The following is a 61,378-nucleotide window of genomic DNA, read 5'->3' as shown; positions in this document are numbered from 1 at the left end:
AACTGTTTCCTTTAGCTTAACCTTACCTCTCACTTCTTCAAATAAATATACTTCAATCAACTGCTCAACAACACTCGTGTCTGAAAGTTACAAAACATCTGGAAAATTAGACTAAATGGAGAAAACAGCACAAAGTTTGGAGTATCTGGCATCCATACAAACTCTCCATAATGCACAATTTTATGGTCCAGATGTGGCATTTATGTGTTATGAAGAAAGGAGGCATGTTCGCTCATACCTTTTATTGCATTTAAAATGTAAGGTATATTTTAATAACTCACAATGGGAATTGTATCGCAGTGATTAGAGGCTGTCAATATGTCACGCATAAATCTTTGAAAAGTGAGTGTATCTGCTAGAAAACAATAGGTATAATTTGAATGGAAGTTTAAGTGTACACTTATGGGGAGCTGGCAAACTAGGGGGAATGCTTCTTATAAATTTCCACTGACTATTCCAATGAAGGTGATCCATGAATCCTTTTGATCTTACCGTTGTGTTTATATCCTGCGTAGGCCTGTGTTCTGTTACATTTACTGCCCTATGAAATAATTACTTCTTTATGCTTATTCTTCAGCCTTTCCCATTTTCTCATTAAGATAATAACTTTGCACAAAAGCCACCTGCAAAATATCCATTTTTACAGACCTCCGCTGGGGGTTCTGCAGGGTGAATTTAACATATGGGTCTTAAAGAGCTGGTTTAAATCCACTCAGCCTACCTTAGCTTTTGACTGCTGTTTTCAAGAACATTTTAAAGGTCAGTCGGATATCTTCTTTCCTTACCCATTCAGTTTTCCTGCTATATTCTGCATTGCACATCGGGTTCAAAAGCCTAGCAGCTCTGGTTAAAAGGGTATCACCTAGGAAGTACTGGGAAAGACCTTTGTCCAAGACCGCTGAAAGCATCTGGCAGTCAAGAGTAGACAATATAGACATAGAGCTGTACAAGACAGGCTTTTATGAGAACATAAGAAGAGCGCTGCTGGGCCAGACAAAAGGCCCATCGAATCCAGTGTGCTGTTCTTCATAGTGCTCAACCAGGTGCCTATGGGACGCCAACAAGCAAATCATGAGTGTAACAGCACTCTCCCAACTTGTGCTCCACAGAAACTGGTAGCCAAGCTATATTGCCTTTGACAATGGAGGTAGCATATAGCCATCATGACTAGTCAGGGCCGGCCCAAGATATTTTGCCACCTGAGGTGAATCAGAAAATGCCTCCTCAGGAATTGGAGTTTTTTTTAAGAGTGCATAGATATAAATATATATAATGAAGAGTCAATCCCCTCCTTTGCTTCCTGCCTTCTCCACAGCTCCACCGGCACTGAGTGGCAGCAGGAGCAGAATGGGCAGTGACACCAGCCAAGGCTCTGGGTAGGGATGGCCCTGGGGGCTGGAGTGGCTGAGCTGGTGACCAAGGGCAGCAGGAAGGGTGTTGGCTGGGGCCTGTGCACCCCTCCTCCTCCACCCAGAGGCAGCCTCTACAGAGAAGTTGAAGAGAGCGCCAGGAGACAGGTGGTGGGGTGGCAGCAGCCGGGATTGACCAGCTGGGGAGGGCAGGCTGGGAATCAGTCAGTGCCACTAAATGTTGGCACTGCTCTGGAGATCTTCCCCAAGGAAGCAAAACAAAAACAAAAAGGAATGAGCTGCAAGAGGGCTTGAAAAAGACTGCTGCTGCCAAAGGTAAACCCTTAAGCCGAGAAGTGCCTGCAGATGTTGTGGGGGAAAGCTCAAGCAGAACGTGAGCAGAAGAGCACTTTCCGTTCCACCAATTGGTATTCAGAAACATTACTGCCTTGGACCTTCTAGGCACACTAGAAGTTTAGCAGTGTTAGTAGAAATAATACACAGTCTCAGATTATCTGCAGATTATGGCTCTTGTGGAGATTTGTACATTTTTTTTCTTTACAGTGTGACTTCCTGGACCTTTGGTTTTATTGCTAACTATTTCAGCAAGCAACAAGGAAAGTTCTGTGCTGTCTTCAATGTTAAGTAGGTATTTATTCTGCCCGCCCCCCACCTGCACCTGTTCTTTGCACATACGTACTCATATCCTGAAGACGTTAGGGGGCGCTCTTGTTTCACCCAAAAAGGCTAATATCCTGTACAGTACAAGTTGCATTTTCACAGTAACATTATTGTCAGGAGGAGAAAGTGTCAAGAAATATGGCAAGACCATATTTCTTGCCTGCCTAAACTTGGTACTTCTCGCATTTTAAAAGGGGCACATAAAAAAGGAGTGCACTTCACAAATGTTCCAAATGAATACATTAATTAGAGAATTATTCTGGAGCTATTTCCACATGCTGATAATTCTTAGTTTTTAACCCCCTGGAATGTTACTAGTTATAACTGAAAGACTAAGGGAGAGAATACCACTTCACATTTGGGACGCATACACACAGTACATTTAAAGCACATTGGAGGAAGCAAAGATTCCTGGAAATTTTAGTTTGCTAAAGGCACTCATAATTGAGGGGTGAACTACAGTTTCCAGGAGTCTTTGGGGGAAGCCATGTGTTTTAAATGTATGGTGGATTTGTGTCTCTGTGTATTTATTTATATTTATTCTACCATTTCTGTTTATTTCAGACTTTAATTGCCACCCTCCAGAAGGAAGGAAGGAAAGAAGGAATGTGAAAGTGGGGGGAAGTCTTTGACCTGAATCCCGGAGATATGGAAGATAGCTGTGACTGCTCATCTAGTTCAGTATTGTCAACACAGACAGCAGCTCTCCAAGGTTTTAGGCAGGGGACCCTACCAGCCCTAGCTGGAGCTGCTGGGGATTGAAACTGTGAACTTTTGTGTGTAAAGCACACACTCTGCTACTGAGCTGCAGTCCTTCCCTGCTAAAGAGAGTGGCATAGTAGATTTCAAAATGAAATGAAATAGATAATTACTGGAAACATTTGCTGATCGTCAACACTAAGCTTTTAGTAATTATCTATTTCATTTAATTTTATGCTAGAAATTTATCATGCCAAAAACACATCAGAATTGGTGCTTGCCAACTTGCTGAACTTCAGGAGGGAGACAGTTCTTAAAGATAGGTTCCACAACAGAAAAGGCCCTCTCCCAGGTTAATGCAAGATGAATTTCACCTGACTTTAAAGCAGTCAGGAGGGCTGCATCCAAAGCAAGCCTCTGTAGGAAAATATCTCCCAGGTAGCCAGGTCCTAAATTGTTTACTGCATCTTAAGTCAGGAACAGGCAGGGGCGTCGCAATGGGGGACGATGGGGGGTGGTCTGCCCCGGGTTCCACTGGGGGTGTGTGCCACTTGGCTCCCCCACCCCTGTCATGCTGCGCAAGCATGTTAGGTAGCGGGGTATCGCTGCCCCCCCAGTTACTCCAAAGTCGTGCGCCTCCAGCTCCAAACTCCAGGTAAAAAGCCCACTTGGTGGGGTGGGTGCGCCGCAACGAGAGGGCTTTGTACCTGGAGCTTGGCATTGGAGGTGTGCGGCTTTGGGGGCATGGGGGGCGGCAATACCCCGCCATGTAACGATGCATGCGTCGTTACGTAATGACGACGCACCCTCCCCCCGGGTGCATGGCAATTTGCCGGCCCGGGTGTCGCGGTGCCTCGCTACACCACTGGGAACAGGAGAAGCTTAAACTTGGACCAGTAGCAAATTGCTGGTGATCCCGCAACAGCTTGTGGATATCTCAACACTTATTATCTGTCCTGGGGGAGAGTTGGCCCCAGCCTCATGGCAGTTCTTTTAGAGATAATGTTATGTACGGCCTGTAATAGTTCCACTCAGCAGCCTAACCACTGCATTCTGCACAAACTACAGCTTCTAGAACAGGAGTAAAGGCAGCTCCACATAGAGTAATCCAGTTTTGAGGTTACCAATGGATCACTCTGGCCAGGCTATCCCTGGCCAGGCTATTCCTGACCAGGAATGGCTGTAACTGAATCTGGTAAAAGGCACTCGTAGCTACTACAGCTACTTGGATCTCCTGTGACAATGATACACCCTGTTCTTTCAGGGAGTGCACAGCCTCATCAAGAACAGGCAATCTGCCCAGTCCCTGGACCTGAGAACCACTCTTATCGGGATCTAGCTTACAGGCCCTCATTCAGCTGACTGCTGGGTCCAGGCATGAGTCCAGGACTTGCATGGCTGCACCTGACTGAGGTGTAACAGAGAAATAGAGCTGGGTGTCATTGGCATACATATTTTTGTTTTCATGGGGAGAGGGGATACAGATCCCTATGCTCTATCCCCCCATGAAAAAAGAAAGAGGCTAGGCACCTCAGTTCTGAAGGTGAAAAACAGCCGGCAGGGAAATAATTAAGTGCCCTCCCCATCAGCCTCCACTCCTTTATTGCAGCCGCCTCCTCAGGCTGCTTTTCCTTGTAGAGCTGCCCCAAACCTGCTGAGCGAAAGTTACGCATGTCTGTAATGTCTTGTTGGGCCCTTGGAGAAAAAGGTTGGCCATGGGATCTGCAGCACACGGGCAAATTCTACATTTCAGTGCGTAGCTTATGGATGACTCCAGACGCCATAACCCATCATTTTAGATGACAGGAGGCAATAATAGGACTGCTATCTAAACACAGATTTTCACACGGTCTTATGTAACCACTGCTTTCTATGTTCTGCAGTGATCCAGTACCTGGCTTTTAAAGAGCTGTGCTGTTTTCATTTCCAAACAGCTTTGAATGGAGCCCTTTAATTAGACCAATATATACACATACATTTTGCTCCCTACAGATCTTTTCTTTCAGGTGCGGGCATGCCTGGACGTGCCTGAAAGGTCTGCATATTGCCAAACTCGAAATATCAACAATTTGCTGCTTTGAGCGGCGATCAGATGTGTAATATAATTAAAAGTCAATCATCTGGTTTCCAAACTAAACTAAACTCAAATCAAATCTATGAAGGTCACACAGTTTTATGGATTCAGATCGATAGACTGTATGGATGGGTTTGATCGATCATGTTATACAAAGCCTTTCAAAGGCCTTCCAGCAAGACATTCATTAGGGGCTAAAGTTGCTACATCTAATCAATAGTTAGTAGAACACCAAAATAATGGCCACGATCCTGAAACCATTTCGTCCTCCTGCTGCCACCACTAATGGCTCTTCTTATGAGTTGGTGATTTCACAACTGTTACTAATGTATGCAAATGCACTACATATGACTTGCAAACTAACGACTTCATATCTTATTCCCAGGATGGAAATAAAACATACGAGATCATTTTCATTTATAGTAATTCCTAACTTTTCTGTGGGTATATTATTTTTCATCAAGGCAGCTTAGTGATGTAAATCAGAGATGGGGAGCCTATGGGCCTCTCTACGGTATGTTGTTCAACTCCAACTCCCACCGTCCATTATCCATGCTTGCTGTGGCTCATGGGAGTTTGAGTCCATCAACATCAGGAAGGATGCAGGTTCCCCATCCCTGTTACACATAGGAAGAGAGATCAAAATAGCATTTATAGTAACAATGTGAAAGGGCTACTGAAATTTGTGCACCGGGGGTTTGTGTGTATCCACGTCAGTGCTCATTGGGCTGTTTGGGGATTAAATAACCCCTCCCACACCATTTCCCCCACCCTGCCCCCCAGCTATCAGTTATGCCCTCCCAAACTGACTTTCAAAAAAATGTTAATACAGCATTTAGGACCCAATCCCTTATAGCCATACTGTATAAGGCCTATTGAAAACATTGGTAAATATATATCAGTAAAATAGGACTAGATTCTAACTATGGAGTTAGCATATTATACTGATTTTTTTCTTTCAAAAGAGTATACTTTTTATTGAAGTCACACCTTATAAACTATACTTTTGGAATCACAGTCTGGAAAATGTCAGTGTCTTTCTTTGTATAAATAGGAAAAACACTGAGCCAAAACATTTAATGCTTTTGATGCCAAAATTCCCAAAGCTGTGATGATCACTGGATTATATGGGCTGAGGTATTGTTTAGCGGTGTTTGTTGAAGTTATTTTTTTGTAACTTTATTTCGGATCTTATTATTTATGTGGAAATTGTTACATTTGGTTGTGTACTTTTTGATGTATTGTTTATTGTTCATGGCTACCTTTGTTATGTTTGTAGTTATATACTTTTTATATGCTGTAAGCCACCTTGAGCATGGTTTTAACTTTAGAAAGGCAGCATACAAATATAATTATTGATTAATATTAATATTTCCTTGGTGGGGGACACACACAAAACAGGAGAGTTCTTACTCCTCCTTTAACTTCCAGATATAAATAATCTTCATCTTCAGCATTAGAAGTGGTCAAAGGACTTCACTAAAACAACCCTGTAAGGTGGGTCAGTACAGTCATCCCTATTTTGAAAATGGGGAGTTGCCACTGAGAGACAGTGGCTTGCTTCAGGACTAGCTATACCTCTTCTTTAACTCAGAACCAGTGAAGGTGGTGAATGTCCTGTGTGAGTGTCTCTATATTCTAGTTCACAATTATGTAGTACACCTCACACTACAATTCTCTTTTGAACCAAGGAAAAGGACTTCCATCATTTAAACAAACCTTCACATTGGCCTAACAATCTAATTTTAACTGGACCAGCCTCAGTGCTTCCTAGTACAACAGTATAGAATGATGTCTGTGAATCATGTTTGCACTGCACTGATTTCGTTCCAGTGACTTGTCATTAGGGAAGGGATATTTCCTAGAGTCAAATGTGTCCTTTCAGTGCTATAAAAAACATGCACAGGAGATGGAAATGTTAATTGTCTAGGTGTTTTTTTAGGAAACACAGCTCTATGTGCTTCCTTAAAAAGAGACAGGAATGCAGTCTGGGGAATGAAAAAGGGCAGTTCTGTTATTATGAAGTAACGAAACCAGGTTTGGCAGTGAGGGCATACTCAACTGAGAGCTGTAGCTGATCCCTGCTTCCTGGCATAAAAAGAACCCTGTTGGATCAAACCAAAGGCCCATCCTGTCCTCACAGTGGCCAAGCAGATGCCTGTGGAAAGCCTGTCAGCATGATGGTAACAGCACGCTTCCTATTTGTGATACTCAGCAACTCAGATACTCAGTGATGCCCTCAGAGACATAATGCCACCTTCTGACAACAGAGGTTAGTGGCAGAAAGCAGCGAGCCCAGAAGTAGGTGGACCCAAATCCAATGACAGGTAGAGGCTAAACTAGCTCCAGTTTTGTCCCCATGCCAGTGAGTTCTACAAAAGCAACACTGAGACTCGACTGAATGTAAGAAAGGCGGCAGGCCAATGGGGGCAACTGAGGTTGGTAGAGGTAAACATGGCCACAAAAAAGTTGTGTGCGAGAGAGAAAAGGGGGTGGGTGGGTGTGTAACCACAAAATACAGAGGCAACTTAAAGAAAACTCATAAAAATAAATTGATATGCAAAGCAAGTGTTAGCCACTGTGGGGGTCTGTGGGGTTGTATTCCCCAAGGAGGCCTCTGACCCTATTAGGTTTGTAGCCTAGCATTAATTAGATCCGCCTAATTAATTCAAAGTGTAAATTAGGAAACCATGAGACTAAATTATGTTTGAAGGCTCCTAATACATTTAGCCTCTTGTTGTTTACTCAGCAGTTAAAAAAAATCATTTTGTTAAAATGGTTGAACAAAGCAAAAGCTCAGAATCTAACTGCTTAATGGCATTGAAAACAGGACTTATGTCGCCCATGCAACTCTGTGAGGTGTTATATACATTGATGGTGCAGTATGAGTAAGTTACTACCATACTACTAATAAAAATCCTATAGTGTGGTCTTGGAAAGCAAACGCGGGTGCCCCTAGTGCTATGGTTGCGGCCAATCAGTGTAGATAATACTGAGTTAGGTGGACAAATGTGGGAGGTCAGTGTGGTGCAAATGCACTGGCAGAGCCAATCCAACGTTCCTGCTGGTGTGTTTGCACAATACCAATCTCTCTTATGCCTTCTTTTCTCCCTCCTGGTAAGCAGTAGCAACTCAGCTGTTAATTGGTTAGAAGAATGCCACCATGCTATCCACTTACTGACACTTGTACTTGGCTGTTCAGACATTACAGAATTCTTGATTTCTGGTTCCTTGCCTATACATAGATTGCTATTAGTTTTGGTGAGTTTACTTGTTTTGTTTTGCTAATCAGAGGGTACACTTTTTAAAAACAAAAAGAAAGAGTATACTTCACAGAGTACATTATGCCTTGGGTTCTTCTGGATATTCCTCATTGTTGTTCTTGATATTTGAAAATAGAATTCTGTTTAAAAACTTTTTAAAAAGTGAGTTCAAACGGCATTGCCATTATTTTATGATCCAGCATGCTTTTCACCTTTTTTTGCGTAAGGGAAAAAATGAAATTGCAAATAGCCAAGTTAAATTGTGAACTTCCTCTTGGGGAAGCCTAAATGGTTTATTCTCCCTTCCTGTCGGGTTATTTTTAAACTCTAGGATGGTTTGCCACCTCTTAGCCGGCCTGAGGCTCCTATACCCGGGCTTGGAAATTAAAACTCTGACTTAAGGGAGGCAGAAAAACACCAGCACTCAAGCTGTCCAAGTGTTAAACGTTAAGTATTTTAACAGCACTAGCCAATCATCAGTTAAAAAGCAGCAGCCTTCTTTGAAAATTATTTAGTTATGTCGATTGTGGAGACTCAGTTTGTGAGCTGTCTTCCACTGGGACTGAAGAGTCTCAGCCAGTTGTTGCTTTTTCTGTGAAAGGCTCAAGGATGTTGGGTCAAAACTTTGGCCAGAGAGATGTGCTCTCACGTGCAAATCCAGTAAGACAGTAGGTCAGCCAGGGTTGGGGGTGGAATTTCATTCAATTTATAATGCAAGGAGCATTCAGTTGATTTCAGCAAAACTCCAAGCAATGTGTAAACAAGTGTCAGTTGGAGTACCTTTGTCAGTTGGAGTACCTATCTCCCCCCCCTTTCTTTCTTTCAGTGATGCTTATGCTGGACTTTTTTGCCAACACAGAGTGTGCAGACCGACTGGAGCGTAGAAATAAAAGGCTGTCCGCAATATCTTTCTTAGTTTTATTTTTGAAAACATTCAATCAACTTAAATATAGTTTTCAGATAATCAATTATCCTATCATATCCCTTCCTGCATCTGGTGCAGAAAGTAAACTCCCCTTTTAATTAGTCAAATAGGTCAAACTGCAAACATACACCTCTGAGTAGCGCCATTGACCACCTTAAGATAAAGAAAAACCAAGAGTTTATGCAGCATGCATAATATAATAAAAACCTATGTATGTTTTATATACTGCTTAGCGCTTTACTTTCTAAGTGGTGTATAAGTTTAGAAACGCTCGCCTGCTGAAATAAAGATCTTCACCAAATCTATCTCTGTGTGCACAAACAAACCACTTTCTCCTCATTTCATTTATTTCTTTTCCTATCTGTTCTTATGAGCATTGGTGAAAGTAAATGAATAATCCCGATGAAGAAGGTTTGCTTTCTGTATCAGTTTTATTTCTTTCTGCCTAGCCCTCTGAGGGGCAAGCGTGTTCGTGTACTATGCATTAAGGCCTAGGCGTTGCCATTAAAATGTTACAACTCCAAAGAAAGGGCATTCAAAGAGCAACAAATTTATCTCTGCAGAATACTCCATCCAGCATGCAACATATGAGAGCCATTTGCTTTGATTCAAGCGCTGCCAGCTATTGGCCGGGAAACAAGTGGGGGGGGGGAGTGGCTGGGGAAAGTGCATTGGTTGCAGCAAAAAGAGTGGAGAGTTTTTGTTTTTTTGCTTTTCTGGGATTGGTTGTTTCCTAAAGAGAGGAGACATCTATATCAAAACCAGAAGGATCATGGCAAGTTCCAAATAGATGGAATCACAATCAACTGCTTTGTTCTTTAATGGAATTTAAATGCTGATATGCATATTTTGGCAAAAGTCCCCCCTCAAATATATTAAACAGGATTGTATCTTCTGTTTTAAATTCCTCCCTCCACTTTACCTCTCTCAGACAAAATTGGATTTTCCTTTGCTGCTTTTTGACAAATCAAGATTCCATCACTGCATGCAGCCGTTGTGCATTGCAGAGTGTACAGACAGTTCCCTAAAAGTATTGTTTCCTATTGCTTTCACAAATAGGTATTCATCCTAGATAGCCCCTTTAGAAGTTACTGTGCACATTTCACCTTTTCAATAAAATATCACTCATAATAAAACAACCACAGTCCATCCAACTGAATCACACAGCCTAACAGGGTCTTGTGGCACATGGCTTTAAAATGAGTTGATAATAGACTATATAGTACATCCTCCTGGGGCCAGGACTATTCTTCTGGCCTCTGGATATTGATGGGAAGAGAATGACCATCATTTTTATGGTTTCTCATCTAAGAAGCTCCTGAGATCATCTTTGTTCTGCATTCTTCTCTTGGCTGTTTTCTCTTCTTGGGGTGCATTGATACTCCCTGTTCTCCCCCCAAAGTATTGTGTCATGCATAGCCAACAGCCTAACAACCATCCTCCTGCAACTTCTGCTGCCTTGGGACTCACCATGCAGGAACTATTACCACATTACTTACCAATCAGTTACAAGCTGCAAAGGGATACATGACTGTCAGTCCCCAGTGAAAGCAACATAGTTCTTTTGAGGGTAAACAACCATCTTGCCCTGATCATGGAGGGAAGGGGAGGAGATCACAAATAAATAGGCAAAGCCTGCAACAAAATGTCACAGTGTGTAGTGCTCCTATTTAGGGTTCTAGCCAACAAGCACCATCCTCTCCCAGGATACTTCATACCTGATTTTGTGGGTCCTCATCCCCCTCCAACAGTCAAAAGGCATTTGTATGGCTCCTGATCATACATTGCTCAGCATGAGAAGCTTGCTGTTCCCCGCCCCCCTGAAGAGTTTCTGCAAACCTTTGATTCCCTCAAGCTTGCACAGAGAACCGAGTTCACTACCACTAAACAATATGCTGTATTTTAAGTTGTTGCTATGCAATGAACTTGTACCGGAGGCTACATCTCTATAGCAACCCCTGTGCTCTCTGTTTGGTGCTCTAGAATACAATTGGGGAAGACCAGGAAGGCCAGCCATGCAAATTGTACAGACAGCCACAAGCTCTTCTGTTGACTGTGCAAATGAGGAGAGCGAGGTGCCAAAATTGGCTGAAGCCTACTGTTGATGTGGACTGCAGGAAGTTGAGGTGATGTGTGAGTACAATTGCAAAAACAAGTACCATAATACTGCAGATATGCCTTGTATTACCTAGAATACAAGAAGAGAACTGCTGAATCTCATCTGGACCAGAATCCTGTTCCCACAGTGGCCAGCTAGATGCCTATATAGGAAACCCTCAAGCATATACAGTACCTTCCAATACATATTTACCCACCAACAAGATCTTGCACCTTTGCTAGTGCTGCTTTGTACAAACTTTTGAAATGCACAATATTATTGCATCCTGCCCTATCCTTACGCCAGTTGTGAGGCAACAGAAATGTCTATGGGTGCTTCCAGCTGGGGGCTTAATACTGCAAACTTACAATTCAGAAATTGCAAATGGGACATTGGCAGCAGGTGTGGTGTTGCTGGTTTTTGTTTTAATAAAAAAACTTAATTGATTTTGTGTGAAAACTGTGACTCTGAACATAAAAGGAATGAAGCACAGCCTAGCATTTCGATGCTGATGCCATGGGGGTGTATGCGAGAGCAGTGCCAATCCCACAATAAACACCTGTCTGGAAGCAACCTATAATATACCAGGATGCGGCGAAATAGGGAAACGTACCTTTTAACTCTTCAAAACTGCAGCGGCAGCACATATCACCTTCCCAGACGGATGAGATTGTAACATGATAATGTAAGACGATCTCTGCTGGATCCGGCCACCTAGTCCAGCATCCTGGGGCTTGTCCACATCCAGGGGCGTTCCGAGGGGGTGGGGTGGGGGCGGTTTGTTCCGGGTGCCATTCCAAAGCGGGAGGGGCAAAATGCCGACCCCCCCAATTGGCGGCACCCCCCGGAGCGTGTGCTGCTCGCCCCCATGGGTGGTGCACCATGCCCCCCATGGGCAGCACGCAATGCCCCCTGGGATGCCTCTGTCCACACCTGAACAATATGTGGCTTTGCACCTGCCTGTCTTATTAATACAGGGTCATCCACATGATGTCCTCCGCATCCCAGTGTTGTCCCAGATCTTTCCCCCTTTAAATGCAAAGATTTTATAAGTCAGAAATGGCCATCTTGTGTAGTGCATTTTTCTGGGGGTGCTCAAGGATACGCAGTACCCACACCTTCCCCCCTTCCCATGTTAACAACTTCATGGTGATTACTGGCACTTAAAAAAAAAGCACGGGGACACACGTTTAAAGGGCAGAAAGGTCCTAGACAACACTGGGATGGGGAAGTTTCCCTGAGCGCTGCTCTCCTCGCTTGTGATAACTGGCTTTGCAGCCTCCCACAGAATCTCCCGGGCACATGCGGGTTCCCCCCCCCCCAATGAATTACCTTTGGTATAAATTACTTAACATAAATTTACTGTAGAATTGGGTGCTTTTGCCCCTCCCACACAGACACTCTGAGGCGCCCTGGAGATTTGTGCGTATTCATTTTGCATGCAGCGACCACGAGCGCAGCTGGCAGGAAACCGCCTCGGGAGCCCAGCCAGCAACGCTCCACCCGGCTTCCCCACACGCCGCCGGCCCCCAACGGGACACCCTGCCTACGCCTCCCGGAGCCTCTCGGCGGCCCGGCCTCCCCGCCCCCTGCGTGTCACAGGCGCTCTTTGCATAGGCGGCGCTCCCCGCCGGCAGCCCCCTTTATAGGCTCTCCTCTCGCGCCAGCCGAGGCCAGAGCAGGAGCGCGAGGCAAGGCAGGCAGCGCGCCGCAGCTCCACCTCCTTTCGCCGCCGCCTCCTCTTCTTTTCCCTCCTCCTCCTCCTCCCGCTGCTGCTGCAGCAGCGCCGCCGCTAGCGTCTCCCTCAGACGCTCTGAGGCAGCTGCCCAGGCAGGAGTGGCGCGGCGTCCCTTACCTTGGAAGAGCGAGGGCAGCCTCTCCTGGCTCGGGAGCAGGCGGCTGGAGAACCCACACGCAGAGGGAGAAAGGCGCCGGCGGAACCTGGGGCGAGGAAGGACCGGCCTCGTATCCATGCCGTGAGCTGCCCGGGTCTCGGAAGGCTGGACGGGAGCGTCCCCGAGGAAACGCCGGCTGTAAGTTTCTCTCCAGCCTCTTCCTGCGACCTGTTGCGTCGCGAGAGGGTTGCTGGTGCCCGGAGCGGCGCGCACCGGGTCAAGCAATGGATGGGGCGGCGGCAGCGGGGTGGGGGGACGACAACGTTCCACCTTCTGCCCGGCTTGGAGCGGGGAGCCCTTGCACGCTGCCCGCCCGAGCCTGGGCAGGCAGGTTTGGAAGCAAGCGCCTCCGAATTCAGACGGACGTGCCTAGGATTTGCAGCTTTCAGCCCTGTGACCCACGTTCGCGTCGAGCGCCAGGGCGAAGGTTTGCAACGCGCGCTTTTTGAGCATGCACAGAGGGCACCTCCGAGTTAGCACCCAGAAGCAGCAGCATCCACGAGTGTGGGATGGAGGGATAGTGAGAGACGGGATAGTGAAGGGGGGTGCTGGTGTAGGAAGGTAGAACTTGAAAATAGGATCGAGGCCCCCGCCCCCTGCACTGTAGTTCGCTTTTTGAAATACATCTCTCTCTCTCTCTCTCTCTCTGTGTGTGTGTGTGTGTGTGTGTGTGTGTGTGTGTGTGTGTGTGTGACGCGCCTGGGGTTTTTCTTCCGACCGAGGGGACAATTGTTTATACAGCCCAGAGAAAGGGAGCCGGGTTGCAGACAGGGCACGTTTCTGCCTTTCCGTCCCACAGGAAGAGGGAAGGTCAGAGGGTGTGCTGCTTGCTTGCTTCCTTCCTCTCTTCCGAGGGATGGCTCTGGCTTTTCTCCCCCCCCCCTTCACTTCAAAGCGGAGGGAAGTGTGAGAGGCAGCCGTTGACAGAGCTTTTGTATTTTGTAGAGACGCACATGGTGCGCTGCTCTTCCAAGCAGCTGCTGAATGGGCACGTTAGGCGAGGAAGTCGGCTCTACATGTTTAACATTTCAGGCGTCATAATCAAGAAGTATTTTGATCGGCGGAACCGCAAAGTAACAACGTGATCCATTGAAACATGAAACCTCCCGCCTTCTCCCTCTCCCTCTCCCTCCCCCTCCCCCCAAATCACTGGGAAATTTGAAGTATCTTATTTCAATAATAAGAGAGGCGAAGGCGTGTGTGTGTTCTATATAATTTTATGAAGCTGGGATTTTATCCACTATGCCCAAGTTTTCTGAAATAAAGAAAACTTAAAAATAAAGGATATTGGGAAATCCTAGTTGTCACTTTTCCACTTGTGGTCTTTAAAATTTTTTTTTTTTTTAAAAAAATACCTATACTTCATTTGAATATTTAAAACCCGATGCAAAATATTATCCAAACAATAACTTCCTGTGCTGGTTCAAGAAAGCTGGCTTAGATCTGTTTTTGCATTACTACATTTATTGATACAATAGTGACAGGTATTTGTATGAACCGTTGAACTATGGCTATGCATTTCTGTTTACCAGAAAAGGATTAGTATTTTGCACTGACCAGGAGGTCTTTGTGAACCAAAATCAGTTTATTTAACAATATAATGGAATATTTTCCTAACCATACATTAGTACATGTGACAAAGAATGATGAACTGTATCAGTATTTGCTTATTATTATTATTTATTAAATTTATATACTGCCCTACACCCACTGTTCTCAAGGCAGTTGTAACTTGAGTCCACCCCTCATGCAGCTCCTATGAAGTTTGAGAGAGGGCTGCATACAGGAAGCAAAAGAAGATTTTAGCCTTAGGGTATTTTCTTTTTCGTTGGGTATGGTATTATTGCTGCATATGAAAAACAGAAAGTTAGTAAGGGGAAACCCTTATTGGATCAGCTTCTTAGAGCAAGGTGTGTGCAGATCTTTAGTTTTCCCAGATTTCATCCTAGCACCAAAGAACTCTATGAGACTTTCAGCTAGACTGTGCTTACCAGTGTGTGTTTCTTAAAAGTTACTCAGGAATAAACACTCAGCTGAATTATTGAATAGTCACTGGAGATAGCATTTCAATAGCATGTTTGTTTTGTCTCTGCCTGTCTCTACTCTTAATCTGTTCTCTGCTCATTTGCTCATTGATTTGGCCAAGACTCCCAGTTGTCACAGTTTCTCTTTGGAGACTATGTGGAGCCTCCCTGTTCAGTGGCAATATATCTGTAAATAACAGGTGTGTGGGTGGGTGTGGGTTTGGGAAACAATGAATAGGCAATAGCCATTGGCATCATGGCTTGCTTGTGAGATTTCAGAATCAACTGAATGCTATGTAGTTTGTAGGCCGGTGCTGGAAACAGATCAGACTAGATTTGTCTGGTCCAGCAAAGTATTTCTTGCATTCTGGAAAGCTTTAAGAATGAGGAGCATGATACACCAGTCAGTTGTGTAGTTGCTTTGATATGCTTCCTACTGAATTCCTAACAAAGCAGCAGTTTTTCAGTATGAGATGCATGATGTGCAGATTACATGTTGTTAATTTTATGGGGGGTGGGGGAATTACCTGAAGGGTGTTGCCTCATCTTTTTTGTTCAGTGTATTTGCCAAGCTATTTTAGCTAAAATATTTGTGGCTTGCGTAATCTGCAGCAACAAAGGAGCAAAGTGTTTCAGCTGATAGCTTCGAATGCAATACGACTTACTTAATTCTAGTGGACTGTAGGATACCCTCATGTGTCCAGATAAGCAGAAGTTCATAGAAATAGATGTGTTGAGATGGAGCCATATGAGAGATAACCAGTTAGCCATAAGGTCATACTTTTCGTAACGGGGTTCTGCTGCATTCTTAGAACCCTCTGTAATGAAGTTGTATTAAAAAGCATTAGAATATTTATTTAGGCATTTTTTCATAAATAACAGTGATACTCTTGTATCGTGTATTTTGAGTTATTGTTGGAAGTGTATAAGGAAGTGAGCATAAGGAAGTTGTGTGCTTTTTTTAAAAAATCCAGGTTTACTTGTTCTGCTCAGAATTCTTCTGAAATTGCAGGTTTATTATTTTTCGGATTCACAAAAGCTTGACATAGCACCCCTTTACAAGGGCATGTATTGCTGAAAAACCATACTGGCAGCTGACCTTCAGCAATCTGTATCGAGGGGCTCTTTCCTGCTTTTGTTCCGTTTATGCAAATGCCCTCAGATTACAAATTGTTAATCTCTGTTTAGAGGAATTTTTTAATTTGAGACATTATCTTGGTTTAGCTTTAGGCTTCTAATGTACATGTTAAGGACCTCCTCTTACGTGATGCTGTATATCCACACCTTGGAGAGACTTGACTTACAAGTACTACATGGAACCAGACCTGCTGCACCTTCAAGTATTCCTTTTTGTATATTTTAAGTTTGCATTACTGTTACTGAGCTGGTTTGCATGGCACAGTAAGCAAAACCTTGGCTTAGCAGGAGCACGTGAATGTGCCGGCTCTCGCAGCTGCTTTGCTCTTTCCTTGTCCCCTTTGCTCCTGCGCTGGCACTGAATTAAGCCCCAGGTTTTGCAAGGTGTGGTGAGCTCTCTCATCACTAACCACAAGCCGTAGCCATGGTTTGCTTTTTTGCAAGAGCAAAAGGGACAGAGGAGGAGCCAAGTGGCTACTCTCTGGGAACATTTGTGTACGCTCACTAAACCAAGGTTTGGCTTAGTGTGTCATGCAAACCAGGTCACTGTGTGTTAAGCCACAGACTTTCTGTCTTCCTGCCAAGGACTACTTTTAGGAAGGTTTGATCCCTTCATAAACTTTTATGTGAGTAGAGTAGTAGGTCTGTCTAGAGTTTGTTTCACAAGCACGAAGGATCCTATCTGCAGAGGTCAAGTCAATATTATTTGTAGGATCAGATTTGATAACTTTCTTACTTACCTAATCTGAGCAGGTATCTCAGATTTCTTAGGCTTCTTTTTCTCATGGTTTCTGCTGGTGACATAAATCTGGATTCAGATCGTAATGATTTTCTGCAGTAGGCTGAATGAGGAATGGATTCCTTCTAGATGTATGATGCCAACTGAGTTCAGTGGCTAGGCCAATAGAGGTTTTGGGGGATTCCTCCATCTGGCAGTAATAAATTATAAATACTAAGGAAAAACTAGGCTAGTTGCACAGTATGTATTAGGTTCCAGCTGCAAGTTTTCACTTGATGATTCTAACTCGTGGGGTGATAACATCATCTAACTTTCCGGTAGGTATACTGGGGACTCCTTGAGGCAACAAGGTAAATTGTAATCCAAGATTAGTTTGGGGGGCTTTTGAATGCCAGGTTAATGTATGATTGTTTGTTAGATAATTTGCTTAGCTGTAAAAGCTAATAACAATTTTATTCACTGTCTCTGATTTGATATATATGGTGAGACAACACAATCTTAAATGTTTTTACTCTGAAGTAGAATCAGTGAGGTTTACTCCATGGTAACTGTGTTTAGGATTGCAGCCTAAGTCTGCAGTTTCTTCTTAATTGCTCACACTGTACCATGTTAATGGAGAAATGTGAAACATTAGACTCAGCTTTGCAAGATGTATCTCAGAAATTCACTTGCAGTGCTGTTCATTCCATACGAAGGCCACAAATCCAGGTAATAAAAGGATTGCTGCATATTTCACCATCAAAGTATGCCACATCTGTAATGCTGACCGAGGTGTGCAGACTGTACATTGTGGTGACCCATTGATGGATTTCCCCTCAAACTGATGCTTTATTTCCCAAATCAAAGATAACTTCATTCTGAGTAAATATTATTAAGATTGGGCTGTAAAGCTTGAAAAGGTTCTAGTCTCATAGCAATTTCCACAAGTGCTTAGCAGGGAGCAGCACCTATGCTACAGAGGCTTCAAAAGCTAGAATGACAGCCAACACCTTCTCCATCAGGTGATATCAAATAAGGAAAACCTGAAGAGTAATCCAAACCCCTCATCTGCCAGGTTTGGATGCAGTGGAGGTATACCCCCCCCACCAGCAAAGAACACCCCCAATACACCAAGTGGCAGGCCGGTTGAGTTGGTGGCAGTGTCATCATGATGGGATGACTGTGGGCCCAGTCTGGACCTCTTCACTGTCCTAGCTTGGCCTCCCATTTTGTGCCCTAGTTGGAGTGCCGAACAGGGCCGTGGTGGTGCCATTGCTCCATGAAGACCCACTGTTGCTGGCCAGAGGCTAGAGATGTCAACTAAATACTCAAATATGAGTTGGTTGGTGGGCTGTTTCCTCCCCTGTAGCAGCTCTTTGCCTTTTCTCAAGGGCATTGTGGACATACTGTATAACATACCTACTTTCCCTGAGCTCTAGGGTATGGTCACGTGCAGTGCTTTCCCCCCCAATAAAAATAGGTGCCAGTACTCACCAAAGTTGTTAAAGTAAATGCCACACTCTTTAACAGCAAGGAGAGGTGCCGGTGTTGCATACTTTTAAGTGCCCCCTGGAAAAAAAAGTCACTGCCCGCGTCCTTTCAGATCTGACTCATCACCCAGCTGCAGATTAATGAATAGTTCAGCTTCTCTTTCTTCTGTTGACACTTTCTGCTTGGGTGACAGGCTTAGTCTTGTGGGAGAGTTTCATGGAGGTCATACAAATTATAACTTTCTGCTCTCCAGACTTCCTTCACTCCTACGTCTGGACTGTGAAGTCTTACTTAGGCTCTTATGCTGTGGGCTGTGGTTGTTTCTATGAAACTTGAATCAGAGCTGGTCTGACCTGCACAGCAAGTAGACCCAACCCCACTGGACTTTAAACTCAGTTATGAGTGAGAGAACTTTTTGCTGTGGTGTGTTAAATCGTCCTCTCCTACCTGTGTTCTCTTGGTGAAAGCCTCCTCTATCTCTTGTGTCTTCCTAATGGGACGAAATGCCTTTACTTGAACCTGGAACCATTAATAAAGACCTATCAGGCTGCAAGGCTCTATTTTGTTAGGGGGCTGGCTTATAGATCTCTCTTGCCATGGCCTTGTATCCCTTGTCACTAAATCTGAATTTACATGCACAAGGACATAACTCACTTGTGATTAATGCAATAGTTTTTGCTCTCAAAATTGAAGGATACTCCAGAACTCGGACTCTATTTTGTTTTAGCATATTATTAAATCACAGTGCTTGCCATCTTAGAATATCTGCTACTCATAACAGAAAGTAAAATATTCTAGGCATGGTCTCTGTCTTTCCTTTTACATACCTTTTTGGTGTGTTTGGAACGGTTGTATGAGGATAGTATCTTAATGAGTTTCATTTGTGGATGTTGGTGCTCCAAGCAGTATTTTTACATTCCTGAATGTAGTGTGTCTTGTTGCTCATCCTGCTATGATTCAAAGCACAACAATGTTTTAAATATGTGTACAGTATCTGCATATTTGGTGAATCAGCTGCTCTGTACTGGGGAGGTGTGACAAAAATCAGAGCTGTCTCTTTCCCCACTTTTCTGAGTGACAGTACCAACATATATAGCCATGAAAGTAGGATATCTAGTTTGCCAAGATAAACCTGCTATCTTGAGCAACAATTTTCAGAATATGCCAGTTAAGAACTTTGTATCAGAAAAACACAAACAGGCTCGATAGTCAGTGTCTTCAGTTTCTGTTTAGCATTGCTCAGAATTCAGTTACATTTTGCAAGATGTGGGTGGTGGAGGAAGAGGGAATATCATCATCATTGTTATCTCCTAAGACTTAACTGTATTTTTTTTATGTTTAGGTGTGGAAGAAAATGTCAGTCAGCATGCATGAGAATCGCAAATCTAGAGCCAGCACTGGCTCCATAAACATATATCTGTTCCACAAATCTTCATATGCCGATAGCGTTCTCACTCATCTAAACCTTCTGCGCCAACAACGTCTTTTTACGGATGTGCTTCTCCATGCTGGGAGCAAGTCATTCCCTTGCCATAGGGCTGTCTTAGCTGCTTGCAGTCGGTACTTTGAAGCCATGTTCAGTGGAGGACTCAAGGAGAGCCAAGCCAGTGAAGTCAACTTCCATAATTCCATCCACCCAGAGGTTCTAGAACTTCTCCTGGACTATGCATACTCCTCAAGGGTCATCATCAATGAAGAAAATGCTGAGTCTCTTCTGGAGGCCGGAGACATGTTGGAGTTTCAAGACATCAGAGATGCTTGTGCAGAATTCCTGGAGAAAAATCTTCATCCTACTAACTGCCTCGGCATGCTGCTCCTGTCTGACGCTCACCAGTGTACCAAACTCTATGAGCTCTCTTGGAGGATGTGCCTTAGCAACTTCCAGGCTATCAGCAAAAGCGAAGATTTTCTCCAGCTCCCAAAAGACATGGTTGTCCAGCTCCTGTCTAGTGAAGAATTGGAGACTGAAGATGAGCGTCTGGTGTATGAGTCTGCCATGAATTGGATTAACTATGATCTGAACAAACGCTACTGTTATCTCCCAGAACTGTTGCAGACTGTGAGACTGGCTCTTTTGCCAGCCATCTATCTGATGGAGAATGTGGCTACCGAGGAGCTTATCACCAAGCAAAGGAAGAGCAAAGAGATTGTTGAAGAAGCAATAAGGTGCAAGTTGAAGATTTTGCAGAACGATGGTGTAGTCACCAGTTTGTGTGCGAGGCCTCGAAAAACTGGCCATGCTCTATTTCTTTTAGGAGGACAAACCTTTATGTGCGACAAGTTGTACCTGGTTGACCAAAAAGCAAAGGAGATCATCCCAAAAGCTGACATCCCAAGCCCAAGGAAAGAGTTCAGTGCATGTGCTATCGGCTGTAAAGTCTATATTACAGGTGGCCGGGGATCTGAAAACGGTGTCTCTAAAGATGTTTGGGTGTATGATACACTTCATGAAGAGTGGTCCAAGGCTGCTCCCATGCTCGTAGCTCGGTTTGGTCATGGTTCTGCTGAACTCAAACATTGTCTATATGTTGTTGGAGGGCACACAGCAGCCACTGGTTGCCTCCCAGCCTCTCCTTCAGTATCCTTAAAGCAAGTAGAACAGTATGATCCTGTGACCAACAAATGGACAATGGTTGCTCCACTTCGAGAAGGAGTAAGCAATGCAGCTGTAGTCAGTGCAAAGCTGAAGCTGTTTGCCTTTGGCGGTACCAGTGTCAGCCATGATAAGCTACCCAAAGTTCAGTGTTACGACCTTTGCGAAAACAGATGGACAGTACCAGCCACCTGCCCACAGCCATGGCGATACACAGCTGCAGCTGTTCTGGGCAACCAGATCTTTATTATGGGTGGAGATACTGAATTCTCCGCGTGCTCGGCTTATAAATTCAACAGTGAAACTTACCAGTGGACTAAAGTGGGAGATGTTACAGCTAAGAGAATGAGCTGCCATGCAGTAGCATCTGGAAACAAGCTGTATGTTGTTGGGGGATATTTTGGCATCCAGAGATGCAAGACGCTAGATTGCTATGACCCCACTCTAGATGTATGGAACAGCATAACCACAGTGCCCTACTCCCTAATTCCCACTGCATTTGTGAGCACATGGAAGCATCTCCCTTCTTAACTGCATGTGTGCCTATACAGGTAAGAAACCACACCTGCAAGTTACAAGTTGCTATATATCTTACCCATAAGCTCAAGAGATTCAAATGTTGACTATAATGCTTTTTGTTAGTGGAATAGGAAACAGAAAAGGCTGGTGTGATTCAGCCAATGCCGTATCATGTTGACAGAATCAGGAATAGAACCCCACTTCCTTAATTAAACCTAACTGGCTTGCAATATAAGATCAGTTTGCGCAAGGTGTTTTGTTCAGCCCTGTGAGCAGTCATAATTGTCCCCAGGTATGCATTTGTGTGGGCAATATAATGATGGACTAGTCAATCATAGATAACAACCATTAGTAATTCATGGCACAAGAATTGCTTTTGGATGTATTTATGATTATTTGCTTCACATGTTATTTTCCTTTGTGCAAGTATGTACTTGAGGGTAGTTGGAGACTGCTTGCACATAGATATAGAAATGAAAATATCCAAACTCCCCCCCCCCCCTGATGCTGGATAGCATTGTCTGAACTACATGAGATTTAGCTTATTCATGAAATTATCTACTAGACTCCTGTTACAACTCCTATTACTGCTTTACTAACTACACTATTTGGAAATAAGTTAAATTGACTAATTGCAGGGAAATATATTTGCAATCATAGAGCAAGCAGGATAGTTGTTGACCTTAAAGTATAAATAGGCAACTATCATCTGTTTGCATGGACTACATTTCTTGAAAATACATTTGGTATATAACATCAAAGGGAAAAGCTGTGGGCTTAGGTAGTTGAACTTGGTGGAAACAGGACTATTTATAACATTTAAGTAGAAAGCTTCTGCTTGTGAAGGGAAAAAAAGAGTTTAGCTCCTGTGCCCGATGGTGAATCACGCTGACCTTATGCTTAAAAGAAGACATGCCACTTGGCTCAAGTAATAATTTGGTCTGCAAACTCAGAGCGTTCCAAAGCCCATAAATTCTACTTTATAGTTTAGTGCAGCGGCCCAAGTTCTCACCTGATGATGTGGGCAGGTGCATTGCTGGTGACTTCAACGGAATGGCATCTCCTTACAAGCAACTCTGAATTTCAACTTGGTCATGCAGGTGCTTGTACTGTTCTCTTGCTGATGCAAACATTTTTCCCCCTCCTGATTTTTTTCTCCCAATTTTGAAATGACAGTGAAGCTTCCTCAAAACTTAGCCTTTTCTTAACAGTTACGGTAGCTTCCTATCACCGTCTTTTGCTGTTCCAAACTGGTAAAATATATTTTAAGGTAAATTTGCAATCCTAAACACACTTGCTTGGAAATCTGTGCCCTTAGAACTCAGAGGGGATTACTTCTAAGTTAACTTGTACTTCAGGCCCAAGTGTGTGTGTTTTTCCTTTTCCCCTGGGATGTGTGCAGCCCAATCCAATTCATACCTGACAGTTGCCTTTTTAAGAAACAACAACACATTTTTTATTTTTTAAAAAACAAAACCAGACTTGCATATTAACTAGTATTGAGGCTACTCCAATGTAAGTCGTCTGAGAAATGCAGTTCATGCTACAAGATGCTTGCACTGTATTTTCTTCCGACATTTGGAAGCTGCATAATAGGCCTGTAAAGCCAGTCAGGTTGTAAAGACTCTTTGATATTCTTTCCTTGTGAAGGTTACAATTGGTGGGTAGATTAAAAGGAACTAGCTAAGTGGTTTTTGCAATAAAAGTTGGACAAACTATTGCCTTTGCAACATAGTAAATAGCAAACAAGGAGACCATAGCAATAAAAACTATTGCAAATTGGGCCACGGAAGTGTAGAAACACCAGCCAATATGGTTGCAGGATCACAACCTTAATTCCAAAGAACTCATGGTGGGGAACCTGCAAGCTTGAGGTTCTCAACCATTGGCCTATAGATGCTCTCAGACCATTCATTGATATCACTTGTATTTGAGAATAACCTGCATGCCAAAGACGATAATTGTGACTGTCCCTTGACTAAAACAATTAAGCAAAATAACAACAATAGCAACAACAAAAATCACATAAACCTTCCTAGAGTGCAATAGTGATTCTTCAGATCACACTATTTGTAGTCTATTGTTTTAGCGGCCATGGATAAGATCATCTTGCGAGTAACAAATCCTTCACTCCGAATTGTCCCCAGAGACACAGTAATGCGGTCTTTCAAGATTTCCCCGAATTGTTCTAAAAATAACAACCATAATAAAACGAATGGGTAGCGTGTACATAATCAGAGGGCTGCCCTTTCATGTTAGCAAGGGCACACAGCAAATTTGCTTGCTGTGCTGCCCATCTCGGATGTCTGCTCTCCCATACACTCCATAGACACAAAGCCATTCCTTAGCTTCTGTAATGCATTAAGATAACTGTAGAATTCAGTCTCTAGGGCAGCATATACATCCAGCAAATAGATCTCTTCTCTTCTCTTTTTTTTTTTACTGTCTCCTGCTGCTTTCTCAGTGGGAGGGAGGGACAGAAAGGAAATTACTTCTGATTGCACTCTGTTTTCATGGTGTTGTGTGGCCCCAGCCTGACAGCAGTTAGGAAAGATCTTAAGTGTGCTTTGTCTCTTCTCTCAGACTTGTAGGCTCTTGAGCAGGGGACCCTATCCCCCCCCAAAAAATATTGTGAATACTGGTTTCAGTGGCTGAGTGGAAGTTAAGGGGTGGAAGGGGTGGAGGTTTGGGAATGACACACACCAGGCACAAGAATGTGTAGAAGACTCTGATCAGCAGGAAATGTTTCAAAAATAATGAAGGGGCTGTGTCTTTAATCTGCAAGAGGCGATGTGCTAGGGCTGCAGATTTATCCTGGATACACTCTTCTGTACTGAGGTTCTAGTACAGTGCTTTTAGTTTAAGGTTGACTTGAGCTTTCAGTAACACACATGTACATTCAAATCAGTCGCACCAAGTTAACTGGAGCAGTTCTGCAATTACCCCAGCGGAAATCCCATCAAACTCTGCCTCATACATTCTGGCAGAGCTATTAATTGCTACTTTAAAAACCAGCGTGGTGCCTGGTTTGAAAACTGGCTCTGAGCATAATAATGAAGTGAGAAGGTGGAGTCTGGACGCCAAAAAAAACGGCAGCGTCCAAAGCCAATATTTTGCACTGCATAATCAACGCACGGGGTGGGGGGGTGGGGGGGGGGAGAAGGCTTCAGTGCAAAGCCATTGAAGCATACTACATTGTCACATGACAAAGCACAGCAAAGCAGAGTTCTGACATAATGAATAGCAGAAACGTTTTAAATAAGGGGATTAATATGTCTGCCATTCATATGCTGAATCAATTCTATTCAGGATTCTCCATGGTTAACAGAGGCCATTGGTTAGAGATTTTCTTTCCAACAGGCTGGCTCTCCCCCCCCCCCCCCCACTTCTCTCCTTGGCTAGTTTGATTTGGCTCACGACCAAAATGACTGTCTTGCTACTTCTGCCAGCAACTTTGCATTACATGAATTTTTATTCTGTCTCTGTCACATTATCTGTTCATGCAGCTCACAGGAGAGTTCTATACTGGATCAATCAATCAAATTGAACTGCCTCTCCCCCGCACCCGTGTTACTTATGTTAGGCAGAAACCTTTGCTGTGAATGCTCTCAGAAGGAGTGCTTAACAGTGCAATCCTATACATGTTTACTCGGATATAAGACTCATTAAGCTAAATGGGACTTACTCTCAGGTAAATTTGCATAGGTTTGCGTCCTAACTGGAGTCTATATAACTTAGATATTTGTAGTCTGTGAGCTATCAGCTGCTGGTTATTGGACAAGTTCTAAAAAAGGCACCAGCATTTTCTATAAACTAGGCCTGACATTGAAAGTCTTATGGTATGTTGTTTCATCAAATCCCTCTAAACTTTCTTCCTTTTTCTTTCTTTCTTTCAGCTTGTTCCATTATTTGGTGAAGAAATGTTGGATCTGTGGAGAAGCAGCTTTAATGAAGAAAAAAACTGTTCCTTTTTATTTTGAGTTTGAAGAAAATATTCTGCACCTTCTAAATTCTTAAAAAGCTGGAAATGAAGGAATGGGAGGGGAGAATATTGTCTTCAGTATATCAGCACCTAGTTTAACTATGAATGAATGAACTGATGATCCGATCCCTGTGTTAGTAATTGTGGATTAATGTCAAGTTTAATCAGCCCTTCAAAGCAGGGGGGAAGCCGAACTTTTCAGAGCTGCACAACACAGCACAAACCCTCAATTTTCATGGACTTTGCTGTTTGTGTGCAAAATTTGAAATGGTTGTCACCTCTCCTTTGTGACAGCTTGAAGTGTCAGCAGCAGCTGCTGAGGAAATGGGCCAGGTCTGGAGCAGCAAGATGTCTTTGTGAATGAAGATGCAGCTGTATCGCCTGCCACAGGGAAGGGCTTGTTCTCTTAGGCAGTGCCTGGAGCATTGGTTCAAATTGCTGAGCTGCATTGTTGTAAGCTGCAGCGAGTGACCTTCTACTTGCTAAGGAGCAGCACACCTATTAAAAAAGAGAGAGAAAAGAGTTTTTTGCAGCATTTTGTGGGCAAAGGGAAATAACTCCATTCCCCCACCCCCACGCATTTAATTTCCTCTTGTATTTATTAATTACGACTGTCCTACTCTTAAATTGTTACTTGTTGTAGATATAGCTATTTATTGTTCAGTGCTTGCATGCAGAGGAAACGATGCCCACAGTTGTCTTTTAAGGGCTTATGTGAATCGTATGTTTTGCACATTCTGTGGTCTCGTGACTTGCTCTGCTGCACAAGAAGAAAAAGTGCTGAGTAATATTTGGGGAGAGGAGAAATGAGGTAAGGAGTGAGAAATTGAAGGATTACAAGGTAGCATCTTAAATTACACGTATACTGAAGGAGGAAGCCATGGAGGTCACTTTCTCAGGCCACTGTTTTGTGTGGCTTGCCAGTGGTATCCCTGTTACACTTGATTTGCCTAGTGTTACCTTTTTTTATTTTTGAAGGAACTCCTCTGGAAGTAGCCACTGTCACTTAACAGTTTTCTTCTTGTGCAGCTTCATCGCTACTGGAAAAGGGGTGTGTGTGGAAAACCCCCAACAGAATTAATTTACACAGAGCCCTGTTCATGGCATTATCCAACATTTTATTTTGTTTATTTATTTATTTAAAGTTAGCCGATGGGATGTCTACTATGGACCCACTTCATCCAACCGTGGGAAGTAACTTTGATTTAAAGATACAAAGTAAAATAAAGTGGGGAAGAGATTTTTTAAATTATTTTTGCTTTTTCTTTATTTTTTAAAATTAACACCAACTCCTTGTCCATCCACTTTTGAATTTAAATTGTGCGCACACGCACGCACACACACCATCAGTGTCTTACAAGGTTTGGCATGATTGTTAGGATGACAGAGGAGAAAAGTTGCTCAAACATTGGTTTAATAATAATCATTCCTTCATTAATTAGCAAGTTAAGCTTTCAAATGCATACTACCTGGAAGCATCACATAGGATACCGATCAAAGTCCCATCCCCTGGAATTTATTTTTTTAGTTCTTGCTTTCAAGCCTGATCATTCCATTCCATTCTTGGTTGGTTTGTTTTTCCCCTACTTTGTGTCTTTACCAGACTTTTTAGTTGTGCTATCCATGAGAATCAGTGCAGCTCAACCAGCATAAAGCTGCCAGTCCTCATCGTGGTTGGTTGTCTTGTCTCAATGTTGTATAAGCAAAATTACTTTAAAATGCATGCATGCATGCTTAAAAGGAATTATGATGATGATGCCTGCCTACCTAATGATGATGTAGCTCAACTCTTCACACTCTTTACCATATGGGAAACCCAGTAACCTTACATTGCATTCCTATGGGTGCTTACACAGAAGTAAACCCACACCACATTGCATGGGGCTTACTTCTTAGTAAGTATGTTTAGGATGGCATTATCAGTCTTAAGACTCTTCTCATGCTGCCATAGGCTAATTCTGCAGACTCTATTATGTGCATTTCTTATGTATTCCTATTCGCTTTAATGAGAAATGGGTATGTGTGCAATTTTGCAAATAGCGAGTAGTGGTTCTTAGCATGGCTAGCCAGAAAGGTTTTTAAGAAACTCTGAACAGTATGCACCATAAAGTTTGATTTGCAGACTACTGTTTTGATTTGCATGTTTTTGACCAGCTTTGACATTTTCGGGTATTGCAGTTGCAGCTGTATCAAGGGAGGCTGTTTGAGAGGATTCTAGAACAAAACTCCTTTCAAACTTTGATTCAAATGTACCAAGTGCCTGGGGTGTAGGAAAAATGAAAGTGTTCCTAAACACCATCAATCATTTTTCAGTGAAGCCTAGTGTATTGGCTATTGAGGGCCAGTGCCCTCAGGACAGCTGCACTGGAGTGCAGTAGGAGTGGTGATGTGATTTGCTGCAGGTCACTTTGCTGTAGAAAGGGCTGTTGGCATTTGCTGTTTGTTGGTTTAAGAATCACTGCTGAAGTTGGCTCTGAAAACGATTCTTCTACACAGCAACAACATAAAATGCCAGTAAGTTTAGTAAGAAATTGTGAAAGATGGGGAACCCTCTTCCAAGTAATGCATAGTAGATGACTTAAAAACCTGTGAAAAGCTATAAAACATTGCTTTTACAAGCAAACAAAAAAACTACCCAAACTTAAATTTGGTTTGTATAAAGTCTACCACCACAAACCCTTTATTCAAGGGTTGTCTCTCACTTTTGGTTTGGGGGTCTCTCTGCCCTTCCATAAAAGAAAAAGTAACCTGTAAATCCCTGCGGAACTATAATGTTTTTGCATTCACTTAGCACAGACCTGCATTACTCCCAAGGTGTTTTGAGTAAATGGCCCCAAACCCTTTGTTTAGGGAAGTGACAGAATCCTGTCTGCAGCAGCTCTCTCTATAACTGTTTAGCTTATGGCACAAATCTGTTTTGTAATACCATCCAATTTCCTGAAGCGCCCGAAGTCTCCATAGTTGTATTTCAAAGCAGTGGTTTGCTTTCAAGTCCTTGGATTTAATTCCTGGGCCTAGGTTGAAGAAAACAAAAAACCAGGGGTGGCCCCTAGCCCTGCAGGCAAATATTTTGGGTTCCCGTTCTTTGAATAGACGTGGGAATCCTGGCTTACTACTTGGCGATTCCAGTCCGAAAAAACACCCTACACTTCTGAGAGAAATGCAATTCACACCAGAGTACACACAAAAACCTTGGCACAAGACGAGAAAAGTTCTTATTTTGTGGGCTGGTTGCTGTGGAAACGTGGAACAAAGGACAGCCTACCACTTCTGGTATAATTGTGTAGGCCCTTTTTTTCTAGGCCTGACACCTGTCTGAATAAGAGTGATTAGAGCTGAATAGTGTCCCTTGTCTGACAATTGAAGATGCGGTTCACGTACAAAAAAACGGGAAGGGGGGGGAGGGAGGAGGGAAGCCGTACCAGTGAAGAAGTAAAATATCTATGTTGTCTCCCTTTGTTTGCTACTACATTTTGAGGTTTTGTAAAACTGCATTTTTTTCACAATGTGAAACTGAAGGTCAATAAATTATTAGAGATTTTCTCTTCAATGAACAAGTTTTCCTGAGGTTTTATTTCACTAGCAGGAATGTTTGGGTCCATTTAGACTCTCACCTTAACAAAAAACAAAAAACAAACAGCATCTTCAACATGGAGCTTGCAGATTTCCTTTAAATGTCTGCTTCAGTTACACTTGGAATGCTCCTCTTTGTCCTGGCCTGTCACTCTTGCTATGAACTAGCTCTGAAAGTTCAACAGCTAAAATGACAGGAGCTTTAAGACAGCTCTGTGGGCAGGAAATGCAAGAGTTTGTAAAAATCCCCCTGCCCCATAGTTCTTGAAGCATGGCTTAGTGACTGATATTACTTCAGAAGGAAATTATGCAAGTCAAATCCTGCAGTATTATTCCTGAGGGGGAGAAGGAAAAAAAAAGATAATGTGGGTTTCTATAAAATGCATGCCGTTTAGTTTTTAATGTGTCGTAAATAATCTTGAGTTTCCTATTTCCTTAGCACTCATCGAGTCCCAATCAGGGATGGGCCCCTTTCTGAACATTGGCTCTTCTGCAAATCCACTTTTTTAAAAACATTGTTTTATGTATTCATGCAAGCGCACAGGTAAAACTACAAAAAGAATTCTGATGCCATCATGGGATAATCTGCTCAGGAAATGGCAAAGTCAGCTTTATGACACAGTAATCTTGATGTAATCATATAGATGTGGTTGGTTGTTGCTTTTTACAGTAGTGGGGTGGTAGATAAGACATAAAGGAACAGAAAGCTCCGGTAAACTGCATGCACTGCATTATGTTAAAAAAATTGGAAATAATAAACTAAGCTATGGTAAATTCTGAAATCCTTGGTGGCAGTGCAGAAATAAGAGACCATGAAATTCAAAACACTAAAGTCCAGGGAGAAATTTGGATGAGTTGAACTTCAAAAGCATTCTTAGTCTTACGGTTAACAAACTGTGAAATCCAGTCAAAGATAGGCATGTTTTGAATCCCAATATCTTAATTTATTTCTGAATGAAATTTTACGTAGTTCAAATATACTTAATTTTGGATGGAAAGTTATTTAATTTTGGTTAGGCAAGCCTTTGGGATTTATTTATTTTTAAATTAAAGAAGGGAGATCAACTCTCAAGTACCCTTATTTTGAAGGACACTCTTTGTTTAAAACAACAAACCAACAAAACCATGTTCAGGTTCTCAGGAATCATAAATGTGATCACATGAACATTTGAAGAGCTAAAGATTGCACACTGAAACATGCAGAGTATTCTAATGTTCCAGGAGGCTCCTATTTTAAGCCTTCTGAGGTACAATTTCTTTCCCTCACATATTTCTACATATGAGTTTTTATTATTAATAAATTATTACTATTTATTAAATTGTATGGGACAGTTGGTGGTGCTAAAACACAGAGCCTAGGGCTTGCCGATCAGAAGGTCGGGGCTTCAAATCCCCGCGACGGGGTGAGCTCCCGTTGCTCGGTCCCAGCTCCTGCCATCCTAGCAGTTCGAAAGCACGTCAAATTGCAAGTAGATAAATAGGTACCGCTACAGCGGGAAGGTAAATGGCGTTTCTGTGTGCTGCTCTGGTTCGCCAGAAGCGGCTTAGTCATGCTGGCCACATCACCCGGAAGCTGTACGCTGGCTCCCTTGGCCAATAATGCGAGATGATCGCCGCAACCCCAGAGTCAGTCACAACTGGACCTAATGGTCAGGGGTCTCCTTACCTTACTAAATTGTATACTGCCCCTCATCCGTACCTCTCAGGGTGGTTTGCAGCATAAAAATACAAGCTAAATACACAGAATATATAAGAAAAACAACAAAACAAGCCAATAGCCTCCCTCCCCCTCCCATAAGCACATTTAAAATTTTATAGGATGCTAGTTGGTCTGGTTGAAGAGGAACATTTTTGCTTGGTGCCCAAAGGTGTATAATGAAGGCGCCAGGCGAACCTCCCTGGGGAAAAGATTCCACAAATGGGGAGCTACTGCAGAAAAGCCCCATTCTCGTGTTGCCACCCTACAGACATTAAAAAAGATGATGTTATAGGTCATAATCAGTGTTTTGAGTTGTGCCCAGAAATGGACTGGCAACCAGTGTAGCTGTTGAAACTTGGAAATCACGTGTTCCTTATAATTGGTCTGGGTCAAGGGCTTGATGGCAGCAATGTGTTGGGCCAAACAGAACAGAAGTAACATCAGAAACAAGCCAGGGCCAATCCTTGGCTCAATTTACAATGGGGGCATACTTCATCCCTAGGCCAGGGGTGGCTACCTTCACTACAGGGCCATCCTCTGATGCCCACTTGCCAGCAGTGGGCATGGCCAAAGCAAAACCACTGGTGCCAATGAAGTCTTTCCTTCTAAGCCTAACTGCATCATGGAGTGAAGGGGTGGGATTTTCATTGTGATCATTGTGACGATGGAGAGGGTTAAGCCTACCTTCTCAGATGCTGCGTTACGAATGAAGATTGTCTTGCCCCAATGCCTGTAATCAAATTAGGAAGACAACAACATGGTTGCAGGCTCCACAGTTAGCACTGCATGGAGGTAGGCCCTCCGACTTAGGGATAGGCCAACCTGTTGATTCACTTCTCTACATTTCTGCAGCAATTTGCAAATGTTAGTCAAAATAATCCTCATGAAAACTCACCAGCATTTTGGTGTGAATTTCTCTTAGTAAATACATTTTTGTATGCAGTTTGGACTGCCGTAATATACACATTTCTGCGAGCAATTCTCTCTCCCTCCCCCATATTATTGTATGTTATTTCACTAATATATGCATTTATATGCACACTTTACAACAGTATGTCCATTTTTTGTACACATCACTTGGCTGGGCAGCTGCATTGCAAAATCAGGAGAAGTGCAAAATTTAAAGGATTACTATCTGTGTTTGATTCAGAAAGGATTAATTAGGTAAGTTCACCTTTAAATTTCTCCTCCATCCCAACCTCAGACTGGCTTAGAATCAAAGAATTGTAGAGCTGGAAGGGACCCTGTACTGAATCAACTTCCTGGTCCACATTGTACTATCTATTTTGACTGATATAGTCCCTCCAAGGTCTTAGACACAGGACCTTCCCTACCCTGCCAACAGGCATCTGCCAAGGATTGAATTGATGCTCTTCTACATGCAAAGCATGCATGTGCCACGTGAGTTAAGCACATGAAGCTCCCTTTGTAAAAATGCAAAAGATTCCATGTGCTTCAGCGCCTAAAATGTGCATATTGACAACAAGGCCATCTGTCATGTATGTGACTTCCATAACAGTTCACAAATGGAGAGCATCCTTTTCAGTTGGAGACCACACAGTTAAGAGTGTAAGTTAACCTCAGGAGCAGAAATGTATATAAGACACGACCAGGCATTATAATGTGTTTGGTTAAGTAAATTACAGGCCCCTTATAATCGGGTTTGGGCTACGCTTTTGAACTAACAGTGCTTGGAGAAGCTCGAGGAACTAATTTAGACAAAATTTTCTCCCCTATGCTACTTTGCTCAGTTACCTTAGCAACCATAATCTTTATCTCTGAAGAGGTGGGGAGCCGTGAAAGAAGGAAAGCAGGAGAAACTGCAGCAAAGACTCTTGCTAATCCTCTTCTTATGCCGTCAGATTTCAGCTGCTATTATTTTACACTCGCATACTAGGTGGTACTGGGGAATGTCCTCTGAGATGGTGTGCTGATGCTGCGTGGCTTTTGTTTGATGCTTTGATTTCACAGAAAAATCTCACGGCTGGCTTCACGCTGGGTGCTACTCAGATGATATATATCAGTGGAATTAGTCAATCCAACACATAAATGATAATCGTCATCCCAGCTGTTGCACCGCCAGTCAGAAGAGCTGGAAGTATTTTGCAATAATACGTGGAAACCTCTGTGTAGTTGTGATGGTCAGTTCCTATAGCTGGCAAGGTCAGGCAGCTCCTGAGGACAGTGAATGGATGGAAATTTGAGGGATCTCCATGTGATGCTCCTCTTTGTCCTCCTAGCACACAGGAGGGGATGCTCAAGGTCATCCCTTGCAGGTCTGAAACCAGTCTAAATGTTTGGATTGGGGCACCAAAGAAGTAGGGAGTAGAGTTGCTATGCTAAGCTGGTTGGATGGTGTCTTCCATGCCTCCTTCTGGCAGCTCCTGCAGCCAATCCGGTGCCAAACATATTGCTCTGGTTTCCAGTGAGGCCAAGAAGGAGATATTGTCATCTGGGCAGCCCAGGACCTCACTTTTGCTAACACAACAGAAACAACGCAGACGCAGTGATTCTCCAGTGGTTTGACTTTACCCCTAGAGGCGCACTCCATTGTCTCTCAAGACAGATGGATGTCAACATTATTATATTAATTTATTATAATGATCATAATGATCATTATTGCTGTTACCTGAACGGGTCCTGCAGCAGCAGCAGGCCAGGTTGGAGGGCAACTATTTGGGGGTTAGCAGAGCACAGCGTCCTCCTACCGCCTTTCCTTCTGTTCTTCACCTGTTTGTTTTTATCTTTTCATCCACCCATCCATCCTCTGGCTGCCTTGGCTTTCCCTTCTCTTTACTCTTCCTCAGTTTCCCTTATCTCCATTTACTTCCTTGTTCCCTCCCATCAATCTCATCCTTTTCATCTTTTCCCTACTCATTTTTCCTCTCCACCTTCCACCTTTTCCTTTTTCCACCCTTCAACTCCATCTCTCACATACACCCCACTTCTTTCAAGGTACCATTCCTTCCCCACTTCTAACCAACAAACTGTAATGGTGCTTACTCTCTCCCACCACCCGCTAAGAGTCACATTAAGAATGCATGGTTTTGGTTGGCTTAAGCAGGGTGGGTGGGAGAGAGAGAGAGAGAACATTTAAAGAAAGGCTTTCCTGTTTATTTAATTATTTATTTGCAAAAAATAAAATTAAAAAATGGAGGGTGGAATTTAGTGGGGCAACCCCCAGCACCCTCTGTGCGCCTGATATAGGAACCCACAGACAGCAGTACTGTTGCAAGTTTGCAATATTACCTGGCAGAATATAGTGACTTTAGATAACGAAAGATATAAGCCTCTGTAAGTAGTGCTTGGTAAGTGATGGAATATAATTCTGGCTTTTCATTTTAAAGCATTTTCAAGTTTCCATATTAATTTATTCCCTCCCTCCAATTTTTTTTAAAAATAAAATTTTAAATAAATAGCAAGATCCAAGTAAACAGCTGCCTGAGGGTGGTATAAATTTGTGCAGCTTAAAATTCCGTCAAATGTCTTTCTTCCAGTGCATATGTCAAACACCTACAGAGAATGACTCTGGATTCTACTAGGCACAAACCCATTAAATTTCTTCACATCATGTACCCTTATCATGGCAATGGAAACTAGCAAAAAACAAAAACAAAACCCAGAACAGTTCTTTAGCTATTTTTTCCAGTTTTAGTGGGAATCCTGGGGTTGATTCACATTTTACTTGTCAGCAGTGACTATTGTGTCTACTCCTGAGGGACCTCTGCAGTTGGTCATAGGCCCAGGCCCATTGAGTATATTGAGTGTTAGAATTATCTGTGTGCATCCTCTACACATTTTATGGTGTCCACCATGGCAGACATTGGTGGCTACTATATAAATTATGCATTGGCACTCCAATATATCAACACTTTTTCTGGTAAGCTTTCAGATACCACATTTACCCTCTCATACTGTGGGTTAAACCATAGACCCTAGGGCTTGCTGATCAGAAGGTCGGCGGTTTGAATCCCTGTGACGGGGTGAGCTCCCGTTGCTTGGTCCCAGCTCCTGCCAACCTAGCAGTTCGAAAGCACATCAAAATGCAAGTAGATAAATAGGTAGCGCTACAGCGGGAAGGTAAACGGCGTTTCCATGTGCTGCTCTGGTTTGCCAGAAGTGGCTTTGTCATGCTGGCCACATGACCTGGAAGCTGTACGCCGGCTCCCTCGGCCAATAATGCGAGATGAGCGCGCAACCCCAGAGTCGGTCACGACTGGACCTAATGGTCAGGGGTCCCTTTACCTTTACCTTTACTACAGTGGCAAATAATTCCGCTGCATCCTGTACTAAAGGTCCTGAAATATCATTTCAACCTGAGGGCATTTGGTGTTGGAACACTTAGACATGCATACTATTTATTTATTCATTTCATATTACTTATACCCTACTTTAGAAAGACATTCAAAATAATGAACAAAGTAAGCAATAAGAACAGTTAGAAATGGTAAAATTATAGTCAGTATGTGCCACTTGTGGTTGGCCTTATAGCAGAGAGCTACAAGCCACAAGCCTGTGATACATAGAGAAACCTGAAGATTGGTTTCAGGCACACAAAAACTGAACTGCTATGGGAGGGAGATCTTCATTCAGCTACTTTACAACATGGAAGTTTGATAATTATACAAGACCATGAGAAAATAAAAACATTCCTTCAGTAGCACCTTAAAGACCAACTAAGTTTTATTTTGCTATGAGCTTTCGTGTGCATGCACAAAATAAAAACTTAGTTGGTCTTTAAGGTGCTACTGAAGGAATTTTTTAATTTTGTTTCGACTCAGACCAACACGGCTACCTACCTGTAACTAAGACCATGAGAGTGAGTCTTGACTCCTGTTTCTAAAACCTGTGTGAGGTTTAAAGCTCAAAGTGATACCAATTTCCCCCTTCCCTCACAGAATTTGGACTGCATGTATTCTGACAGTTTTGTGTCTTAAGCAGTTAGAATGTTCACAAACATTTAATGCCGCTGTATCAATCAGATGTCAGGGCCTTTACTGGATGGCAAACAGTCAAATTTCACTCCAAAGAGGAACTTCAATAGACAAGAAAATGTCCTGGTATGGAGAGAGATTACCAATAAGGGAAAGTAGCTATGCACTGTTTTCTTTTTCTTTGTAAAGGGTGGCATGTATTTTATTAAACACTCTCCCTCTTGATTATGTTCTTGTTTGCATCAGAGTTCAGAGAGCATTTGTATTACCAGCAATGGTAGACACCATTTACCCCATTGCCAAGAATAATGGCAGTCTGCACCACACAGTTTTAAAGTCTCTGGGTACATTCTTACTTCTTTTGGTAAAAAAACAATAGAAACTGAGTCTCACTTAAATCTGGCTCTGGGAACACAGGGGTGGTAGAAAGATTCTCTGTCTGATTAGCAGCTTTATTTGTCACCATCTAAAGCTGGACACAGGTCTAGAGTCATGATCTGCAGCCCGCTATAAGTTCTCTAGCATTGTAATTGGACCTTGACCTCTCTGAAAGCAGGAGTGCCTTGGTTTCACTCAAAAAAGGTTCCTGAGAAATCAGACCTTCTAATCTGGATGAAGGCTTGAATGAAAGCCTTGTTAGGGAAGGGATTAAATCCCAGCAGGCCTTGCCACTTCTGTGGGGCTGTTTGAAAAGGCCTGGAGGTGGTCCTTCTCGGTTTCATCTGGACACACAGGAAGATTGGAGTTCTCAGCAGGTACCCAGGGGAGATGTCACTTGGACTGAACTATCTGTCTTGTCTGTAGCTGCTGCCCAAATGCACCAACTTGGCTTTTTCTCATTGTCTTTAAAAGCCCACCGGCCTTCCATGCTGCTGCCAGCAAAATAAGTCAAGTGAGAAGAGAACTCCCTTATGCACAATACGTGGTTGAAAAGCAGCCACAGATCCAGGACTTGAAATGTGTTGAGATAATTTTGCTCCATGTATGCCAAGGTTGGAAATTTAGGTTTTATTCTGGTAGTGAGAAATCCTTTTCTACTGCTGTCGAAAGTAAGTGTTTCTAACGATGCACTGGATCAAGTCTAGTAACTGAGAGTAAGTACTGCTGTAATAAATGGGAGCGTTTTCCTATTGCTGAGACCTACTACTGAGAGCAGTAATTAATGTGCTTAGGATGGGGGGGGAATGGGGTCATCCTGTTTTTTTTTTTATGAATAAACCTTGTAATAAATCGAAACAGAGCTTCCCAACTGCCTGGATGTTTCAAGGAGGAGGAGGAAGCTCCTGTGAGGAAGAAGACAGCAGGAGCTTTCAGACCCAAACTGCAAGTTAAGAGAAGGCTTTATAACATCTCGAGCCACAGTAACCGTCGCCAAGCAGCTCTGAAGAGTGACATGGAGACTTCAAGGCAAAACATAACATTTTTGTTGGTGCAAGAGATTTTTCTTCCCAAAATAACCAGTATGGAAGGGGCTGTGCCGGATCAGAGCTGGGGATGGGGGCTTTAACCCTTTGCAATCATCATGGCCATAATTAGAATGCCCCCCTTCTCGATCTTCAATTTGCAATGGAAAGAAAGTTTTTGGTAGCAGTATTTCAACAGCTATAATGTCAAGTTCTGGTCATAACTTTGCAGATAAGATAACAGAGTTTATTCAACAATAATGGAAGAACATTGGTGCTCATTTTGATGCCTTGCTGTTTTATTCATAGTCCTTTATTTGAACAAATCCTCTCTTTGAAGGGATGTCTGGTCCAATGCTGGTTTAAAGATAAGTAGGTTTAGGAAGGGCAAGCAGGAGGGACCTTAAAGTTGCCTGTCAATAGTGAGCGCCTAGACAGTGGACAGGTTACTTTGCTAGTCTTTCCCCCTATAGCAAGATGAATTGTACAGTGGTGCCTCACAAGATGAATTTAATTCGTTCCGCGAGTCAATTCGTTTGTGAAAAATTCATCTTGTGAATCGTGGTTTCCCACAGGAATGCGTTGAAATTTCTTTTTTTGCCCATAGGAACGCATTAATTAAATTTCGATACATTCCTATGGGAAACTGCGATTCGCAAGATGAATTTTTCGCAAGACGAATTCATCTTGCGAGTCACCATCAGATCGCAAGATGCATTCGTCTTGCAAAAAAATCGTCTTGCAGGGCATTCGTCTTGCGAGGTACCACTGTATTTCTATTCAGATTGCAGTATTTTTTTTCTAAATTTGCATCTTTACATACTAAGTAGCATATATATATATATATATATATATATATATATATATATATAATGAAAATCTATCATATTCTGTCCTCTTTTTGAGGGGTGATACATAAGTGGCCATTCTGCTCAATAAACAGTTAATAACACATATGTCTAGGTTCAGCCCCTGCTATGAACTCTAATGGTAACACTCTTTTGACTGATAAGAATCAAATTCTAGGGGGCAGAACCCTTTAAGAACATCCTGAATCATGACTCATTTGCCAGCTAAAAGGCTATACAGGAATTACCTCAGTGTGATACAATCAGCTTCTGGCCCAGGAATCTTATATGGCTGAAACCGAAGAGGCCATTAAATCACTATCTTACAGAAAGGCAGCTGGTACTGATGCTGCGATGCCGCCTAGGCTTAGATTGACTCGAAACTACCCCCAAATATCTTGTTTAACCTCCTGCTGATTTCACCACATCCCTCAATGAATGTGGCATCATGAAAAGTTACCTGGGGTGCATAAAGATACCTATGTTGTTCAGTGGCATGAAAGGAAAGGAAATTGTTTGCTCTGAAATAGCCACAGAGGGATTTCCAGCTGCAGATGGAAAGAATCGTTCTCCTAAACAACTTGGGCCCACAGTACCTTAAAGACTGACTGATTCATCATGTTCCACCTCAGTCAGTAAGATCTTCTATTGGGGAGAATTTTGTGTTCTCCCATCCCTGAGGTTCAGATGGTCTATACCAGACACTCATCCTTTAGTGTAGCAAAGCCTGCCCTGAGAAAATATTTGGTGGTAGAAGTCGGTCAGGAGTCATTCCTGCCGCCTTTTAGATGCTGTTTGAAAACTGTACTGTTCAGACTTTGCAATGTTGCTTTTTTTATTTAACCATTTCGTATTTATTGCCATTATTATTTAGATTACAGTGGTACCTTGGTTCTCAAACTTAATCCGTTCCGGAAGTCCATTTGACTCCCGAAACTGTTCGAAAACCAAGGTGCGGCTTCCGATTGGCTGCAGGAGCTTCCTTCACTCAAGTGGAAGCCACATTGGACGTTTGGCTTCCGAAAAACGTTCAAAAACTGGAACACTTACTTCTGGGTTTTCGCCATTCAGGAGTTGATTTGTTCCGTCAACTAAGCCGTTCAAGAACCAAGGTACCACAGTGCTGTTGTATTATATTTTTATATTGTACGCCAATTTGTTCTCTCTCTCTCTTTCTCTCTCTCTCTCTCTCTCTCTCTCTCTCTCTCTCTCTCTCTCTCTGTATGTAAATAGTGTGTGTGTGTGTGTGTGTGTGTGTGTGTGTGTGTGTAAATAAACAAACAAACAAACAAACAAATAAATAAATAAAAGTGTCTGACCAGGACCAAGGAGGCCCAAGTTAAACTCTCCACTCAGCCATGAAGCTCGCTGGGTGACCATGGCCCATTCACTCTCCCCACCTTTCTTAAATTACAATAAAGCAGAATAAAATATCAAGTCTATGAATGCTAGCTAGTCATGATGGCTATATGAGCCCTCGCCTCCAAGGTCAGAGGTCGCTGAATATCTGTTGCTGTGGAACAACAATGAGAGAGGCAAGTAGGCCAGGCCGCATTCTTGGAAAAATAAGCTATTGAAGCACTATAGAAAAACAACTGTGTAAGACAGGAATGGGGGAACCTCAGCCTGAAGGCAAAATTCTAGGGCTTTCTATCAGGCCCCCAGGACTCTCCTAGGCCATGGTCTCTCCTTAGGTCACATACAGGCTCTGCTCTGCATCCTATGTGAGTACTTTCCCCTGTTGGAATGGACTCTTGAACTGTGAGACTGATAAGAGTCACACCTATTACAGTGGTACCTCATGTTGCGTACGAGATCCGTTCCGGAGCCCCATAAGCAACATGAAGCGCCGCGTGTGCGCATGTGTGTGGCGCGATTCAGCGCTTCTGCGCATGTGTAAGACGTCATTCGTCGCGTCTGCGCATGTGCGAACCGCCAAACCCAGAAGTACGGTAACCCATTCTGGTACTTCCGGGTTCGGCACATATGTATCCCGTGTAGTACGCAACCCGCAGCATTTGTAACGAGGTATGACTGTATTCTGACCACACTTGCATGTGGCCCCTGGAAGGTCCTCCATGAAGAAAGGCAGCCCTTGGGCTGACAAAGCTTCCCCACCCCTGGTATAAGACAGGATTTCTCCTGCAGGAGAGTTAAGACAGCAAGCGGCAAACAGAATCAGAGGCTGCTTGTTTATCTGCATTGCATAACAGAAATTAAATGCAAACCACAGGGAAAGTAGTTCTTTCCTGCTTAAGGAAAATATATATATTATCAGAGGCAGGCTTCTTATTCATGACCACATAACCTGTAGGCTAAATAACTTTGCTCCTTTTGAGCAAGCCACAAATGCAAATAATCTGTAGGCAGAATGGTGGTAAGGAAAACATCCCGATAACTGTGAGGCCTCCAGCCCTTTCACAGACATGCCACATTCTAATAACATCCTTCCTGGTATTTTAAAAGTTTTTCATCACAAGGCAATTTCCTTTGAATGTAGTCATTGTTTTAATTAAGTTCTGCATATGTAGTGCATTGTTATAAGCTCTCATAAAACACTGTGTACAATTATGTTTAGAGTGTACAACTAAATCAGAATTGCCATTAATGAAATCCCTTATCAGAAGACCAAAAGAAAAAAAGCCTTAGCTGGAGCTTAGGCAATGCCTCTTAAAAATGTATTCAGCATGAAAGGAAATAATTTGGTCATCTGAAGGGCATGGGAGAATCTAGGAAGGATAAACTGGTTGTGGGGAGGAAGTGGGGGGGATGGAGAGTGGTTGCAGAATTCTTAGGGGCCCAGAATAAAGGGCCCTTGCTTTGTTTCCTAGATTTAAAAAAGGTATGATAGTCACTCCCAATTTCTCTAATGTTCTAATAAGTCAAAGTAATGGCAGGTTTCAGCAATTCTAGGGGAAATAATATTTTTACAGGCAAAATTCCATTAGGCATTGTTTGACATTTATTGCATATATAGCACATTGCAGAAAATCCATTAGCAACTGATGGGTTGTTAGGAAGGAGATTCACCGGGTTGTGTTTTTACTCCACTTCAGGTGATTAGCACAGAATGATTAGTGGTCTAATTTTTGTAGAAATGTTAATATGTACGACACCTGGAACATAGAAAGCAGCCTCACAGTAGGTCAGACCACTAGTCTGTCTGGCTCAGTATTGTCTACACTGATTTGCAGTGGCTCTCTAGGGTTTCAGAGCAGGAGATTTTCCCAATCTGACCTGGAGGTGCCAGGATTGACCTTGGGACCTTCTGCATATGAAACACATGTATTCAAGAATATTTTTCATTAGACTATCAACAAAATATATTCCAATAATGTATTAAGTGGCTGGGGCAACCCAGTCAGATGGGTGGTATATAAAGTTGTTGTTGTTGTTGTTGTTGTTGTTGTTGTTGTTGTTGTTGTTGTTGTTGTTGTTGTTGTTGTTGTTGTTGTTATTTTCTTTGCATAAGCCCACTTCCTCCAGTTTTAATAGTGGAGTGAGCTTGTCCCATTGTAAGGGATATAAATGAGAGCAGATTACACTGCTTTCCACAGTCCCCAACCCCATTGGCTATAGGCCCCAGACAACTCCTCTTAGGAATCAAACCCCTGTAAACACTCACCTTGGGAGTAAACTTACTTGAACACAAGTGGAATTTAGGCATCTAAATAATCAAGCCAGACAACAACTACCAGACCTTTAGAAGGCATCTCTAGGCAGCCCTGTTTAGGGAAGCTTTTAATGTTTGATGGATTTCTGCATTTTAATGTTTGATGGATTTCTGTATTTTAGAATTTCTGTTTTGTTGGAAGCCGCCCAGAGTGGCTGGGGGAACCCGGCCAGATGGGCGGGGTATAAATAAATTATTATTATTGTTATTATTATTGGAGTTGTCTCTATGTCCTCTCCGCCATCTCAAAAAAACCTACGGAATAAAGATGCCTCACTTGGGTCAAAGGAATAGAAATGTGATGCCCATTGTATTCACACTTTTACAACCATTTTATACCACTTTCTATATCTTCACAACAGCCATGTTGGTGACTGGCCCAAGGCAGGAAATGAGTTCATTCAAAATGTGAAACTGCACACGTTCAGAGTGTATTTTGTAGTCCACGAAAAGCTTATGTCATAATAATTGCATTCATCTTTTGTTGTTGTTTAGTCGTGTCCAACTCTTTGTGACCCCATGGACCAGAGCACGCCAGGCACTCCTGTCTTCCACTGCCTCCCACAGTTTGGTCAGACTCATGTTCGTAGCTTCGAGAACACTGTCCAACCATCTTGTCCTCTGTCGTCCCCTTCTCCTTGTGCCCTCAATCTTTCCCAGCATCAGGGTCTTTTCCAGGGACTCTTCTCTTCTCATGAGGTGGCCAAAGTATTAGAGCCTCAGCTTCACGATCTGTCCTTCCAGGGAGCACTCAGGGCTGATTTCCTTCAGAATGGATAGGTTTGATCTTCTTGCAGTCCATGGGACTCTCAAGAGTCTCCTCCAGCACCATAATTCAAAAGCATCAATTCTTTGGCGATCAGCCTTCTTTATGGTCCAGCTTCTCACTTCCATACATCACTACTGGGAAAACCATAGCTTTAACTATACGGACCTTTGTAGGCAAGGTGATGTCTCTGCTTTTTAAGATGCTGTCTAGGTTTGTCATTGCTTTTCTCCCAAGAAGCAGGCATCTTTTAATTTCGTGACTGCTGTCACCATCTGCAGTGATCAAGGAGCCCAAGAAAGTAAAATCTCTCACTGCCTCCATTTCTTCCCCTTCTGTTTGCCAGGAGGTGACAGGACCAGTGGTGCCATCTTTAAGATACCACGATATTTCAGTCACATTATTTGATGCATTCCTTCTTGGGGAAAAAAGGGTGTTTTGGGAAGTGCACCTCATCCCCACCTTCTCCCCCCCCCAAAAAAAATATGGAAAATGTGACGCTGTGTATAGATGTTTATCTATGAAGGCCTGAGACACTTACTCTAGGAATTTAAGAGCATGAGGGGTTGAGAGCTAAAGGTTTTTGAAAAATATTCCTGCAAAGTGATTTACTGTGCTATGTGGCATACCTGCAAAAGGAGTTAAAACACCCTGGGAAGTTGCTAGGGAACAGAAGTTGCTGCATCATTGACCATCCAATGAGAGATCGTTCTGATGATGTAATGCTTCTGTTTGGTCTGTGCTGATATCATTTTAGGAGAAGCCAGGATGCAGTATTGTTCTGAAAACACAGGAACAATCCAACTTGAATTAACTATTTTTAAAACAAATTGAGGCTGGTTTGGTTCTGCTCATTGCACCACTACTATTCCAAGGTAGGGAACGGAACCTTGCCTCCATAAATGCACCTCATTGTCCACAGAAATGCACAGATGTGACACAGTTCACCTAAGATTAAAAGCTGAGCTATATTTTAAGCTCACCCTGGGAGATGCTGAAAATAGCTTGTCTAGAGATGAACTCTCCTTCATGCCATAACAAGTTGGAACATTCTCGGCACTGTGAATACTTCCTGCATAGTAAGTTTCTTTGCCCCTGCCAGTATTGGCCACTTATGGCAAACAGGAATGAATAAATGATCAGTGTCGCATAGTGGTTAGAGGGTTGGACTAAGACCTGGGAGGCCAGGGTTCAATTCTCACTCAGCCATGAAGCTCCTTGGGTAACCTTGGGCCAGTCTACCTCACAGGGTTGTTGTGAGGATAAAATGTGTGTGTGTGTGTGTGTGTGTGTGTGTGTGTGTGGGTGTACACAACCTTGAGCTCCTTGGAGGAAATATGGCAGATGAATGAAAATCCTAGATATCATGGCCATCATCATAATCTACTCCAAAATTCTGTATGCATTCCATTGCACATATAAGTGACCCAAACTCCATGTGCAAATGACAGACAGGCTCCCAGGATTTATTAGACAACCTGTTGTGGTCAGAGGAACTCTGTAAGCACACCTGAGCTTCCATGCTTTGAACCAGTGTTTCTCAAAATTGGCTCCCCAGCTGTTGTTGGACCACAACACCCATCACCCCTAGCTAGCAGGACCAGTAGTCAGGGATGACGGGAGTTGCAGTAGTCCAACAGCTGGGGACCCAAGTTTGAACAGATTTCTAGCTGGGCTGTGTAGCTTCAGTGTGACCCAAGCAGCATGGAAGGGCTTCTCCACACTAGAGCAAAATGTGGGTTTGCACCAGCTTGTCTCTCCATTAATGAGGTGACATACCCATCCCACTGTTGTTCTAAACCTTCCTTGCCCAAAATGTATATTGTTGTTTTGTTATATTGTAACATGATTTTTTTTAAAAAAAGTCTGTGCCCATTGTTCACTGTTGTTATTACTTACAATATATAAAAGGCCATCAAAGTTGTATAATGAATATGAGTATAGATATAAAATCTGTTCCTTGTTAGACTCAACGCCAAACATTTCTACCTAAAGATAGCATCTAAAGTAGTCACCACAGAATCTCTTTGGTTTTTGCTAGAATGCAATTCTTCAGGTTGTTCTTGAAAAGCACAAGAAATCATGTAACATCACAGCTGTTAGATTACTGGTAGTGACTGATGTAATTACATGACACGCCAATTACTGTGCATTTGGCATTGCTGTTTGGATAATTTCAGCATTCAGAGTGAAGCTAAACAGGAAGCTAAGAAAAGCAATGCTAGTAATCTGTGGCTATCCATGTGCAATCTGTAGTTGCCGACATTGACCATTGCTGCTATGGTACTTTACCATTTCAGAAGGCCAAAGAATCAGGGGCGTAGCCAGGATGAAAATTAGGGGGGCCAAGGGGCGGGACCAAGGGGAGGGGCCACAGCGGGGCAAGAAAAGCTCCCTTCTCCCTTGCCAGCTTTCCCTCCACCCGCCCCGGCGATCGCGGAGGGGGAGGAGGGGATCGGAGCAGCACGATTTCAGGCTGCTCCGACCCCCTCCTCCCCCTCTTCGAACGGCAGGGGCGAGGGGGCGCCAGGATCAGGCCGAAATCGGGCTGCTCCGACTCCCTCCTCCCCCTCCGCGATCGGGCTGCTCCGACTCCCTCCTCCCCCTCCGCGATCGGCAGGGGCGAGGGGGCGCCAGGATCAGCCCGAAATCGGGCTGCTCCGACTCCCTCCTCCCCCTCCGCGATCGGCAGGGGCGAGGGGGCGCCAGGATCAGCCCAAAATCGGGCTGCTCCGATCCCCTCCTCCCCCTCTGCGATCGCCGGGGCGGGCGGAGGGAAAGCCCCAGAGCCGCGCAAAGCATTTGGCTGGCTTTCCCTCCGCCCGCCCCACAGCCAGCCGGCTAGAAGGGACGTCTCCCTTCTCCCTTGCGGGCGGGCGGAGGGAAAGCCAGCCAAACGCTTTGCGCGGCTCTGGGGCTTTCCCTCCGCCCGCCCCACAGCCAGCCAGGGAGAAGGGAGACGGCACCGGGCGGGCAGCAGGGCAGGCTGGCCAGCGGCCCTGCTTCTAAGGGGGGGCAATTGCTCCCTCCTGCCCCCCTGCCTACGCCCATGCAAAGAATTGACCCAGGTCTTATGAAGTACAGTAATAAATAATGGTGTGGTGGAGGAAGACTGATGCTCGATGGCCTTTTCTCTTTAGTGCAAATGATAGCAATATTATTGCACATCAGTTATAGTACTGTGAAAGCCTTGGCAATAGGACGACCAAATTGTGGCACTTACTTAAGTCTACCTACTACAGGGGCCAGTAGGACCACTGCAAAAAAGAGGCATTTTTTACGTGCAACAATGCAAAAACAAAACAGAGAAGAGCTGTGATAGAACATATGCTTAGTGTGCAGAAGGTTCCAGGTTCAATTCCTTTATCCACCAGATAAAGAGTGTATGGAGCTTGATGGGAGCCAATGGTCTGACTTGGTGTAGCTTACTATGTTATGTTACAAAATGCCTCACTTCCACCCAAACACATCAGCCTTGGTGAGGCTCAAGGATTCCCACTGCTGTGCTGACCTATTCCTGACATCCCTAAGGTTCAACAATTCCTCCTCAGCTTCAACACCATACATTTAAAGCACTGTTATGCCTCTTTAGCAGTCATTGAGAATCCTGGGAACTGTAGTTTGTTGCTGACCGGCATCCTGAACAAACTACATTTTCCAGGATTCTCCATGACTGCTAAATGGTTTCAATATACATCATGGATGTAAACTAAGTCTTTATGGAGGCACAGTTCAGCCCATGAGGGCAGGCAGAAGCATGCCCACCTTTGAAGTGGGCAGAAGTTGAGCAGCAGGGAGGTAATACTCCTTGAGTTTCCTTCCTCGCGCCTCTGTTTAAACTGGTTCCGGTCACGCCCCCCCCCAGCCAGCCGATTGGCTGGCCAATGGATGACGTGGCCAGGATCCCCCCCCCCTGGGCGGCGCAGAACAACGTCCCCGCCCCCAGAGGGGAGTGGGTGGCCGTGCGGTCCACCGCAACTCCTCCCCACTGGGAAGTGGAGCGGATTTCCTCCTTGTTCCTTTCTGCTGAGGCAGAGAGGCATCAATATGAGAACTAACAATGGATGGAGCTGGTTGGCAGACAGGCAGTCGCTTACAATTTCTGCTGGCTCTCTGTCAAGTCTGGTGCTGGAACTGCCCCCCCCCCCTTCAAGCAAAGACTATTATTGGAAGGGATGCCTCTGATTGCTCAACGCCTGCCCATTTTAGTGACATCCATTTAGAGAGTAAGCATTATTCAAAATGTCCTAAATCTAAAGCTCTGTAATCCTTTTTGTCTGAGGTGGTGGTGGTGGTGGTGGTGGGAGGAAAAGCTAATTTCTACAATGTCCAATTCATGTACACAACCACCACCACATCAAGACATATAAAAACAAGGAAACCCCATGCACCAGCTTTGAACCCTTTCATGTTACGGCATCTAGTTCATTTATATCTTTGCAACAGCCGGGGAGTCTGCAGTTTATTTGTAAGTATACGAAAGTTGTTTAAAAGCAGCTTAAAACATGCATGTGTGTGCCATTTGTAATAAATTAAACCCGTTGCTTTTAATTAAAGAGGCCGACCGATAATTTCAGCCATGTTTATGCCATTCTTCCCCCCTCCACCCATGACACTTTTTAATCTCTTTCCCTTTGTTTTCCTTTGACTGAATAGCTTAAGAAACAGTCTTTAATTAACTAACTGAAATGAGCCTCCTAACACTGAGAACTAGATTAAGAAAATCCTTTTAATTACTGGAACCAGATTTAAGTTTGATGGCGAAGGGTGTTTAAATACCCTCTTTTAAATTGGGCCTTAATTAAAAGCAGCGAGGTGCTGTGAAGGCCCTTTATTTACATGAGCAACCAGTTTGAGCTGAAATTTTGGCTTTGGTGGAATCTGTGGGAGATCCACTTTCAAATCTTTCTTTTGTTAAAGATTTAAATAAAAGAAGTTAGTTAAAATAGGAAGGGATTGACCAAACATCGGGTAGGCATGTAAATTCCATGAGTTCCTCTGCCCCGCAAGCAAATCTTGGAATTACCACTTGCCTTGTGGTTGTTAAAATAACCCAAGAACATGTTTATGATTGAGTTCATAATCCAACAATATGCTTTCTCCTCACAGGTCATAAGAAGCTGGACATTTAGCATCTACGTTATGGAAAAGTTCAGATTTTGCATTTTTGTACATGCACTGCACGATTCTAGATATGTCTGCTCAGAAGTAAGCCCTATTGAGTTCAGTAGAGCATACTCCCAGTTAAATATTGGTTTGTAGCCTTAAAATGTTTTTATTGCAAACTTGGTGTGAGATTAAGTTCAGGCCCAGCCCAATACATTTTGTCACCTGAGGTGCACCACAAAATGGCACCCATGTCCCCGCCACAAAAGAAGGGGTGAGGGACAATCTTCATCAGGAACAAGGAGGGAAAGGAAGATTAACTTTGGGATCTGCTGCCCCCATGGATCCTGCTACCTGAGGGGCAGTCACCTCATCTTGGCTCATGGGTGGGCAGGCCCTGAAAGAGGTTCAAAAATAGCAATTGAAAAATAACAATTGTGTGGCCAAAATCATTCTGCCTCATCTTCAACCATTTCTTTCCTGGATGCCAGGAAGTTTCCAGTGACTTTCAATCTGTCACCCTTGTTGAGTACTATATCCCTTTCCTTCTTTGTTCAAACATGCCTCAGTGCTGCATCCTGTGATGTTTTGCAGTTGGCACACTCTAATCTTATTAGTCGGCAAACAGCTGCCTGATTACAGTGTGGAGACTGCAACCTACTTGAAGGCTGGCCTTCTGTAGCCGGAAGGGCGTGCATAGTACATACAGATGTGTAAATTTAAGTGTTGAGTCTGCTATGGAAGTGCACTCATAACATTTCGTTCGTGCTTTGTCAAGAATGCAATATGCTCCATCTGAAGCTTTCCTTGTGCTTGATCCAGAAACTGCAACTGTGCTAGTTATGCATTAGTGACTTGAAATACACCAATGCCATTCTCCCCCACTTAGGGCCTGCCCGAGACATTTTGCCACTGTAGGCAAAAAGCTCTCCCCCCCCCCCCGATCTGGGACCCCACTCTGTGCCCATGCTGCTGCCGGCCCCATCACTGCAACTGTACCTTCATCTGTGACTGCACCCATGCCGCTGTTGCAACACAGCACCAGCTGTGCAATGGCAGGATTGAGGAGGGGGTCAGATCTGCTACCTGAAGCAAATGGCTTCACCTCGCCTAAGGCATGGTGCTGCCCCTGCCCCCCTGCAGCGTTTCATGTCACATTTGCACATACACTGTCACCTGCACATGTGCTTCCTGAAGTGCACACACCTCAGTTTCCCAATCAGATGGAAACTGGTTCGAGGGAAAGTGCACCAAACAGGAATATTTCTCAAGAAACACTCCAGCATGCCTATGGATTGTGGCTAACGTTGCATGCACTTGGCTTCAAACATCAGTGCTAGAGCCGGAGCAAGTGGCAATGTGTACACAGCCTTCGTGCAGACTGCTGCAGCGCAGTTGCTGAAAGGAGTAAGAATCTCAGCATCTTATGCCTATGCTCCAAGATCTTCTCTAGCTCTCAATTCATTGCCAGACCAAATTCAAGGCAGTTGAGATTCAGAGGTCGAAGTGGAGGCTGGAGAGGAGTAGGGAGAGGCTGCTGAAGTAGCCAGGGAGTCTCCCCCTCCTGATGTCACTAGCTCCCCTTCCCCCTGGTCTCCCGGAATATGAAGAGAAATGAGGAGGGCGGAGCAAAGAGAGACAAGATGAACAAACCTCAAGTTGCTGGGGAAGGACCAAGGGGAGGAGTCTTAGAGAGCAGTGGTAAAATAGACTTAGAGGGAGGATCCCCCGCCCCCCCCCGGTCTGGTCCTAAATACAGTATAACTGTGGGACCTTCAGTCCTTGCAACTGCCTCATTGGGGTAAGACCTACTGGGAAGAATTGCTGTGTTCACTAGGCCTGCACTGTTTTGCTTTCTTTGAATAAAGAGTTAACTTCACTGACACTGAGTGCTTTATTACTAATCTACTCCTGGTTCACACTCATGACAGTATTTGGCCAACCAAACATGTCACAAGGTAGTGTAGTTTACAGCATGCGCACTATTTTGTGAGGTTTCAAATGGCCTAATAAAGGTATTGTATTGCCTTATTATTGACTGGAATCTCCCTTTTGTTTTTCTGAAGTAGTAGTGAAACTTCATGGCAGTGGAGAAAGTTTTACCCAGCGTTAATTGAAAAAAAAAAGTAACAGAAAATGCAGGTGCCAACATTAAAGATTCACCAGGCATAAACCTTTTGTTCAAGAGATTCATATCTTAATGGACTCTTGTTTCTATTTAAGATTTTTGCTCCTTCTCCCAGCAGCCAGCAGGGAGGCTGGCTAAACAATTACCTTTAGCCCTAAGCAAAATTTCATTCCAGAAGCAATATATCAAAAGCATCACGGTCAAACTAAGCAGGCACATCCAAAGTTGTTTATCCAAAGTTTTAATTTGCAAAGGAAATTGTTCTATTTGTGTGTACATGCACACAAATCGGATTTTTTTTTTTAAAAAATGCTGCGTTTGTCTTTTCCTTAGGAAAACAATGTCCTTACATCATTAAAATGTAAATGTCTCATTCAACTGATTTACTCTAGTATAAACTGGGAATAAGCAAACTGATTGAAAGTAATTCCACTTTACCCTGTAAGAGAAGAATCAGACTCAGGCAATGTTTAAGACCATGCCATTATTTTACTCTGTCCTACATCTATGGAGACTTCACAAGGTGATCATTATTAATTATTTTTATTATTTATTAAATTTGTATATCGGTTATACCCATGGATCTCAGGGTGATTCATTACATGAAATTATAATATATATTAAAAATACGCAATAAAAATAAAAACAAAGTGAACTGTGAGTGATTCAAAAAAAATATTTCTTATGTTACTTTCTCCTTCAGAAAGCCCAGTGCTATTTTTGCACTGCTTAAATATTCATAAACCATTTATATTTTATGGGGGGAGTTTAGCATTTAAGTTCCTGTATTTCTTCCATCCTGTCAAGCACACTTTCGTATAATGAGAGCCGCTTGTCTTCTACGATCAAAGAAATGTTGAAGCCTTCTTCTCCCAATCTGTTTTGGCAGGATGTCAACAAACTCAATCACTCCTTCAGCTGTGAAATATAATTTGCAGCTCTGCACTGCAACCAGGGAAAGAACCAAACAGAGTTGATTTGGTGAACGTTTCAGTCAATGATGCTGCAAGGGACATGGGGATGTTCTAAACCTCACCACAGTCCTGAAAACATGGTGGCTAGGAAGCTTTATGTACCTTCTGGAGCTTCGGATCGATGTACAGTATCTCAAAACTCCACAAGGGAAACGCCTTTTGAAACTTTCAAAAGCTGATTGCAATACGGCATGAAGATAAGCAATTCTAAGATGACAAGTAAAAGCTGCAGAGTTTGTGACCTCCTTCATCTACCTCCTCCATGAGAGGTCTGGAGGCTGGCAACATGAGAATGGGGCTTTTCTGCAGTGGCTCCCTGTTTGTGGAATGCTTCCTCCAGGAAGGTTTGGCTGGCACCTTCATTATAAACCTTTAGGCACCAAGCAAAAATAGTTCCTCTTTAACTGGGCCTTTGACTGATTAACATCTTATACCCGCTTTAAATGTGTTGTGGAAGTGGGGATTATTGGGTTGTCTTTGTTTTCATTTTTATTATGTATTTTGTGTTTTTTATATTGTAATTTCATGTTGTGAACCACCCTGAGATCCATGCGTACAGGGTGGTATATTAATAGTCACTGGACATGCCGAAACAGTCTCTTAATTATAGCCCTTTTACTTTAGAGCAGGAGTGGGCAGTTTACGGTGAAGAGTCGCATGTGGCCCTTAGCCTAATTTCATGCTGATGACAAAGAGGGAAAAACAGGGGTGGGGCAGAAATGGAGAAAAGCGAGGGGCTGAAAGAGAGAAGGAGATGGGCCACACCATAAGGCATACAACTCCCTCCCTTAATCCTGGGAACTGTAGTTTATTAAGAGTGTTGGGAATTATAGTTCTGTGAGGGGTGAACAACAGTTCTCAGGATTCTCACATGCTTTAAATGGATGGTGTGGGTGTGACCATGGGGCGGGGGGGGGGAGAGTAAGACAAACCCTGCTGGATCAGGCCTAAGGCCCTTCTAGCCTAGCATCATGTTCTCACAATGGCTAGCCAGCTGCCAAGGGAAACCCACAATCAGGAACTGAGTGCAACAGCGCTCACACAATTTGCAGTTTCCTGCAACTGGCATTCAGAAGCATTCTGCTTCTGACAGTGGAATACGAAACAAGGGGTAGATAGAGACCTTTATCTCCAGTTCTGTCTGCCACTGGCATGTGGCTCCCAACACAGTACACTTGAGGGAATTCGACCTTCAAAAAAGGGAAAAATAAGGTTCCCTAGGCCTGACTTCCAGTGTATCCACATCATAATGTTTCCTGCTGCTGATTCTGTGCTTTAAAGTCAACCTAGAAGTTTGCACACACCCCCAAAGCAGTGCTATTTTTCTAGAAAAAGAGCTCTCCATGAACATTTCCCTTGTTCTCTCAGAATGGCAATGGTGCCCACCTGAGAGGTGCCAGAACTGAGTTCCGGCAAGTTCCGGCTGAAAAAAAGCCCTGCCCAAAAGTAAATAACACATGGCACTATAACAGCTTATCACCTTGACTCCTGCCCACTAAGTCCTGTCTAAAGACGGGGAATTCCAATATAAATCTGGCTTAGAAATGTAACATTAGTTTATGAGGTATTAATAACAACACCAGAATTTAGTAAGACTGGTTGCTCAACCTTGTCCATCTCACAACACTTCTTTATTTGAGACAATCATCCTTTCCCCCCAATCTTTTGGTTCATAAACCAGCTGAAATGGGGGCCGTTTACATGTTGTCGGCAAGTCAAGTGACATCATTCAGTAAACTCATTTTAAATGGAAATCACAACAAAATGCAGAGTACTTGTTTTTGAATGCTTTTTTATTTTTTATTGAATATTTTCATGGTTTACAAAAATGTGCATTGTCTTTTCTCAAGTTGTATAGTTGGGTTTTTTTACATCTGATTTGAGACATTATATTGTTTGCGAATGTCACTGACCTGCGAATGTCACTGACCTGCAAACTCCTGGATGATCCCTGTGTTGTGAGGGGAATGCTAGTCCCAATGTTCTTGTGATGCCTTCCTAGTCTCAGGAAAACCCACAGGTCAGTAACCTTTCTCTTTCTGACCTTTTAACTGGCTCTAGTCGGCCATGAAGACCTAAATGCCATTTTCTTTCAGATTCTCAGGAAGCTTCAGGCCTCTTTGAATCTAATTCTCCCTGAGAGTTTTGCTCTCATAAATTCAGGTCACTGATATTGCAACAGCGACTTTCAGTCATGTGTGAGAGGAGAAACTTTTGGGGCATCCATGCGTTACGTGACACAAAACAACCAAAGAGCTGAGTCTCAGCATCTCACACTCAGTAGGCAAGAGATCCGGGTTATCTCATCTGCTTTCATTTCCACAGAGAATAGTTTCTAAATAAACTCGGTGCAAAGATTCATTTGAAGGACCGTAGCTCAGTGGCAGAGCATCTGTTTTGCTTGCAGAAGGTCCCAGGTTCAATCTCCGGGATCTTCAGGTAGGACTGGGAATGTCTCCTGTCTGAATTCCTAGAGAGTCTCTGCCAACAGGTATAAGATACTGAGCTACATGGACCAGTGGTATGACTTAGTACAGGGCAGCTTTGTGGGTTCTGATGGTGGCACTCACAGGCCATGCCCACACCTTCCACAGGTTTACGATGCACTGGGATTTTTTAAATGCGGATTTTCCAGCTGCACAATTTCCCCATCAGACGCCTCCCCTTACACACACAAAACTGAAAGGATACAACATGTGCTTTGCTCCTTGTTTACACCCTGCTGAAGTGAGCACACAACTTATATCATGAAGTAGGAACGGAGGGCCCCTTGTACATCAGCAGGCTGCTCGAGTTCTTAAGATGTCCAGAGGAGGAGAGTGGCTTTTATTCAGTCAACATTACTGTAGATAGACGCCTTTTCACACCATCTCTCTCTCTCTCTCTCCTCCCCCCCCCATCACCTGCTGGGAAAAAGGTACCCAGGACCTAAAATGTTCAGGGCTTTGTATTCCAAAGGTGAGCAGTTTTGTGCCTGAGAGAGTGCATATCCGTGTTTCTCTGAAAATAAGACACCGTCTTATATTTATTTTTCCTAAAAAAAACACAAAAACCCACTATGGCTTATTTTCAGGGTATGTCTTACTTTTTTCCTCCTCCTCCTGCCGTGGCTGGCATTGCTTTATGTCTTATTTTCGGGGTATGGCTTATATTCCTTGAATGCTTAAAAATCCTGCTATGGCTTATTTTATGACTACGTCTTAAAATAGGGGAAACAGGGTACCCTCCAACATTTATCTGATGAAAATAGCGACATCCCATTATTTATATCACACACATCTTACTGGGTTGGCCCACCCACTCTGGACAGTTTCCAACATATATAAAAACATAATAAAACATTAAACATTTTAAAGACGGCTCGGGGGTTGGATAACTCTATACCCTCCAACATTTCTCCAGTGAAAATAGGGACATCCTAAGGAAAAGTGGGACATTCTGGGATCAAATCAGAAACTGGGACATCTTCTCTAAATCAGGGATGTCCCTGGAAAATAGGGACACTTGGAGGGTCTGAGAGTGCGGTTCATCTCTCAGAAACTGCATTCATAGCTTTGTAATTGTGGTTGTGCAAGTGCTGTCGTTGCTTTGTAGACATATTTGGGGACACTGATTGTTGTGACAGAGTGACACAAGTCACCTCCCCTGTTCATCTGCATTCCATTATGGCTTGAAATGCTTGCTCAAACATAACCACACCATTCTGTGAAAGTTGTCTGAAAGTTGTTGCATAGTTCCCAGTGCACGTTTTTAAATGTGAGCTCAGTTATTTTACACAAGAGCCCTAGCCGTGGTCCTTCACTTGGATGGACGTCTTCAGTTTCATAGACCCAGAATAGATGAAAAGTTTACCATGTAGTTGCCTATCCTGGTCTTGGTTTTTTTTGACAATAAATTGCATCTCTCTTTGTGCATGGGAACCACAGTAGGATGCATGCAGACAGGTAAGAAGGGTTTGACTTTTCCCATAGAAAACTGGAGTTGCTTGAAGTGTGAAATAGAAAAGTTAGAAGTTATTAATCAAGCGTAGGAATGCGACTAGATCAATATGTCTTTAAATTGGGTCCTCCCTTAAAGAGGGCACGTGTTGCGGTGAGACCTGGCAACCCAACCCTGTGTTGTGGGTGGGTAAGATTGGATAGCCACAACACCCAATTGGTAGGTCCCTTGGTGCAGGGTTCAATCGGGCCAATGGGACGCAGGCTAAATGTATCAAGGAACCTATATATACCCATGCATGACCCAGGAGGACTTGGATGAGTTGAAGGCAGCTCTTCCTGGACTCAAAATTTTCTGGTCGCAACTACTGCAGCGACGTGAATGGAGAGGAAGTTGTTGCCCAGGTGCCACCAAGAGGGCCAGGAGGTGCTTCCAGAGCACAGTGGCCAAGAAGGTTCTGGCCTTGGTGATCTGCCCCTAGGCATTACCTTTTGCAACGCGTCCCTTTACAGGCTTTATGGGGTTCATCTGTCTGTGATTGGGGATGATTTGTGGATGACCTCCGTGTCAGCGGGGTTAAGGGATTGGTTACAGGTGTGAGTGGTTGGTGGCGAGTGCGGGCTGTGTGGCGGATAGGCTCTCGCCATCCCTATGTGAAGGGTATTCCATTAAAGGAATCCAGGGACTCAATGGTTTGGTCAACCCTGTGAGGGGGTTGTGCATGTGCCTGTGTCCAGAGGGACATCTGGGTGGCGGACATAGCCTGCTCCCGGCTTTCCACCTATCCAGGTGTTCAATTTATTTAAGGGGGCGGTTTAAAGGTCTTAACACACAAATACTTTTCTTTAAACGCTAGATAGCTTTAAAGCCACATTTTTAAAAAAGAAAAAAGGAGAAGTTTGCATGTGATTAATGATTTGTAATTCCCAGATGGAACTTTAGCCTATGATAAAATCCTTGATAGCACTCAAGATAAAAAAAAGCTATGTGGAGTAGATAAATTAAAAATGTCCACACAAATGACAACAACTCTCTTTCCCAGTGTTTGCTCAGTAGCGTTTGATAACAACGAAAAGAAACTCAAGATTTTACTAAAACAACCCAGCCCAATTCAACCCAGCCAGAGGATGAACAAAGAATCATTGGGACAATTTCTTCCCCCTTTTGTTTAATTTGCTGACCAGGTTTGTACATGGCTAATTATTTTGTATATGTGAATATGTCCATGGTCATTGTTGTCATATTGATAGGGGCACCAGCTTTGATCAGATGTCTCTGAGCAGTGGTGTGCTCAGGTGAATCATGATGACTCTTATAAGGCCTTTACAAATGTCGGTGTGAACCGATTTCATCAGAACCCAACTAACAAGTGAGGATGGATCCCTGTTAGTTTATTGTACACACTTCTTGGGGTATGTTCACATTGCCACATCTGTACCCAGTGTGTTCCCGCTGCTGCTTTTTAAAGTCTCATTGATGTTAGCTACAATCCATATTGATTCTGTAGTTTTTTGACAAACAGTGCCTTTGGCTGCATTTTTTCTCCAGCCAGCTTTTATCTGAGGAGTGAATTTGATGCAGTAATGCAGTAATGCGAACATTTGAGGCAGCAGTCATGCAAGACCAGTTGAGCACATCTACGCAACCCCCACCCACCCCACATGTTCAGTGCACTTGAATTCAGTGGGGCTTACCTGGAAAGTATGTTCATGCCTAAGTCACTCCTGTTGAAATAAACTGTACATAGCTTTGACTGGATATGCCCATTATACTCAGAATGTTCTGCTGGCATAAACCACATTCAGTGGCCATAGGATTTCAAGCTCAGAGAGATCTCCTTTTCCTCTTCCCTAAAACTCTTCTGCTGCAGTGTAAAAATCTTTCTTTTCTGGAAGGTCTTTAGTTGTCTGTGATTTTTGTAAGCTTGTGATGGATGGGGTTTTTTTTATCGGTGTTCCTAAGCTTTTATCTTTCTGAGTTTTGCTGCTCTGTTTCTTCTTTAAACAATGGTGGTTTAATGGCTTTTCCCTCTTGATAATATTTTTAAAAATATATTGTTGGCCAATTTGAACTTTTTGAAAAGACAGAAGGTAAATATTATAAAGTACATACACATAACTAACTATAACCCATCACAGAATTGAAGGCATTTATGCCAATGGACACGGGTGGCCCTATGGGTTAAACCACAGAGCCTAGGGCTTGCCAATCAGAAGGTCGGCGGTTCAAATCCCCGCTCGGTCCCAGCTCCTGCCAACATAGCATTTTGAAAGCATGTCAAAGTGCAAGTAGATAAATAGGTACCGCTCCTGCGGGAAGGTAAACGCCGTTTCCGTGTGCTGCTCTGGTTCGCCAGAAGCGGCTTTGTCATGCTGGCCATATGACCTGGAAGCTGTATGCCGGCTCCCTCGGCCAATAAAGTGAGATGAGCGCTGCAACCCCAGAGTCGGTCATGACTGGACCTAATGGACCTTTACCTTTACCTTCATTCCAATGGATGTAAATGCACCTGTCTTGGTGTGGGACTACAGAGATCTTGTTCTAATCCATCAGGAAAGGTTTGTGTGCAAGGCAAGTTTCCACACCTGCAGCAAGACACAAAAGCCCTTATGCAAACTCTGAATGGAGCATAAATGGAAGGGTGCTGCTCATATGGATCCCTTGAAGTGGCTGGAGGAGGATGTTCCCTGGGAAATAACAGCTTCTGCATAACTAGTTAGGAATGACTGCACCTAGTCTGGGGCTGCTGACTCTTGTGGGACTTTTGGTGACAGAGCCCTTTGTTTCTCTGGCTCTAAAATCAATACGCCTTGTCATTTACTCAATAACTCTACTGATTTATAAACTTAGACTTTATACACCGGATCCGATGTCCCTGTGACAGGAGGAATGAAAAAAATAAAATGAAATGGAAATGTCGTTTATTTATTCCATACCTGGGTGAATTATGGGTTTAAAAGTGTGTCCCGCTGCAGAAATGAAACAGGTTTTCTTTGACAGATTGCTTTGCTACTGTATTTGATTTCAGTTTTCCACCGAATTGTTCCGAGCAAAAATCTGTTCTGCTTTAACTTGTAATATGACTTCCCCTAGCAACACAATTGTATCAATCATCTCAATTCTTTTAAGTCTATGTTTTAAAATGAAACAAGTTCAGCGGACATTTTTCAGCTTGACCTTGGGACCCAAACCCTAAACATGTAGCATTCAGAGCATAATGATAAACAAATGGAACACAAAGGGTTAGTCTTCCCTAATGCTCCTTGCATTGCGTTTTGGTGCAAGCAGTCCTGCCTCATTGTACACGGTTGGGTGAAATATATTTGGTTTAAGTCCTTCTAACATTCAATATTTATAGATGGGCTTTCTACTTCTGCTTCTTAAGCAACTGCCCTGACCTCCTGGATTAAAGGGGGATATTGAAACGAAGCAATAAATAAATAAAACGAATCAACTAGCATCATAGGCCTTGCAGCTGCACAAGTCCTTTCTGCTGACCCATTGCATCAGCAAGAGCCTAGTGAAAATACTAATATCAAGCTATTTGCATTTCTGAATCCTCATGCTTGGGTAGTCTGGAGCCCCTTTCATAATGGGTGATTATAGGTGGTTGACACATATGTGCCTGTCACGAGAGCCAGTATGGTATAGTGGTTAGAGCAGGCACCCCCCAAACTGCGGCCCTCCAGATGTTTTGGCCTACAACTCCCATGATCCCTAGCTAAGAGGACCAGTGGTCAGGGATGATGGGAATTGTAGTCCAAAACATCTGGAGGGCCAAAGTTTGGGGGTGCCTGGGTTAGAGTGTTGGACTAGGACGTCATGGGAGATAAGGGTTCACTGAGCACAGTAACTTTGAGCCAGTCACTGCCTCGTAGCCTAACCTACCTCACAGGGTCTCTGTGAGGGGAAAAGGGGGAGAACTGTGTGGGCCACTGTGAGCTCCTTGAAAGAAAGGTGTGATACTAAACTGAGTAAATAAATAAAAATAATTAACTGACGAATTGTGTTGCAGATAACTTGGTTCAGCCCCCTTCAACATAAAGCCTGCCCACCCCCAAATAAATCCTGGCTTTCACTGTAGCTTGTCTTCCACTAATAACTGCTGCAAAATTACGTAACTTAGATAATTATGCAAACTACATTATTTCACCCCACACATTTCACTGCAAAGAAAATGCAATGCTGATGAGGGATAAAATTTAATCAATCATGTATTCTTTGCAGACTGGCAGCAACAGCAGCAGCAAAAATTTGTGATTACATTTGCTGGATTGATTTCCATTCCTGACACGGGATGGCTAAGCAAACAGGGCCGGCCCTACGGCCAGGCTGGGTGGCACAGGGCAACACGACGGCGGCCCGCCAGGGGGGCGCCACGAGCTGCGCCCGCCCTCTGGCCGGCCAGTCCGCCGGTCCGCCACGCAGCTGCGCCCACGGCAACTGCGCTGTGCCCGCCCGCCCGCCGCGCTGGGAAACGGGGCGGGGGGGGGCGCCGGAGGGATCCGTCACACCACGGCACTAGGGGCGCTTAAGACGGCCCTGTAAGCAAACATCAGCAATTTCTGTTTCCATTTCCTTCAAAATTCTCCACCATCCCTGCCTGGGACACATTCCAGTTTTTTATTTGGAAAAGGAAGCAGAGAATAAGACAAGGCTCAGTTTTGTCTTCAAAACTCGTGCCCACTTTTGTCTATGCTTCCATTTGTAAAAGGATGCAGCGATCTCTGTCCCGTTTCAGATAGCTTAATATTTCAAGACTCACAGAATCACCCAGTTGTGCCCCCTTGCCCCCTTTTGCCATGCTTATTCTTCAAGGTGAGGCTGTCTTGCCACTGTCGTTATTTTGTTTCTTTGTTTCTTTGTTTGTTTGGGAATTGCTTATTTTAGCGATGGACTCTACTTTTAGAGTCTACTTTTACTGGGAAAGCTTGGGAGTTAAAGTTCAAAGATCCTCTTTTCCTTTGATCCTTCCTGGGCACTACCATGTTAGTTGGAGGGTGGCCCATTGTGTGAGGTCATTTCCACAACACTTGATTCCCTCACCTGCTGTTTGCTTTCCTGGGAAGATCCACGCCTTCATAAGATTGTCACTCGCATCCCTGAAATGGGATTAGGGCTGCAAACCTGTGCATGCTCACCTGGGAGAAAGGGTTAATCCACACTTCTGCTTTACCTGCTACTTTCTCCTGGGGAAACCTTTTTTTAATAATAATAATAATAATAATCTTTTTTTAAAAAAGACAAAAGAAGAAGTAAAGAGAAAAAGAGAAAACTGGTTTTGTTGATCATCAGTTGCTATTTCAAAGACCATACCACTCTCACTTACATTATTTCTGAAAGAAACTCCAGCATAAATCCATAATATTCTCTCTATAAGAAAAACCTCCTGTGCTCAAACCTCCATAATAAATACTTTCCTTTTTTGCCACTGCTATGGAAACAATTCTGTATGCTGCTGAAAGTCACAGATTGAAGTGGTTCATTATTATTCCTGTAGCCCTAATACCCTGTTTCTCCAAAAATAAGACGTAGCCATAAAATAAGCCATAGCAGGATTTTTAAGCATTCAAGGAATATAAGCCATACCCCAAAAATAAGCCATACTGATAGGGAGTTTAACCTTGTAGGTTAAACTGTACCATACTTAATAAAAAATAAAACATCCCCTAAAAATAAGCCATAGTGTTGTTGTTGTTTTGAGGAAAAATAAATATAAGACGGTGCCTTATTTTTGGAGAAACACCATAGGAAAAAAATACGAAGTTTTCATGTATCTGTTTAAAAGTCACATTTAGTTTTGTGGCACACGAGAGGTCTAAAACCCCCCCTGTGTTTAGGTATTATTTCTTTAAACACCTCATATGACACCTTTCAGGGCAAAGCCCAACCATGGTGGTTACCAAAAGGGCACAGCCACTGTGGTGTGGTAGTTAAGAGTGTTGGTCTACAGGACCTAGAGGAACAGCATTTGAATCCCCACTTCGCTGTGAAGATCACTGGGTGACCTTGGGCCAGTCAAAATCTCTCAGCCTAACCTACCTCACAGGGTTGTTGTGCGGGTAAAACTGGGGGGAAGAGAACCATGGATGCCTCTTTGAGCTCCTTAAAGGCAATGCGGGATATACAGTAAATGTAATAATAAATAAATTAAAGCTCCACTGCCATAGCAAAATCCAAACCTCTAGTAACCACGCTCCCTCTTTTTCTCATGCTAGTTTTTGGTGGCACCAAATTTTCAGCAGGGTAAGAATACCCGTCATCTTTTTTCAATTTTTTGCTTTCAGTGTCCCAATATTTCTTTGTGACTTACAGTACTGAATTGGTGTTTACAGTACAGTGGTACCTCAGTTTAAGTACACAATTGGTTCCGGAAGTCTGTACTTAACCTGAAGTGAACTTTCCCACTGAAAGTAATGGAAAGTGGATTAATCCGTTCCAGAAAGGTCCACGGAGTACTCAACCTGAAGCGTACTTAACCCGAGGTATGACTGTAATTGGTTCCGGAAGTCTGTACTTAACCTGAAGCGTACTTAACATGAAGCGAACTTTCCCATTGAAAATAATGGAAAGTGGATTAATCCGTTCCAGACGGGTCTGCGGAGTACTTAAACGGAAAGTACTCAAACCGAAGCGTACTTAAACCGAGGTATGACTGTATTGATGTTTATGTGAGTACTCAGAAGTGGGACTTACTCCCAAGGAAGCAAACGTAGGGTCGGAGTCTTGGGCACTCACTTGCCATGTGTTGAATTTTAGCTGGTCCAATAACAATATTGTTTTTCTTGCTCTGTGCTTTTCTTTCTGCATCTGCCCTCTGGCTTAGGCTTCATACTTATTTGTAACCTAACTCAGAGACTCTCCTTTCATTTCAGTTTAAAGGTTTT

At 43.4% G+C, this 61,378-nt stretch overlaps 1 protein-coding gene across 1 annotated transcript; it reads left to right on the top strand.

The window, feature by feature from the left end:
- Nucleotides 1-12,776: 12,776 nt before the first annotated feature.
- On the top strand, nucleotides 12,777-30,689 carry ENC1 (ectodermal-neural cortex 1). Its single transcript, XM_035100034.2, has 3 exons — nucleotides 12,777-13,122; nucleotides 19,697-21,498; nucleotides 25,363-30,689. The coding sequence occupies exon 2, from the start codon at nucleotides 19,709-19,711 to the stop codon at nucleotides 21,476-21,478; it is 1,770 nt and encodes a 589-aa protein (XP_034955925.1). The 5' UTR covers nucleotides 12,777-13,122; nucleotides 19,697-19,708; the 3' UTR covers nucleotides 21,479-21,498; nucleotides 25,363-30,689.
- The last annotated feature ends 30,689 nt before the right edge of the window (nucleotides 30,690-61,378 follow it).

This window comes from Zootoca vivipara, chromosome 11, assembly GCF_963506605.1.
Source record: "Zootoca vivipara chromosome 11, rZooViv1.1, whole genome shotgun sequence".
NCBI lineage: Eukaryota > Metazoa > Chordata > Lepidosauria > Squamata > Lacertidae > Zootoca > Zootoca vivipara.
The sequence above is the reverse complement of the archived record's forward strand: the minus strand, read 5'-3'. Positions and strand labels throughout refer to the sequence as shown.

What these genes read in the sequence shown, in the direction of transcription:
- ENC1 (XM_035100034.2), top strand. Translation starts at nt 19,709, where the DNA reads ATGTCAGTCAGCATGCATGAGAATCGCAAATCTAGAGCCAGCACTGGC.